This window comes from Miscanthus floridulus, chromosome 3 (genome assembly GCF_019320115.1).
Source record: "Miscanthus floridulus cultivar M001 chromosome 3, ASM1932011v1, whole genome shotgun sequence".
Classification (NCBI taxonomy): Eukaryota; Viridiplantae; Streptophyta; class Magnoliopsida; order Poales; family Poaceae; genus Miscanthus; species Miscanthus floridulus.
In genome coordinates, this window is record NC_089582.1 from 55,870,367 (window position 1) to 55,942,455 (window position 72,089).

The following is a 72,089-nucleotide window of genomic DNA, read 5'->3' on the forward strand; positions in this document are numbered from 1 at the left end:
GCCGCCACGCAGCGCTCGCATGCGCCCCACCGCAAAATCCCTCATGCGCCCGGACGGCTGCCCGCTCGTGCCGGCCACGCCCGCACACGCCGGTCCACTCCACCATGCAGCGCCCATGCCAGCCACGCCACAAACACTGGCACGTCACGGCCGCCCGCTCAAGGTACCTCCCTCTCGATTTCATGTTATTATGCTTGTTATTGATTTAGCATAGTTAGTGATTTAGGATTGTTAGGTTAGTGATTTTGGATAGTTAGTGATTTAGGATAGTTAGGGTTTTATGATTGTTATTGATTTAGGATAGTTAGTGATTTAGTATAGTTAGTGATTTAGGATAGTTAGGGTTAGTGATTTAGGATAGTTAGGTTAGTGAATTTGTTTGTGATTTAGGTAGGTAGTTTTTAGGTTTGAGGTTCTGTGTTGTAGTATATTTAAGGTTTGGTTAGGTAGTTAGGGTTTAGGTTACTGTTAGTTAGGATTTTGGGTTTAGGGATTGATTAGGTATTTATTATTTAGTTTATAGTTAGTTATTTAGTTAGGGATTTTGGGTATAGATACTAGTTTTCAAGTGTCGGTACTTAGTAGTGCGTGATGCGTCGATTTGGATGACTTGATGAGGTTTCGTCAAATGCTTATTTTCCTAGTAAAGTTGTTTAATATGTCTGTTAATGTTACTTTGAATATATACATGTGCTTTTATATTGTGTTCGTATTGCATAACAAGTAGTTCAAATTTTGCAATGCTACATAATGTTAATTTGAATATTGTTAATTTGAATATGCTAACCCTTTGTTTATCAATTTGTAACAGGATGGCCCCTCCCATGCAGCACCCATTGTATCTCATTCTTGAGGTGGAGTACGACGACTAGCACCGAGCACACATCTTGAGTGACACCGACGCAGGGGTAGCCTTGCCTCCTTTGAGGCCCCGCACGCACACCCGGGCGCACCAGTGGGACGAGCGTTACGCGTCGTATATATGTCGTGTCGGCTTCCTCGAGCTTGTCTGTGTTGTCAACTATGGTCTTTTGCCCCTTGATCCAGCACTACTTACTGCAGCTGTAGACAGGTGCGAGTGCCTTCTTTGTACGTAAACATTCTTATAACAAATTTTTGTCAACTAACAGTCGTTCTATTCTTATAATAGGTAGAGGCCTGAGACCCACATGTTCCACCTACCTTGCGGCGAGATGACCTTGACCATGTAGGACGTGAAGGCTATCTTTGGCCTTCAGTTGGGAGGACTTCCAGTGATAGGTATAGTTGACAACAATCACTGGAGGGAGCTGGTGGCTCAGTGCACTGGCTTTCTTCCACCGGACGACGAAGTTTCAAAGAAAAATAAGTGAGCAATTCAAGCCTATTTAATTCTTGCATTGCTTTCCTGCAGCCATAGGGTCTCATTTTCTTTGGTAAATTTTAGGAAAAGTTCTAGTGTTTCGTCGTCCTGGATCACAGAGCGTTTTGATTACTTGGACCCACAGGCTGAGGAGGCTCAGATCGATAGGTTCGCTAGAGTGTGGCTCTAGCACTTCCTTGGTGCTTTCCTCTTCTCAGACGCCTTGGGCAACAACATCAGCTGGATCTTCCTTGACATACTACGCCAGTTATGGGAGAACATAGTGGCATACAGCTGGGGCAGCGCAGTCCTAGCATGGACGTATCGACAGCTATGCGTTGCCTGTCGTCGCACCTCAAGGTATGTGAATCTTGGGGGTTGCTCCTACCTACTCTAGGTTTGGTGTTGGGAATGATGGCCCATTGGGAGGCCCCTTAATACTGGTTTATCGGTAAGTACTTTGGTTCACTATATTCTTTGAGGCAGTTACATGTGATGAGATTATTAATGGCTAATTCATTATCGTGTTCAATGCAGCAATGGAATGGACGGGATACACTTCCTACAGCTCTGTATATCTGGACAGAAGCAGAGTTAGTTAGAGGGAATGCGAGGTGCAAGTATAGGGAGTACATGGATGGTCTCAACGTCCTGACACAGCACTAGGTTACGCTCGCTTTACTATCATACATGTGTATTGTTCGATGTACACTATATCACAACCTAACTCAATTACAAAATGTTCAGGTGCATTGGTGTCCTTAGGATGCTCTGAAGCTCTAGTACTATCTCAGTCCTGTCACTAGGGACGAGTCAGACGAGTATCGCTGCAACGTCCCTCTTATTTTCTTCCATGTCATCAAGATTCACTTGCCCATCAGGGTCTGCAGATAGTTTGGAAGAATGACAGGCTGCCCACCACCAGTTTACTCCACCAACCAAGAATTGCATAGGTGCGTTATCTATTAATAATAAAGCTACAATTCAGAGGTGTGTGTGGTACAACTAACATCATTTTGTTGCAGGTATGACCGCAGGAAGAGGTACAAGACCAAGGATTGGCGCGTGACACACAACTCGCACATCCACTTATGGCTGAACAGGGAATGGCAGCCGGTCCATGCGGGTCCTCCACACAACTAGCACATCTTCGATGAGTACCTACGGTGGCTTCACAGGTCTATGAGGACACATATCAAGCTCCCATACACTGAGGAGGCGATTGATGAGGACTCGGAGAAAGATGTGATTGAAGATGTGTACGACGTTGCCACTAGGGAGGACACACAGCTATAGAGAGCCCCGCTTCAAAGATACGTGGTAAGATACTTGAATGGTATAATTTATTATCCATTTGATATTAAGTATGTGTACTAAAACTGTCCAACCGTGTTTCTATACCCAGACGACACAATTGTTAAGGATGTCCAACAAAGCAGCGTTCCGGCTTCACGAGTTTAGAGGACAGCGGCCAGGCATTCTCGAGGCTTTTGTGGAGGTAAACATAAACTTGTCCATTCCAAAAATGTTTTTTAGTATATATGCATTTGGAAAATACACTAACTTTAACGTCTATTTATGTAGAAGGTGAAGAAGAGTTGCAGGAAGCTAGCTCAGAAGCTGAGCTACATGGACACTCCTTAGGTGGAACCACCACTCCTGATGTGGTCGGGTGGCACGTCTTCAGCCTCTTTGAGGAAACCAGCCGGCTCTTCTCAGCCGGTGATAGGTGCTATTTCTACAGTGCATACACCACCACATCATAGCGCTGGGAAGGACCCTACAAGCGAGGACGACGAGGACAACGATTATGACGATGACCCCTGGGCTTTCACAGATAGCATGACCAGTGGGACGATTGGCCGTAGGTTGAGATCGGCATGTCTCAGCTAGGTGGTGCCTCTCTTGGTACCCAAGGAGCCTCACAGGTACTAACAAAGGTAGTTTCTTTAAGTAGGTAGGGTCCATGAACTAATGATCATAAAGATGATAAGTAATCATACATATCATATACTTGCAGGGTACGAGCCGTACGCACTGGTGACGCGACCACACCAATGTTGGCTACACTCCCAATGTGTTGCCAACAAATCCGAAGAGATAGAGGTGTCCGAGGGATCCTTACACTCCTGGGTCTTAGTTTGTTAGGTCAAACAAATATTGGTGTCCGAAAGTTGCAGACTTAGTTGGTTATGTTATGTCGAACTTATGTCAAACCAATGAAAATGTTATGTGGTAGCTTATCAACTTGCGTACGGACTTTATTTATTTGCTTGATATTCGTTTCAATGCGACGCGGCGGCACTACCGATGAGATTAAGTAGCAACTAGTTTGGGAACCGGCACTCCCGGCGTATCTCGATGCCGGTGGCAGGCGTCTTGACCCCAATCCTCCCGAGCTTGGTCATCGCCGCCACAAAATCGCCGAAGAAGGCACCCTGGTTAGACGGGCAGTAGTCGACCGTGCTGCACGAGGGGTCGAGGAAGCTGGGGTCCATTTTCGCTTCGCTGTCGATCCTACAATATGGGGCCGAAAAGCCAAAAAATAAGTGATTCGTTTTTAGCCCTTATAAAAAATGGATTCTTGAACCTCTTTCATGCTCATGTCACGTCGAGGTACTACAGAAAAAGAACCGCAAAATCTGATCCAATTGTTTGTAATCGATTAGTTAACATGGTGGTTAACCGTATTATGAAAGACGGAAAAAATCATTAGCTTATCAAATTCTCTATCGAGCCATGAAAAAAATTCAACAAAAGACAGAAACAAATCTACTATTGGTTTTATGTTAAGCAATATGTAGAGTAACTCCCAATATAGGAGTAAAAACAAGACGTAATAAAAAAAGGATCGACGTGGAAAGTTCCGATTAAACCGTCCAGGTACTCTCGCGCCATGCACCGTGGCGCATTAGTGTCGCGCCAAGATCGGTGGCGCGGTAGACCCTGCCACGTCATCGGTCAGCAGCGCCGATCGTCGCCACATCAGCCTCCTACCGCGCCACCATGCATGGCATGACACAGGCGTTTCACCGCGCCATGGCAATAGGCACGGCCAAAAGTGTTAGTTTTGAAGAAAAAACAGTGCTAGATTTAAAATTAGTTACAAAAAATGTTAAAAATAAAATAAAAAATTTGATGTAGCTACATATCTGTTTTTACTTCCATAATTTGAAAGCCTATGCAAATGATTGTAATTATGTAGCAGTACTAAATTATTTGTGGTAGTAAGTTTTAGCTTGAGAAAACATCATTTCTAACTTTTTGTGTTTTTCTAATTATTTTGAATAGAGGTATATGCATCGTAGGCCCTTGAACTTGTCGTGTGGTGCCACTTAGGTCCACAAACTCCTTAATCGTACATCTGGCACCCTAATGTTGTTTAAGTATGCCACTTAGGTCCATAACTCATCGGATCAAGTTTTTTGCTGACGTGGCTTGTACAGAGCGCACGTGAGTCGCATGTGACCCTGTTTTGGGGCGTGCAAATAAGCAGAGAGGCCCCCCATTTCTTTTCATATCCTTTATTTCCCCTTCCTTCACCTCTTCCCTTCTCTGTCTGTCTCTCTGCCCAAATTCCAAGCCGCCGCCGCCGCCTTGTGAATCTACTCCATGGCGCCACCAGGGAGCACGTCGTGCTCCAATAGGCGTGTAGGCGGCCTTCCCCTCATCCTGTGCACCGAGTGCGGCAGATGAATGGTGGTGAGGCGTGTTTCCACGTAGCCATGGAGTGCCGGGAAGGTATTCTACTGTTGCCCAGACCATAAGGTGAGTTAGGGTTTGATGATTTGAATCTTTGGCAGTTGGATTGTTGTGTCCTTGTTGCAATTGAGTTGGCTTTGGTTATTTTGGCAGAGGGATGGCAGTGGGTGTCCATTTTTCTTCTGGGAAGCAGACTACATCACGCACATCTTAGGCAGCAATGGCACATGTGAAGCCCAGTCCGAAGGAGAATCAAACCTACGTCCCTATGCTGGCCTGATGGACAATGCAGTGGCCAACAAAGCTCATGGAAATTAAGGGAAGGACCAAGACATAGTTCGTTTGCTGAATGTGATATGTGTTCTTTGTGTGTGTATAGTGTTGACACTTGTGTTAGTTGCGGTTGTTCAGTTGTGCAAATAAACTTAGTCACAAATGTGTAAGAGTACTCATTGTGTAATGTGAACATCAGAAGCAATGGAAACCATCCTTTTTATCTCAATTTTTCATCTATTTCATAGTTCACCTGATAGTAGTAATAGCATCTAATGGAGACGGGGATCCTGATCTTCCGTCAGGTGGTGATAACTATCGTTGTGGCAGAGAATGACACACCGATCCGGCTTCAGATCGAAAGATCGAACCCTGCAATCTTAGCACCATAGCTTCTCTGGTTATCAACCAAGTCACAGACCAGCTTGGCCTTGCTAAGAAGGCTAATCCTTGCCTACACAATGAAGAACATAAGCAAGAACAAGAAAGAACACAACCAAATTGCAGATGAATGATTAAACTCACAAAGTTGGGGTCTCACAAACCGATGAACGGCGAAACTGTTCTTGACAGATTAATCTAAGCAAAACCCAAAACCTAATGACGGCAGCGGCGTATGATTATAAAGGTCTTAGGGTCATCACCTACCCTAGACGTGCCCCCTAATAGGCCCAAACATGATACACGGTCCAACGGACAAAAAGAAGGTGTCGCAGCACCCTAGCAGATTCTGGACACTAACTTGTTTTGATGATTCCCATTTATTCTGAAGAGCTTTTGATGTCAAACCACTAGGATTTGCTTCCTTATCAAATTATCTTTCCATCCATATGTGGATCATTGAAAACAGAGTCCGGATGTGTCCTGGGTGACCAGTTTAAGACAGATTGGTCCTAGATTCTAAGGCAGACTCGAACTTGAGTTGCTTTGGGCCTCCACCTCGGAGACTCGAACCGAATTAGCCTCAGGCCTCCTTCTTAACTTAGACACCCTAGCTGGCCTCGTTCCCCTCCATCCCATGTGCCAAACATGGTCATATGCATATACATGGGTGTCATGTCCTCATCATCCTCCCCTTCTTGATGAAAGTCATCCTCGGCGTCGATTGTGCTTAAAACTAATCCTGCACAACATAAAGGAGAACGGGGTTGCGAGGACAAAGAAAGCTGAAATAATTGTGAGAAGGAACGTGACACCCATGCATATGCATATGACCATGTTTGGCACATGGGATGGAGGGGAAGGAGGCCTGCAAGGGTGTCCAAGTCAAGAAGGAGGCCCAAGGCTAATTCTTAATGGAGACGGGGATCTCGATCTTCCGTCAGGTGGTGATAACTATCGTTGTGGTGGAGAATGACACACCGATCCGGCTTTAGATCGAAAGATTGAACCCTGTAATCTTAGCACCATAGCTCCTCTAGTTATCAACCGAGTCACGGACCAGGTTGACCTTGCCAAGAAGGCTAATCCTTGCCTGCGCAATGAAGAACACAAGCAAGAACAAGAAAGAACGCAACCAAATTGCAGATGAATGATTAAACTCACGAAGTTGGGGTCTCACAAACCGATGAACGGCGAAACTGTTCTTGACAGATTAATCTAAGCAAAACCCAAAACCTAATGATAGTAGTGGCGTATGATTATAAAGGTCTTAGGGTCATCGCCTACCCTAAACGCACCCCCTAATGGGCCCAAACACGATACATGGTCCAACGGACCAAAAGAAGGTGTCACAGCACCCTGCCAGATTCTGGATGCTGACTTGTTTTGATGATTCCCATTGATTCCGAAGAGCTTTTGACATAAAACCACTAGGATTGGCTTCCTTATCAAATTATCTTTCCATCCATATATGGATCATTAAAAATGGAGTCCGGATGCATCCTGGGTGACCAGTTTAAGGCAGATTGGTCCTGAATTCCGAGGCAGACTCGAACTTGAGTTGCTTTGGGCCTCCACCTTGGGGACTCGAACCAAATTAGCCTCGGGCCTCCTTCTTGACTTGGACACCCTTGCTGGCCTCCTTCCCCTCCATCCCATGCGCCAAACATGGTCATATGCATATGCATGGGTGTCATGTCCTCATCATCCTCCCCTTCTTGATGAAAAGCCGTCCTCGGCGTCGATTGTGCTTGAAACTGATCCTACACAACATAAAGGAGAATGGGGTTGCGAGGACAAAGAAAACTGAAATAATTGTGAGAAGGAATGTGACCATGTTTTCAAGTTTCTAGCATGTCATCTCGCATAAAAATTTCAGCATGCATGTAGACTCCATGATCCGAATGCACACGATGTATGTCAACACTATCCTGCAAAAGATTAGAACTAACCAAAGACAATGCAGGAATATATGGTCTAGCAGACATAGGTAGCAACCAACAATGCTCCCCTTCTTGGAAGAGAACTTGTTTCTTTAAGGAACATGAGAAAATATTTGTATTATTATGGCTGTCCTCTAAATGATCATAATCTTGTACAACAAAAGGATAATTCATATTATTACGAATGTATACTCGATGTATCATATATTATTCCTTGTTGTTATATCTGCCAATAACATGATATGTGTGTTTAGAAAACCAAGGCAAATCAGTATATTTAAAAAGGCTCTCTTCCAAACAATCTAGGTTACATAAAACATCAAATTCAATGTAACCCAAAGTATGTAAAGAAGACAACAGTTTGAACTCATCAATTTTAGTAGCAATATGAATAACATGTTTATTTTTAGCACAAGTCACTGGTTCCAAAACATATAAAACTAAAGCATCTTTAACCAATTCATCTTTGTCACAAGGAACATCAAGCAAATTATCATGGGACAAAGATAAATCAAGAGAGGGTTCTACTAACAATTGCTCTATGACAGCATGGTTTGTGGAAAAATTTAGTACATTAAGACAGTTTTCACCTTCTGTGAGTGTAGGACCATGGGCATTACCTATGTTCTCAGCAGGAGTAATAGGTGCATGGTGAAGTGATGGTTCTGAATTTGCATATGAGGTTGTGAGCTCCTCATTTTCTTCCACGTCATCCTCTCGCTTATGTACATTATTCTGCAGAAGGTTAGTCATAATAAGAGGAATAACAACAGACTCTTCCTCTAAATGGTGCACCTCAGCATACAAAGTCAAAACAGGAGGTGGATTAACAAAGGTTTCTCACATAAGAAGTTTCATATCATTCCAAGTTTGAGGTTTATCAGAAGGATCTAAAGACTCCCACCAAGATAAAGCAGAATATCGTAAAACACTAGCTGCATTTTTTACCTTCCTCCTTGGACACATAAAGCAAGTAGCAAATATGTTATCGATGGCAGTTTCCCACTCCATGTACTCATCAGCACCTATACCATCATAAGTCGGTGGATACGAACAACCTGTCATTGTAAACACAAAAACAAGGAACAAACGGTGAAAGTTATCCCTACCAAATGACTACATGGTTGCAGTGGTGTCACTTTTCACAGCAAGTGGAAGCGTCTTACCAAGCTCTTACAAAGTTCTTACCAACGCAAGCAGTGGTGGTACAATCGGCGGCTGGTTCATGATACCTATAAGGCAGTGGTACCGAGATTGCAAAGCCCTTTTTCTGTACTGATCTGAAGAATTTGTGGAGCTTAGAAGGTAAACAAAGAGTAATATGTATATCTGGCACACAAGTCAATAATAGAAAGTAATGCTGAATTATAGTCCAAAGTACTTGTTCTCATTGCTGGTCTAAAATGTTGCAAGTACCAGGTGTGTGACAAAAGTATGGTGGATAGCAAGGTGACTGGTGTATGAAAAACCAGTATGGTGGATAGCAAGGTGACAGGTGTATGAAAAACAAGTATGATGGATGGAAACACAACACAAACAAGGAATCAAACAGCACACGCTAACACAGCTCACTTTGGTCTTCTCTATATGCTCCTCTAAATATTGTTCCTCTTTTGCCCCTCTCTTTTTTTCTATTTTTTAGGCTGTCGTTGTTTTTTGGGAAATTTTGACTTTTTTATTTTATTTTTTTGATATTTTTCCTTTACTTAGAAGCATAAAAGAAGTAACCACAGAAAATATGAGCTGAAACAAGTGAAAGACGTGGCCTGTGGAATTTTCAGAAAACTTGCTCAAAATCGACAGAAGCCTTGTGACCACGAAAAGAGGATCTTATGACCACTTTTTGACCAATCTAAAAATTCCGAACCCCGATAGAGCAGGGATGGACAGATCCAAAATTTTTTCTAATCGATTTTTATATATGGAATGTCGAAATCGGAGTCCGTATGCGAAAACTAGACCAGTTTTAAGAATTGGCTCCGAATTAGAGGACAAAAGAGGAACAATATGTGTAAAATTGGTCACAGCAGCCAAGATTTGATGGAAACGATGGGGGAAAATACACGAACTAGACTCTAACACGACCTAACCAGCAACAAGACCTTGACCAGGACAAAAACTCAACACGACAGACTCTAAAATTGAAATATGCAAAGGCTATGGCACGAAAGGTTCTAGGATAGGAAAAACGAGTATAGCACTGCACTATAGGATGAATGCGAAACACTCAAAACTAGGGAATAAAAGTGAACCTGATGGTATACCTTACCTCTGATACCACTTAATGGAGATAGGGATCTCGATCTTCCGTCAGGTGGTGATAACTATCGTTGTGGCAGAGAATGACACACCGATCCAGCTTCAGATCGAAAGATCGAACCCTACAATCTTAGCACCACAGCTCCTCTGGTTATCAACCGAGTCATGGACCAGGTTGACCTTTCCAAAAAGGCTAATCCTTGCCTGCACAATGAAGAACACAGGCAAGAACAAGAAAGAACGCAACCAAATTGCAGATGAATGATTAAACTCACGAAGTTGGGGTCTCACAAACCGATGAACGGCGAAATTGTTCTTGACAGATTAATCTAAGCAAAACCCAAAACCTAATGACAGCAGCAGCGTATGATTATAAAGGTCTTAGGGTCATCGCCTACCCTAAACGCGCCCCCTAATGGGCCCAAACATGATACATGGTCCAACGGACCAAAAGAAGGTGTCGCAGCACCCTGGCAGATTCTGGATGCTGACTTGTTTTGATGATTCCCATTGATTCCGAAGAGCTTTTGACATGAAACCACTAGGATTGGCTTCCTTATCAAATTATTTTTCCATCCATATATGGATCATCAAAAACGGAGTCCGGATGTGTCCTGGGTGACCAGTTTAAGGCAGATTGGTCCTGGATTCCGAGGGAGACTCGAACTTGAGTTGCTTTGGGCCTCCACCTTGGAGACTCGAACCGAATTAGCCTCGGTCCTCCTTCTTGACTTGGACACCCTTGCTGGCCTCCTTCCCCTCCATCCCATGCGCCAAACATGGTCATATACATATGCATGGGTGTCATGTCCTCATCATCCTCCCCTTCTTGATGAAAAGCCGTCCTCAGCATTGATTGTGCTTGAAACTGATCCTGCACAACATAAAGGAGAACGGTGTTGTGAGGACAAAGAAAACTAAAATAATTGTGAGAAGGAACATGACCATGTTTCCAAGTTTCTAGCATGTCATCTATGCTGGCCTGATGGACAATGCAGTGGCCAACAAAGCTCATGGAAATCAAGGGAAGGACCAAGACATAGTTCGTTTGCTGAATGTGATATGTGTTCTTTGTGTGTGTATAGTGTTGACACTTGTGTTAGTTGTGGTTGTTCAGTTGTGCAAATAAACTCAGTCACAACTGTGTAAGAGTACTCATTGTGTAATGTGAACATCAGAAGCAATGGAAACCATCCTTTTTATCTCAATTTTTCATCTATTTCATAGTTCACCTGATAGTAGTAATAGCATCTAATGGAGACGGGGATCCTAATCTTCCGTCAGGTGGTGATAACTATCGTTGTGGCAGAGAATGACACACCGATCCGGCTTCAGATCGAAAGATCGAACCCTGCAATCTTAGCACCATAGCTTCTCTGGTTATCAACCAAGTCACGGACCAGCTTGGCCTTGCTAAGAAGGCTAATCCTTGCCTACACAATGAAGAACATAAGCAAGAACAAGAAAGAACACAACCAAATTGCAGATGAATGATTAAACTCACGAAGTTGGGGTCTCACAAACCGATGAACGGCGAAACTGTTCTTGACAGATTAATCTAAGCAAAACCTAAAACCTAATGACGGCAGCGGCGTATGATTATAAAGGTCTTAGGGTCATCACCTACCCTAGACGTGCCCCCTAATAGGCCCAAACATGATACACGGTCCAACGGACAAAAAGAAGGTGTCGCAGCATCCTAGCAGATTCTGGACACTGACTTGTTTTGACGATTCCCATTTATTCTGAAGAGCTTTTGATGTCAAACCACTAGAATTGGCTTCCTTATCAAATTATCTTTCCATCCATATGTGGATCATTGAAAACAAAGTCCGGATGCGTCCTGGGTGACCAGTTTAAGACAGATTGGTCCTAGATTCTGAGGCAGACTCGAACTTGAGTTGCTTTGGGCCTCCACCTCGGGGACTCGAACCGAATTAGCCTCAGGCCTCCTTCTTAACTTGGACACCCGAGCTGGCCTCGTTCCCCTCCATCCCATGTGCCAAACATGGTCATATGCATATACATGGGTGTCATGTCCTCATCATCCTCCCCTTCTTGATGAAAGTCGTCCTCGGCGTCGATTGTGCTTAAAACTAATCCTGCACAACATAAAGGAGAATGGGGTTGCAAGGACAAAGAAAGCTGAAATAATTGTGAGAAGGAACATGACACCCATGCATATGCATATGACCATGTTTGGCACATGGGATGGAGGGGAAGGAGGCCTGCAAGGGTGTCCAAGTCAAGAAGGAGGCCCGAGGCTAATTCTTAATGGAGACGGGGATCTCGATCTTCCGTCAGGTGGTGATAACTATCGTTGTGGTGGAGAATGACACACCGATCCGGCTTTAGATCGAAAGATTGAACCCTGTAATCTTAGCACCATAGCTCCTCTAGTTATCAACCGAGTCACGGACCAGGTTGACCTTGCCAAGAAGGCTAATCCTTGCCTGCGCAACGAAGAACACAAGCATGAACAAGAAAGAACGCAACCAAATTGCAGATGAATGATTAAACTCACGAAGTTGGGGTCTCACAAACCGATGAACGGCGAAACTGTTCTTGACAGATTAATCTAAGCAAAACCCAAAACCTAATGATAGTAGTGGCGTATGATTATAAAGGTCTTAGGGTCATCGCCTACCCTAAATGCGCCCCCTAATGGGCCCAAACACGATACATGGTCCAACGGACCAAAAGAAGGTGTCACAGCACCCTGGCAGATTCTGGATGCTGACTTGTTTTGATGATTCCCATTGATTCCGAAGAGCTTTTGACATGAAACCACTAGGATTGGCTTCCTTATCAAATTATCTTTCCATCCATATATGGATCATTAAAAATGGAGTCCGGATGCATCCTAGGTGACCAGTTTAAGGCAGATTGGTCCTGAATTCCGAGGCAGACTCGAACTTGAGTTGCTTTGGGCCTCCACCTTGGGGACTCGAACCAAATTAGCCTCGGGCCTCCTTCTTGACTTGGACACCCTTGCTGGCCTCCTTCCCCTCCATCCCATGCGCCAAACATGGTCATATGCATATGCATGGGTGTCATGTCCTCATCATCCTCCCCTTCTTGATGAAAAGCCGTCCTCGGCGTCGATTGTGCTTGAAACTGATCCTACACAACATAAAGGAGAATGGGGTTGTGAGGACAAAGAAAACTGAAATAATTGTGAGAAGGAATGTGACCATGTTTTCAAGTTTCTAGCATGTCATCTCGCATAAAAATTTCAGCATGCATGTAGACTCCATGATCCGAATGCACACGATGTATGTCAACACTATCCTGCAAAAGATTAGAACTAACCAAAGACAATGCAGGAATATATGGTCGAGCAGACATAGGTAGCAACCAACAATGCTCCCCTTCTTGGAAGTGAACTTGTTTCTTTAAGGAACATGAGAAAATATTTGTATTATTATGGCTGTCCTCTAAATGATCATAATCTTGTACAACAAAAGGATAATTCATATTATTACGAATGTATACTCGATGTATCATATATTATTCCTTGTTGTTATATCTGCCAATAACATGATATGTGTGTTTAGAAAACCAAGGCAAATCAGTATATTTAAAAAGGCTCTCTTCCAAACAATCTAGGTTACATAAAACATCAAATTCAATGTAACCCAAAGTATGTAAAGAAGACAACAGTTTGAACTCATCAATTTTAGTAGCAATATGAATAACATGTTTATTTTCAGCACAAGTCACTGGTTCCAAAACATATAAAACTAAAGCATCTTCAACCAATTCATCTTTGTCACAAGGAACATCAAGCAAATTATCATGGGACAAAGATAAATCAAGAGAGGGTTCTACTAACAATTGCTCTATGACAGCATGGTTTGTGGAAAAATTTAGTACATTAAGACAATTTTCACCTTCTGTGAGTGTAGGACCATGGGCATTACCTATGTTCTCAGCAGGAGTAATAGGTGCATGGTGAAGTGATGGTTCTGAATTTGCATATGAGGTTGTGAGCTCCTCATTTTCTTCCACGTCATCCTCTCGCTTATGTACATTATTCTGCAGAAGGTTAGTCATAATAAGAGGAATAACAACAGACTCTTCCTCTAAATGGTGCACCTCAGCATACAAAGTCAAAACAGGAGGTGGATTAACAAAGGTTTCTCACATAAGAAGTTTCATATCATTCCAAGTTTGAGGTTTATCAGAAGGATCTAAAGACTCCCACCAAGATAAAGCAGAATATCGTAAAACACTAGCTGCATTTTTTACCTTCCTCCTTGGACACATAAAGCAAGTAGCAAATATGTTATCGATGGCAGTTTCCCACTCCATGTACTCATCAGCACCTATACCATCATAAGTCGGTGGATACGAACAACCTGTCATTGTAAACACAAAAACAAGGAACAAACAGTGAAAGTTATCCCTACCAAATGACTACATGGTTGCAGTGGTGTCACTTTTCACAGCAAGTGGAAGCGTCTTACCAAGCTCTTACAAAGTTCTTACCAACGCAAGCAGTGGTGGTACAATCGGCGGCTGGTTCGTGATACCTATAAGGCAGTGGTACCGAGATTGCAAAGCCCTTTTTCTGTACTGATCTGAAGAATTTGTGGAGCTTAGAAGGTAAACAAAGAGTAATATGTATATCTGGCACACAAGTCAATAATAGAAAGTAATGCTGAATTATAGTCCAAAGTACTTGTTCTCGTTGCTGGTCTAAAATGTTGCAAGTACCAGGTGTGTGACAAAAGTATGTTGGATAGCACGGTGACAGGTGTATGAAAAACCAGTATGGTGGATAGCAAGGTGACAGGTGTATGAAAAACAAGTATGATGGATGGAAACACAACACAAACAAGGAACCAAACAGCACACGCTAACACAGCTCACTTTGGTCTTCTCTATATGCTCCTCTAAATATTGTTCCTCTTTTGCCCCTCTCTTTTTTTTCTATTTTTTAGGCTATCGTTGTTTTTTGGGAAATTTTGACTTTTTTATTTTATTTTTTTGATATTTTTCCTTTACTTAGAAGCATAAAAGAAGTAACCACAGAAAATATGAGCTGAAACAAGTGAAAGACGTGGCCTGTGGAATTTTCAGAAAACTTGCTCAAAATCGACAAAAGCCTTGTGACCACGAAAAGAGGATCTTGTGACCACTTTTTGACCAATCTAAAAATTCTGAACCCCAATAAAGTAGGGATGGACAGATCCAAATTTTTTTCTAATCGATTTTTATATATGGAATGTTGAAATCGGAGTCCGTATGCGAAAACTAGACCAGTTTTAAGAATTGGCTCCGAATTAGAGGACAAAACGGGAACAATATGTGTAAAATTGGTCACAGCAGCCAAGATTTGATGGAAACGATGGGGGAAAATACACGAACTAGACTCTAACACGACCTAACCAGCAACAAGACCTTGACCAGGACAAAAACTCAACACGACAGACTCTAAAATTGAAATATGCAAAGGCTATGGCACGAAAGGTTCTAGGACAGGAAAAACGAGTATAGCACTGCACTATAGGACGAATGCGAAACACTCAAAACTAGGGAATAAAAGTGAACCTGATGGTATACCTTACCTCTGATACCACTTAATGGAGATAGGGATCTCGATCTTCCGTCAGGTGGTGATAACTATCGTTGTGGCGGAGAATGACACACCGATCCAGCTTCAGATCGAAAGATCGAACCCTACAATCTTAGCACCACAGCTCCTCTGGTTATCAACCGAGTCATGGACCAGGTTGACCTTTCCAAAAAGGCTAATCCTTGCCTACACAATGAAGAACACAGGCAAGAACAAGAAAGAACGCAACCAAATTGCAGATGAATGATTAAACTCATGAAGTTGGGGTCTCACAAACCGATGAACGGCGAAATTGTTCTTGACAGATTAATCTAAGCAAAACCCAAAACCTAATGATAGTGGCAACGTATGATTATAAAGGTCTTAGGGTCATCGCCTACCCTAAACGCGCCCCTAATGGGCCCAAACACGATACATGGTCCAACGGACCAAAAGAAGGTGTCGCAGCACCCTGGCAGATTCTGGATGCTGACTTGTTTTGATGATTCCCATTGATTCCGAAGAGCTTTTGACATGAAACCACTAGGATTGGCTTCCTTGTCAAATTATTTTTCCATCCATATATGGATCATCAAAAACGGAGTCCGGATGCGTCCTGGGTGACCAGTTTAAGGCAGATTGGTCCTGGATTCTGAGGCAGACTCGAACTTGAGTTGCTTTGGGCCTCCACCTTGGAGACTCGAACCGAATTAGCCTCGGTCCTCCTTCTTGACTTGGACACCCTTGCTGGCCTCCTTCCCCTCCATCCCATGCGCCAAACATGGTCATATGCATATGCATGGGTGTCATGTCCTCATCATCCTCCCCTTCTTGATGAAAAGCCGTCCTCAGCATCGATTGTGCTTGAAACTGATCCTGCACAACATAAAGGAGAACGGTGTTGTGAGGACAAAGAAAACTAAAATAATTGTGAGAAGGAACATGACCATGTTTCCAAGTTTCTAGCATGTCATCTATGCTGGCCTGATGGACAATGTAGTGGCCAACAAAGCTCATGGAAATCAAGGGAAGGACCAAGACTTAGTTCGTTTGCTAAATGTGATATGTGTTCTTTGTGTGTGTATAGTGTTGACACTTGTGTTAGTTGTGGTTGTTCAGTTGTGCAAATAAACTCAGTCACAACTGTGTAAGAGTACTCATTGTGTAATGTGAACATCAGAAGCAATGGAAACCATCCTTTTTATCTCAATTTTTCATCTATTTCATAGTTCACCTGATAGTAGTAATAGCATCTAATGGAGATGGGGATCTCGATCTTCTGTCAGGTGGTGATAACTATCGTTGTGGCGGAGAATGACACACCGATCCGGCTTCAGATCGAAAGATCGAACCCTACAATCTTAGCACCACAGCTCCTCTGGTTATCAACCAAGTCACGGACCAGGTTGACCTTGCCAAGAAGGCTAATCCTTGCCTACGCAACGAAGAACACAAGAAAGAACGCAACCAAATTGCAGATGAATGATTAAACTCATGAAGTTGGGGTCTCACAAATCGATGAATGGCGAAACTGTTCATGACAGATTAATCTAAGCAAAACCTAAAACCTAATGATGGCAGCGGCGTATGATTATAAAGGTCTTAGGGTCATCACCTACCCTAGATGCGCCCCCTAATTGGCCCAAACACGATACACGGTCCAACGGACCAAAAGAAGGTGTCGCAGCACCCTAACAGATTCTGGATGCTGACTTGTTTTGACGATTCCCATTGATTTCAAAGAGCTTTTGACGTGAAACCACTAGGATTGGCTTCCTTATCAAATTATCTTTCCATCCATATGTGGATCATCGAAAACATAGTCTGGATGCGTCTTGGGTGACTAGTTTAAGGCAGATTGGTCCTGAATTTTGAGGCAGACTCGAACTTGAGTTGCTTTGGGCCTCCACCTCGGGGACTCGAACCGAATTAGCCTCGGGCCTCCTTCTTGACTTGGACACCCTTGCTGGCCTCCTTCCCCTCCATCCCATGCACCAAACATGGTCATATGCATATGCATGGGTGTCATGTCCTCATCAGCATCCATGTGAACATACACTGTTTTGGTCAGTGATTCAGGTGATGATCTAAACCAAAGACTACTGCTACCATCTGAAACATTATTCTGGGGCCATGATAAGCTTTACAAAAGATTGTACAGCACTATCTAAAGCCTTATGCTGGTGTTGAACAAAAGCACATAAGGACTACACAAAAGCAGTCATGGACTTGTCATCTTCTACAGCTTCTCTGTAGACTTTCGAGATGAGGTCTTCTTCTTCTTAGTGTCGGGTACCATAGAATAGGGTACCCTGAGCGTACACCAAAAGAGTCACCTAAATCCCATCAACAACGAAGCCAGAAGGTAAGCCATGGGTTCATCGCTGGCCCCGTCTGAGCCCACTGGCTCTCCACCTCGCCTGAGGCCTCGCACGGGAGGTCTCGACGCCCTGACGTAATCTCCGCCTCACGCGAGGCCTCTCGCGAGAGGCCTCGGCAAGGAGCCCAATCTCTATCTCGCCCGAGGCCCCATGCATACAGCCTTGAATGAGACAGCTATTCTCCATATCGCTTGAGGCTGGCTCGTCAACAACCCATCGCTCCCGCCTCGACTAGTCTTCCCGACAGCATGTCATGTCCTATTAATGCGTCAACCACTCTCACAATCTCAACTGGACGACGGCTCAACACTATGGAGTGGCCGACAGGACAAGAAGTCGCATCGGCGCCATACCGGCCGTGACAGGGCACGGTGGGGATTACCGGCCACTGTATTCTGGCGCTGTGCCCACGATCAATGCTCACACTACACTGTGCCCTGTGATCCCCGCCCCATAGATAACACGGCATGGGAAGCCTGTCCCAAGTCATCATCGCCTCCGAACCAGCGTACCAGAATGACCGCTCCCTCCGAGCCTCGGCACCCTACGTCAGGGCCTCGGCCATCTCAAGATTCACGTCTGCCGAGACCCCCACCATGGTTTGGCCTCTGCGCTAACCAAGCCCTGGCCTCGCACGCAGTCAACTCATAGTGACCGCACACTGACCACCGCACCCGCTTCGAGGTAGCCCTGGAGCTTCCATGACGCACAGGATCGGATGTGACCAGCACGTTGCCCCAGCGCTTCAAGGACAGACCACTCCGACGACCACGCTGCTACAGGAACATGCTACAGGGCTCAGACATGCCGCCTCTGTTTGCACGATGCCGTATAGTTAGCATATGTACTATCCTTGTCCTCCCTTCAACTATAAAAGGAAAGGACTTAGGCCATTTCTAGGGGAGAGACAGGCACTCACAAAGAACAACACCCTGTAACACGCACACTTCCCTGCCGCCTAAGAGCAACATCTCAAGCAGCCCACATCACTCCCCACCAAGACCTAGGACTAGCTCCCTCTCTCACCTAGCTTGTAACCCCCTTCTACAAGCACTTCGGTGCAAGGAATATAAGATCGATCTCTCAGACTAGACGTAGGGCACCAATTGCCTAAACCAGTATAAACCTTGTGTCTCTTTGCATCACCATCCAGGATTGGGAACACGCAGCATAAATTCACTAGTTGGTTAAGGATCCCCCGGTCCTAAACACCAACAGTTGGTGCGCCAGGTAGGGGCCTCTGTGTGTCAGTTTCGTCATCCCAACAAGTTCCGAATGGTAGACCCCATACGACCGCTGTGTCTCGGCATGGTGGTCTGGTTTGAGAGCCTGGAGTTCATGTCTCTAGGGCACGAGTACGACATGGTACTTCTCACACCCCAAGCCCCGCCTGTCGACGACGATAACACGCATCGGCAGCCCAGGCGCAGGCGGCGCCCGAGCGGCCGCTCTCGCTGCGCTCGCCGAGCACGATGCGAGCAGGATCACCCCGATGCTACGTGAACCCAGGGCGACTCGCCACTCTCCGCCGGTATCCTACGACCAGCTGTTGGCGCAAGGTCCTTGGTTGGGGACCTATCTAGCCTGAGCCTAGATAAGGGAAAAACGTCGGTGGCACCCGGCGACGCCCCAACATCAAGCTCCGCTTCACCACTCCCTAAGGAGCCAACTCTGGCAGAGCAGAGCCCGACAATGGCCCCATATCCATACCCCTTTGGGTTGAGAAATGCCGCCGCCTCTTATGCCTACGCCTATGCTTCCGCTCACGTGGATCTCTCGAAGCATCGCCAGTGCTTCGCTTTCGACTTCAACACCACCATGTCGACCCACACCCATGCCGACTCCTCGGAGGAGGATGAGGCATGGGCCAGAGTGGATTTCTCCAACCTCCACGATAGTGAAACCATACGTCGCTTCTTGGCCGCAAGTGACTATTGCTTTGGCTATTCCGATTCTGACAATGAAGGTACTTACGATCCCTCTTGTGAGTGCTTCCACGTCAGACTTGGGATGCCAAGCACGGGCGACGATGATGAGGGGGTAGGCAACCGCACTCCGCTTCATCAGGGAACAGGCGATGCCACGCCTTCACGCATTGTCCCACCGACAGCACGGAATGAGAACCTTGCCCTCAGACAATTTTGACACCCGGACCTTGAGTAGCTTTATGAGCTTCAGGCCAAGGTTGAGCAAGATCGACTCCTTCTACAACAACTCCGAAACACTCTTGAGCAGGAGCAGCAAGGCCATGGTGATGGCGGAGGAGCCCGGCGATGGGCTCGCGACATACACCACCGCATCAACGACGACGAAGGGGACGATCGTCCCCCAATCTTCAATCGCGCTAGCCAGAATGTCATGGCTACAGCGATGCTAGTGCGCGCGATGCCTAAGCCCTCTACCATGGAAGGGCGATGGGTTCACGGTGAGCTCCAGGATCTCCTCGAGACCGCCGCAGTGCAGTAGGCAGAGAGTTCCGCCTCTCGGCGGTGCGAAGCCATCTCGGACCTCCCCTCAGCACCGCATCAGCGGGATAGGGGGGCCTCGATTCTCCTTGAGCCCGCTCGGGCGCTGGCAATCAATAGGGTCCCCTTGGTCCACGATCGCCTCGATAATCGACGCGAGGCACAGGGCGACCATGAGGTGGTCGGCCGGCGATGGCGCCATGATAGTGAGGGACCCGCTCGAGGCTACCATCTGCATCGAGGCAGCCATTATGACAGTGAGGAAGACCACAGTCCTTCTCCTGAACCACCTGGCCCTCGAGTCTTCAGTAGAGCCATCTGTAATGCTCAGTTTCTAGCCTAGTTTCGCCAGCCATCCAACCTCACAAAGTATAGCGGTGAGACCAACCCTGAGCTCTGGCTTGCCGATTACCACCTGGCTTGTCAGCTAGGCGACACGGACGATGACATGCTCATCATTCGCAACCTCCCCTTACTCTTGTCAGACTTAGTGCGAGCCTGGCTCGAGCACCTTCCTCCCTCTCAGATCCACGACTAGCGCGATTTGGTTGGGATCTTCGTCGGGAATTTCCAAGGCACATACGTGCGCCCTAGCAACTCCTGGGACCTTAAGAGCTGTCGCTAGAAACTAGACGAGTCTCTCTGAGACTTCATCCAGTGCTTCTCTAAATAGTGCACCGAGTTGCCCAGCATCGGTGATTCAGAGATCGTCCAGGCTTTCCTCTCTGGCACCACCTGCCAAGACCTGGTCCGAGAGTTTGGCCGGAACGTGCCACGCTCGGCTACCATGCTCCTCGACATCGCCACCAACTTCGCCTTAGGTGAAGAGGTTGTAGGGGCCATCTTCCTCGAGAATGACGCCAAGGGGAAGCGGAGGGATGAGGCCCCCAAGGCCTCGGTTCCCCACATCCCCAAAAGAAAGAAAAAGGATCGCCAGGGGAAGCGGGCCATCCTTGAGGCCGATCTGGTTGCGGCCGCAGAACGCAAGAATCCCCAAGGCCCTAGGGGCCCTAGGCCTTTCGATGACATACTTAAAGAAACCCTGCCCTTACCACCAGGGCCCGGTAAAGCACGCCCTCGAGGATTGCTCCTTGCTGCGGCATTACTATGCCAGGCTCGGACTCCCCAACGATGATGCCAAGCAGAAAGGCGCCGATGACTGGGACGATGACAAGGACGACAGGTTCTCCGAGGTGCACAACGCCTTCATGATCTTTGGTGGACCCTCGATGTGCCTTACGGTGCGACAACAAAAGAGGGAACGCTGAGAGGTCTTCTCGGTCAGGGTGGCCACTCCTCGGTACCTCGACTAGTCTTGGGAGGTGATCACCTTTGATCGAGATGACCACCCCAACCATGTTCTGAATCCCAGGTAGTACCCACTTGTTGTTGACCTGATCATCGGCAACACCCGACTCACCAAGGTGTTGATGGATGGAGGCAGCGGCCTCAATATCCTCTACGCCAACACCTTGGAGCTCTTGGAGATCGACCGGTCGAGGCTCCAAGGTGACGCCGCACCTTTCCACGGCATCGTGCCAGGGAAACACACACGACCCCACGGGCGCATCGACCTTCTCGTTTGCTTCGGCACCCCCTCCAACTACTGCAAGGAGGTCCTTACCTTCGAGGTGGTCAAGTTTAGGGGAACCTACCATGCCATCCTGGGGCGGCCATGCTATGCCAAGTTCATGGCAGTCCCCAACTATACCTACCTCAAGCTCAAGATGCTGGGTCCTAGTGGTGTCATCATGATTGAGTCCACGTATGAACATGCATACGACTGCGACGTCGAGTGCATCGAGTACGCCGAGGCTCTCGCGGAGGCCGAGACCCTCATCACCAACCTCGACCAACTCAGTGGCGAGGCGCCTGACTCCAAGCATCGTGCAGGGGCATTCGAGCCTGCGGAGGCCATCAAGCTCGTCCCAATCAACCCCACCTGCCCCAACGACCGGGCGCTGAGGATCAGCGCCACCCTAGACATCAAATAGGAAGCCATGCTCGTCAACTTCCTCTGTGTGAATGCTGACATATTCGTGTGGAGTCCCTCGGACATGTCGGGCATACCGAGGGAGGTCGCCGAGCATGCCTTGGATATTTGGGCCAGCTCTAGACCGGTGAAGCAACACCTATGCCGATTTGACAAGGAAAAGCAGAGGGCCATCGGCGAAGAAGTGCAGAAACTCTTGGTGGCCGGGTTCATCAAGGAAGTGTCCCACCCAAAGTGGTTGGCTAACCCCGTGTTAGTTAGGAAGAAAAATGGGAAATGGAGGATGTGTGTAGACTACACCGGTTTGAATAAAGCATGTCCAAAAGTCCCCTTCCCATTACCTCGAATCGATTAGATCGTTGACTCCACGGCGGGGTGCGAGACCCTATCTTTCCTTGATGCGTATTCTGGTTACCATCAAATCAAGATGAAAAAGTCCGACCAGCTTGCGACTTCTTTCATCACCCCATTCGGCATGTACTGCTACGTGACTATGCCTTTCGGCCTCAGGAACGCAGGGGCCACGTACCAGCGGTGCATGACCTAGGTCTTTGGTGACCACATTGGGCGAACCGTTGAGGCCTATGTGGATGACATCGTGGTCAAGACCAGAAAGGCCAAGGATCTCGTCGATGACTTGAAGATAGCCTTTGAATGCCTTCGAAACAGGGGCATCAAGCTCAATCCCGAGAAGTGTGTGTTCGGGGTCCCCCGAGGCATGCTCTTAGGATTCATAGTCTCGGAACACGGCATCGAAGCCAACCAAGAGAAGGTCTCGGCTATAACTAGCATGGGACCAATTAGAGACCTCAAAGGAGTACAGAGGGTCATGGGATGCCTTGCGGCCCTGAGCCACTTCATCTCACGCCTCAGCGAAAAAGGCTTGCCTCTGTACCAACTCTTGAGAAATCCGAGCGCTTTTCTTGGACCCCCGAGGCCGAAGAAGCCCTCGACAGGCTCAAAGCACTGCTCACAAATCCTCCCGTCCTAGTACCCCCAGCCAGGGATGAGGCCCTCTTACTCTACGTCGCCGCAATGACCCAAGTGGTCAGCGCTGCCATAGTAGTAGAAAGGCAAGAAGAGGGGCATGCTCTACCCACCCAACGACCTATTTACTTCATCAGCGAAGTGCTCTCTAAGACCAAAACATGCTACCCCCACATCCAGAAGTAGGTCTACACCGTAGTCCTAGCCCGGTGTAAGCTGCATCACTACTTCGAGTCCTACCCAGTGACCGTGGTATCGTCTTTCCCCTTGGGAGAGATAGTCCATAACTGGGAAGCCTCAGGCAGGATAGCCAAGTGGGCCATCAAGCTTATGGGGGAAGCCTTGACTTTTGCGCCTCGGAAAGCGATTAAGTCTCAGGTCTTGGCCGATTCTGTGGCTGAGTGGACCGACACCCAATTACCACCTGCTCAAGTCCAGACAGAATGCTGGACCATGTACTTCGACGGGTCTCTGATGAAGACCGGGGCAGGCGCGGGTCTCCTCTTCATCTCGCCCCTCAAAGTGCACATGCGCTACATGGTGTGGCTCCACTTCGCTACCTCCAACAACACGGCCGAGTACGAGGCCCTCGTCAACGGCTTGTAGGTCGCCATTGAACTTGGGGTACGGCGTCTCGACGTCCGGGGCGACTCGCAGCTCGTCGTCGATCAAGTCATGAAGGAATCAAACTGCCTTGACCCCAAAATGGAGGCTTACTGCAAGTTGGTATGTCACCTAGAAGACAAGTTCGACGATCTCGAACTAAACCACATTGCGCGGAAGTACAACGAGGCCGCCGACAAACTGGCAAAGATGGCCTCGGCACGGGCTCCGGTCCCCCCGAACGTCTTTGCTAGGGACCTCCTCAAGCCTTCCATTGACTACACCTTTGTAGCAGAGGAGGGCCCACCTGTCGAACCCACGACGGGGCTCGACGCCCCCCTCTGCTGCTGAGACTCTCTCGACCAAGCCCGAGGTCATGGAAGTCAACACCGAGCCTCCCTAGACCGACCAAGACGTGGATTGGCGAATCTCGTTCCTTGATTGGCTTGATTGGGGAGAGCTTCCTAGTGATAGGACCGAAGCCCGACGGCTTGCACGCCGAGCCAAGACTTACGTCCTCTGCAATGATGAATTGTACAGGCGAAGTCCCTCCGGTGTCCTCCAACGATGCATCACCGCCAAGGCAGGCCGAGCCCTGCTTTGGGACTTGCACACAGGGGCCTGCGGGCACCATGCGGTGCCTTGGACGCTTGTGGGAAACGCTTTCTACCAAGGGTTCTACTGGCCGACGACAGTCGCCGATGTCACCAAGCTAGTACGCTCCTACGAAGGATGCCAGTACTATGCTCGGCAGACACATCTCCCGGCTCTGGCCCTCCAAACCATCCCCATCACGTGGCCATTCGCCGTGCGGGGGGCTCGACATGGTTGGGCCTCTACAAAAGGCCCTCGGGGGCTACACACATCTATGGGTATCAATCGACAAGTTCTCCAAATAGATCGAGGCTCGTCCGATCAATCAAATCAAATCCGAGCAAGTAGTGTTGTTCTTCACTGACATTATCTACAGGTTTGGGGTTCCTAACGCCATCATCATCGACAACGGGACACAGTTTACCAGCAAAAAATTATTGATGTTCTGCAATGACCACCACATCCGTGTGGCCTGGTCGGCCATAGGACACCCAAGGACTAACGGCCAAGTAGAGCGTGCCAACGGCATGATCCTACAAGGCCTCAAGCCAAGAATTTACAACCGGTTGAAGAAGTTTGGCAAGAAATGGCTCGCCAAACTCCCATCGGTCATCTGGAGCCTAAGGAACACTCCAAGCCGAGCCATGGGGTTCACGCCTTTCTTCCTGGTCTATGGGGCCGAGGCCATCCTCCCCACTAACTTGGAATATGGTTCCCCAAGGCTATAGGCCTATAACGAACAAAGTAACCGCACCACCCGAGAGGACGCCCTCGACCAACTGGAGGAAGCCCAAGACGTCACGCTGCTGCACTCGGCTAAATACCAGCAAACCCTATGATGCTATCAGGCCCGGTGCATCCGAAGCTGAGACTTGAAGGTAGGCGACCTGGTGTTGAGGCTGGCGTAGAGCAACAAGGGTCACCACAAGCTGACCCTGCCATGGCAAGGACCGTACATCATCGCCCAAGTGCTAAAGCCCGGAACCTACAAGCTAGCCAACAAGAAGGGCCAAATCTTCACCAACGCTTGGAATATAGAACAGCTATGTCGCTTTTACCCTTAAAATTCCAAGCATTGTATATATGTTATTTCTCATAATACAATTGAAAAGCGTTCTTTAGTTGTTCTAATTTTTTGAGAAACCCCCCCCCCCTCGAGCCCATCGTTGGTCTCAGCAACATGAGGACACTGTAAGGGAGACTCGGCTCTGCCTCCGTAGAACCGAATCTCCCTCGGGGGCTAGATGGGGGATTCCCCCTAAGTCCCACGCGCCATTTTTAGTCATTTTTTGAAAAAATTCCTACGCCAAACCCTCTAGCACGCTCTGACGAATTGGTTGTGGAAAACCCATGGACCACAAGCCCATCTTAGGGCCAGAAGGCCGGTAGAGTTGTGAGACGGCCTAAGCCTCTGGGCTACGGCGCTCCCTCACCACCTTTCGCCCAGGGGACGGCTTAGGCTCCAAAGAGGTTTTTTGCAAAAGAAATCAGATCAGAGACAACAAGAGGGCAGAGGCTCGGAAATACAAGACGAACGATTAAAGAAACACGAGTACTTCAAAAGAAAGGCCTCCACGGCCACAAACGTTATGATACATAGTTAATTCCTATCCTATTTACATGGCCGCTTGGGCCTAGGTCAAGGCTCAGGACCCCTGGCATCGGCAGACGATGGGGGAGGGACCACCTCCTCTTAGAACAACGTTGCTAGCGCCATGCTAGGGCCTTCCACCACCTCCAACAGCTTTGTCACCACTTCGTCGGCCTCATCATCATCATCGGGCAAGACGTAGCCATCACTGATGGCTTGGAGGTCAACACCGACGTAGTGCGAGGCGATGATGGCCAGTGCATGCTTGACACCCGTATGCAGTGCTCCTCGGAGCCACTCATGCACTTGACCACTCAACGCAATCAGATGGCTCCTAAGGGAGCTGCCTGACTGAACCCCCTCGACCACCAGGGCCTCGCAGGCAGCACGAGCGGCACCCTTCAGCGCATCGTGCTCCTTGATCTCAGTCTCGAGCACCATCTGCACCACGACGGAAGCCTCGGTAGCCCGGGTGACCTTTGCCTCTGACTTTGCACCACGAAAAACGGAATGGGGTTGAGCGAGAGAAAAAAAAAACAAGCTAAATAGGGATGAAAGCCTACAGAACTCACCCTTGGCCTTAAGCTCCTAGTGCCGGGCCTCGACCTGAAAGGCCTTGGCTTTCTCCTTTAGGTGCTGAGCCTCGACCCAAGAAGCCTCAGCCACCCTGGAAGCTTCACTCCCTAGCTCTGCGTCACACCAGGAAGTTAGGGAACAAACATAAGAAAAAGCGAATAAAATGAAGGGACTAAGACTCACCCTCGGCCTTTCCCCTCCAAACCACAGCCTCGGTTCGCGAGGCCTCAGCCGCTGCAAGGGCCTCATCCAAAGCACCTTTCGTCAGCTGGTGCGCATTTTGTTCCGCCCCTAGCTGCCCAGCAAGAGCCATGGCCGAGGCCATAGCTTCTATGGCTCGAGACCTAAAGGCATCCCGATCACTGGACACACGGGTGAGCTCCTCCTCCAACTCCTTGACCCGTGCTACTAAAGGGGCGAGCTGCTCCTGGGCCATGGTCACCTCGACCTTTGCGTCAGCACAACGAAGGTAGAGGTCCTCCACCTTCGTGCTCCGCGCTGATAGGAGCTTGTTGGCGCCTGCAAGAAGGCCCTTCTGCCGCTGAAGCTGGTCCCAGACATCCCTCTCCCACCGGAGAAAGACCAACTTCCCAAGAGATCGGGTCTCGAGCTCCTGGGGGAAATAGAACCGGGGTCAATCCCTACAAAGAAAACTCAGAAAAAGACCACCGCATGGGAAAAGAAAGCACGAACCTAGGCGACTCTAGGCAGATCTTTGGCCACCACAGACAGCGTCGTCCATAGAGATTGGTCCGCCAGCTGGCGATACTGCTCGAACATGTCCCAGCGACCGCCCTCGGCCGCGTCCTTGAGGGCAAACAGAGGCTCTGCCTCAGGATCATCCTGGCTTTGCCACAGGACATGCGGGTGGTTCCACCCGCAGGGCTCGGGTTGCACCCACGCGAGGGCCAAGCTTCCCTCGCCTAGGGTTGGAACCGGCTATTCCACGACACTGGCCACCTCGGCGCCGGCCATCTCCTACGCCCCGGAAGTATCATCGGAGGAGATCGGAAGAACTTCCACCTCCCGGGCGCTCTCCCACAACGGCGTCGGGCCTTGAACCAAAGGTGCCGCCAAGGCCTCTGCGGCCCTCGTCTCCACTTCCTGGGCTGACAGCCTCGCCGCATTCGCATTTGCCTTGGCGGTCCCAGGGGCTCTGGCCTCCGCCATCATGGCCTTGGTGGTCTCAGGGGCTCCGGCCTCCGCCATCGTGGCCTCGGTGGTCACGAGGGCTCCGGTACCCGCCGCAGCGGCCTCGATGGTCCTAGGCGCCGCGGCCCTCTGTCGCCCCGTCATATGGAACCTCGGGGACCTCAATCCTAGTGGCCTCGGTAGCTAAAGGAACCTCGGCTGCATCCTACCCATGGGCCTCACCATCGTGGGGTGGAGGCGCTCCCTCCCCCTCCTATGTTAGGGCCGCCTCGGTAGCCCCTCCTTGGGTGGCCGGCTCCTTCGGGTTGGCCCTTGCCGATTGCCACGCCATGTTGTAGGGCGGCTTGCGCCTCCGCCACCCAGTGGGTGGTGGAGCCAGGGTTAACCTTGAGCACTTTAAGGGGCACCAAGGTAGGCACCTCCGTAGGTCACTTCCGGCTAAGGACAAGACGTTCACAGGGTCAACACAAGACAAAAGAACGAACGGAAAGCACTGCGACCCCACCAAAAATACACCTACCTTGAGCGGGGCAGCAACCGCTTCACCACAGCAACCCTTGTTGGCAGAGGCGGTGACGGCGGCAGAGGCATGGCCTCTGTGTTCATCGGCGCCAGTGGTCCTCGATGGACCCCGACGCCCCCTCGGTCCCCCTGCGGGGGCAGTTGCGTCGCCTCCGCCACCACTTGCTCCACCGCCCTACTGCTGAGCCCACTGGGCTTGACGGTGCATTTGCCCAATGCCCGCGCCTCAGGCGTGTCGGACTTGGCCCCGGAGTGGGCAATCGCCGACCCCGGGTTAGCTCCTCCTCCTCCTCCCAGGAGTGCCGGGCTGCTTGCCAACGCCCTAGGCACCACCTCCCCTACGTCAAGGAGATGGTCCAGGGGACCTCGCCCCATCCCAACCTCATCATCCCCATCCGAGGCATCCGTCGATATCGACGGTGACGAGGATTCCTCCAACAGGAGGCCATCCTTCCTTTGCTGCCGGTGGCGCTTATCCAGTTCCTCACGCGCAAGGATCTTATTTGTGCGCTTCACCGCCTTGGCGTCTTTCCGCTTTTTCTGTGCCTCATCGTGCGCCCGGTTGATCACCTGCCGCCTCGTGTCCTCGGGAATAGGCGGCGGAGAGGCGTGCACGTCCCTCATCCCCTGCAGGAACGGCGAACGCGCATAAGGGAACGAGAAGTAAGGAGAAACGGAGGAGGCTCGGGGGCTACAGCGGCGCACAACTTACCAGCGAGAGGAACCCCCATGATGGGCGCATCACGATGGGGGTTAGGTTGCCGCCCCTCAGCTTCGCCTCCACCATCTCCCCCACCCAACGAAGAATTTCCTCGTCAGAAAGGGCGGAGGAGGACATCCGGATGCCCTCATTGGGCTCACCCGGCCTCATCTCGAACAGGCGCCGCTGCCGAGCCATCAGCGGCAACACCCTCTGACGATGGAAGGCAGCCACGACCATAGCCGCGGTAAGGCCACAGCCCCATAGCCTCTCCAGCCCCTCTAGAAGTGGCTACAGCTTGGGCTAATCCTCCCTCGGGACACCGTACTTCCACCTCTCCAGGCAGCTCCCCACAATCCGCCCAGTGTAGGGGAGAAGTCCTTCGTCGTTGTTGTGAAGATAGAACCAGCTCATGTACCATCGGTGATTGGATGACGCGAGCTGGGCTAGGATGTAGAGGTGCTGACGGTCCTAGCGCACTTGGAGAGTGTAGCCGCTGGCCCTCGTCACTTTCCTCATGCCTGACATGCCCGTTGGCTTAGTGGTATGCCCCGCCCAGAAGAGATGGAGCCACAACTCCCAATGGGGAGCAATCCCCAAGTACCCCTCACAGACGGCAACGAAGATGGCCGCCTGTGCGATGGAGTTGGGGTTGAAGTTGTGGAGCTCCATGCCATAGTAGTGCGGGAGCGCCTGCATGAACTGATCCGTCGGGACGCCGAGGCCATGCTTGTGAAAGGAGACGAAGCTCACGATGTAACTGTCACGAGGCCTCGGCTCTGGCTCGCCTGACGGAGCGATCCACTCCGACCTGTTGGGGTCTGTCATCGGACGAAGGAGTCTGCCGTCGACGAGCGACTGAAGCATCTCCGCGGTGACATCAGATGGATCCCAAGGGTTCGCCTCGATGACAATGATGTCGCTGGCCATGGATGCGGTGGAGGGATCGAATGCGGCGGTGAGTTTTTCTCTCTCTCTCTCTCTCTCTCTCTCTTTCTCGCTCTCTCCCTGGCTCGCTCTTCTCCCTTCTTCTTCCTAGCACCTACTGCTCTAGCGATGGCTTGATGGGGGCAGAGCTAACGCAGGCAAGGTAAGGTGAGGAGGGGCAAGGCTCTTTGCGTATTTATGCGGGGAGAAGGCGAAACGGACGGGCGATGAAATCAAAGAAGTTTCCCCTGGATCCGGTGCGGTTAACCCCGATCTGATTTTACCACCCACGCGCCCACCTTTTTCTCATTAATTGCAGGAACAGTTATGTCCCATCCACCACGTCACGCCCGACCACTGTGGCAGCAGGCGTCGTTCCACCTCCCTAGAAAACCACCTCGAAAGGTGCGCCAGCCGTTGATGAGCCAATGGGGAAGATATTCCCCCCTCCCCTGCCCCATTCCTTTCAGATGAAGGAACCGGGCTCTGAGCCTATTACGGTCTAGGGGTTCAAAGGCTGGGCCCCTAGGGGTTTCGACAGCCGCCCCAGGACAATAGAGTCAGGGACGACCGCAGGCGAGCCCACATGGGGCCAAGGCCCAAGCAAGCGAAACGCTTGGGACGCCCTAAGTCATGTCCGAGACCAGCAGGGAGGTCTCCGAATGGGATCCCACCGTAGGGAGGCACCGAGCCACCAAGGCCCAGCGAACGGCCTCGGCACCCACTAGAGAAACCCTCTAGGACTCTTGGAGTGTGTCTCTGGACCGCTAGCCGTCCCCTAGCGAACGGGGCATGGGCCTCTACTCGGATTTACCCGATAACAACTCACCGGAAGTGCCAACGCTCGTGCCCATCGAGGGTAGCCTGGCACATTCTACCCCTCCTTCCGAGCAAAAAGGAAGCGTGAGGGTCATACAAAAAAGCCAGGGGAACCCCTGACAGACCTCTTGCTCCATGCAGAGGCTAGGGGGCTCTTCCTACAACCTTGCTAAGACCTAGCAACCCCGGCTCGCACTCGAGGGGGCTCGGCAAAACAACCCCTCCTTCCGAGCGAAAAGGAAGCACGAGGGTTGTACAAAAAGTCAAGGGAGCTCCTGACGGCCCTCTTGCTCCGTGCAGAGGCTAGGGAGCCCTTCCTACAGATATGCCGACACCCTACGACCTAGGCTCGCACCCAAAGGGGCTTCGGCAAACAAACCCTCACGCGCGAGGGGCGTACAAAAAGCCAGGGGAACTCCCGATGGCCCTCTCGCTTCATGCAGAGGCTAGGGGGCTCTTCCTGCAACCTTGCCGAGACCCAGCGGCCCAAGCTCGCACCCAAATGGGCTCGGCAAACAACCCCTTCGTCCGAATGAAAAGGATATGTGAGGGTCGAACAAAAAAGCTAGGGGACCCCTGACCGCCCTCTCGCTCCAGGCGGAGGCTCGGGGGCTCCTCCTGCACCCAAGACAAAGACAAACGACCTAAGCCCGTGCTAGAAGTTTCGTTACAAATACGATAAAGGGCACCGAGCCCGTTACGGTCCAGGGGTTCGAAGGCTAGGCCCCCTAAGGTTTCGATAGCTGCCCTAGGGCAATTGAGTCAGGGATGACTATGGGCGAGCCCATGAATGGCCGAGGCCCGAGCAAACAATCGCTTGGGGCATCCTAAGTCGTGTCCGAGACCGGTAGGGAGGTCTCTGAATGGGATCCCACCATAGGGAGGCACTGAGCCACCGGGGCCCAGCGAATGGCCTCGGCACCCACTAGAGAAACCCTTCGGTACCCTTGGAGTGCGTCTCCGGACCACTAGCCGTCCCCTAGAAAATGGGGCGCGGGCCTCCACTCGGACTTACCCGATAACAGCTCACCAGAAGTGCCACCGCTCGTGCCCACCGAGGGTAGCCTGGCACATTTCACCCCTCCTTCCGAGTGAAAAGGAAGCATGAGGGCCGCACAAAAAATCAGGGGCACCCCTGACCGCCCTCTTGCTTCGTGCGGAGGCTCGGGGGCTCTCCCTGCGACCTTGCCGAAACCCTGTGACCCAAACTCTCACTTGTGGGCTCAGCAAATATGATAAAAACTCCTCACTCAAAACATGAAAAAAGCCCCTAGAGGAGTGACTCCACTCCTCCAGGGTCTCGGGGGCTACACCCGGCGGGTGCGCTCGCGCGCACCCACCGAAACCTCAAAAAGCAAAACACAATCCCTACGGGAGCGGCTGCAAGCCAAGTCTCGACAAACCCTTAGGGAGAGTGCACGCACTCCCCCTGAGGCTCGGGGGCTACTATCGGGTACCATAGAACGGGGTACCCCAAGCATACACCAAAAGAGTCACTTAAATCCCATCAACAACGAAGCCAGAAGGTAAGCCATGGGTTCATCGCCGGCCCCGTCCGAGCCCACCGGCTCTCCGCCTCGCCTAAGGCCTCGCACGGGAGGTCTCAATGCCCTGACATAATCTCCGCCTCGTGTGAGGCCTCTCGCAAGAGGCCTCGGCAAGGAGCCCAATCTCTGTCTCGCCCGAGGCCCCGTGTGTACAGCCTCGAATGAGACAGCTATTCTTCGTATCGCTCGAGGCCGGCTCATCAACAACCCGTCGCTCCCGCCTCGACCAGTCTTCCCGACAGCATGTCACGTCCTATTAATGCGTCAACCACTCCCGCAATCTTAGCTAGACGATGGCTCAACACTATGGAGTGGCCGACGGGACAAGAAGTTGCATCGGCGCCATACTGGTTGTGACGGGGCACGGCGGGGATTACTAGCCACTGTATTCTGGCGCTGTGCCCATGATCAACGCTCGCACTGCATTGGGCCCCGCAATCCCCGCCCCATAGACAACGCGGCATGGGAAGCCTGGCCTGGGTCATCATTGCCTCCGAACCAGCGTACCAGAACGATCGCTCCCTCCGAGCCTCGGCACCCTATGTCAGGGCCTTGGCCATCTCAAGATTCACGTCTACCGAGACCCCCACCACGGTTCGGCCTCAGCGCCAACCAAGCCCTGGCCTCATGCGCAGTCAACTCATAGCGACCGCACGCTGACCACCGCACCCGCTTTGAGGCAGCCCTAGAGCTTCCATGACACACAGGATTGGATGTGACCAGCACGTTGCCCCAGCACTTCAAGGACAGACCACTCCGACGACCACGCCGCTATAGGAATAGGCTACAGGGCTCGAACACGCCGCCTCCGTTCACACGACACCGTATAGTTAGCACAAGTACTATCCTTGTCCTCCCTTCAACTATAAAAGGAAAGGACTTAGACCATTTCTAGGGGAGAGACAGGCACTCACGAAGAACAACACCCTATAACATGCACACTTCCCCACCGCCTGAGAGCAACGTCTCAAGCAGCCCACATCACTCCCCGCCAAGACCTGGGACTAGCTCCCTCTCTCACCTGGCTTGTAACCCCCTACTACAAGCACTTCGGTGCAAGGAATACAAGATTGATCTCTCAGACTAGACGTAGGGCACCAATTGCCTGAACCATTATAAGCCTTGTGTCTCTTTGCATCACCATTTGAGATTGGGAACACGTAGCATAAATTCACTAGTTGGTTGAGGATCCCCCGGTCCTAAACACTGACACTTAGGGTCTCCTCCCTTCTTCTGCTGACCTTTGGACTTGTCACCCTCCTTAGCACTTCTCTTACATGCTGTTGACCTCCCCAGCTTTGATGCAGTTGTAGGTGGCAGTGGTCTTAGGGTTGGCAGGTTTGTTTCAATGAATGCAGAGGCTGGCATGGGTTCCTGTTGCCTCACCATGCTGCTGGTCTATGAAGACTGAGAAAACAAGTGTTTGTTAAAGAGGCCTCTTTGTTAAATGTGACAATAGTAGTTGTTAAAGCATAGTTTCATACCTCTTCTTCTAGCTGTGAAAGCATAGTGTTTGTTAACTGTGACAATAGTGGTGTGTTGGTTTCCTACAAGCATAGACAGTTAGCTATGCAAGCATAGTGTAAAATTGGTGTATTGTGAGTAAAATATTTGGTCAGTCCATACTACCTGTGTAATCATTGGTTCTTCATCTAAGTTGTCATCCATTTGCTGTGTAGGGTCCTCTTCTTGTGGTTCTTCCATTGTTTTCCTCACAGGCTGCAGTTTGGGCCTTATTCCTGACTTCCTTAACTGACAGTCTGCTCTGTTGTGGCCTTGATCCCCATAGTAGTTACAAGTCATTTGCATTCCATGCTTTGACATTTTTGTTCCACTAGTTCCTTCTAATTCCACTGGTTCTTTCCTTCTATTCTTAGGAGGTCTACCCACCTTCTTTTCGTACAGAGGAGGAAGCACAACAGGAAGTCCTTGGACCTTCTCCCAAATGGACTTGTCAGCACATGGATAGATCTTGGGACCATATGCAATCAGAAATATTGTTGAAGTATAGCAGTCATGGACCATTGTTTCAGTGGGTATACTTTCATGCCTTAGGCAAGAAATGGCATGTGAACAAGGTATACCAGTGAGATCCCACCTTCTACAGTCACATTGTTTTAGCTCAATGTTAACTACAAACTGATACCCCCTATCCTACACCTAAAATATACTATGTCCAGAAGGTGCTGCAAAACAAGTGTTGGTAAACTCTGAATTCTTTTGAACTTTCTTCCTAATCTTGGGGTAGATTGGTCCCTGCCACACTTGTCCAACCTCTTTCTCCTTGTTGTAGTACCTACTCATCAATTGGCCCTTGATGTGCTCCAACATACTGAGAATTGGCATTTCTCTAGCATCCAAGATATAGTTGTTGAAAACCTCACAGCTATTGTTCAAAAGTATGCCACACTTGCTGTAAGTGCTAAAAAATGCCCTCACCCAAGTGTTTGGAGGCATCCTTTCTAGCCACTCATATGCCTTCTGGTTTAGTGCCCTCATTTTTTCCATGTTTCTATTCCATTGATTCACAGTGGTGGACCTAGCACATTTCCAAAGTTGTATCTTCAGGTTCTCACCTTTGAAGTGCTGCTGGAAGTTGTTGTACAAATGTCTAACATAGAATCTATGCTCAGCTTCATGGAATACTTTGCTGCATGCTAGAATGAGGCCCTGCACACAATGAAAAATTGAATTAGGTCTACAACATTAGGTAAATAACAATAAGATTTACTATAACAGCAATGAATCATTAAGTTCTCACCTTTTGTTTGTCTGTCATAAGTGTCCATGGATATGTGTTTTCAATGCCAAGGTCTGCCTTCAAAGTTTCTAAGAACCATTTCCAAGTTGCTAGTGACTCAACTTCAACAATTGCTAGAGCTATTGTATAAATACAATCATTAGGATCAATACCTACAGCTATCAGCATTATCCCCCCATATTTGGTTTTCAAGTGACATCCATCCAAATATATTAAAGGTATGCAACCCTCAAGGAAGCCCCTCTTACAAGCATCAAGTGACATATAAAGTGAGGTAAAAAGATTACCATTAAGGTTCAGATACAATGTGCTGCCTGGATTGGTCCTTCTTAGCTCTTGAGCATAGTCCCACAGCAGCTTATATTACTCTGCTTCATCACCCATTACCCTTTTCATTGCTATTCTTCTAGCTCTCGCAAGCTTTGTCCTAGCTAGTGTCAGATTCCACTCTTTTTGCACTATTCTAGCAAAATTCCCTAGTGTCATCTTCTTATCAGCTCTGAAAGATTCCAAGTACTTATCAGCAAGCCAATTGGATGTGCACCTCTTTAATACCCATTTCTTGTGGTAGTTGTGCTCACCACAAAAAGTCTTTATTATCATTCCATGAGCCCTCCTATCATCTGAAGCATACAAATTCCAAGGACATCCTTTCTCACATATGGCTCGCAGCCTCTTCTTCTCATTCCTTGGCATCTTAATATCCACCCTGTGCTTCATACTATATTCTGTAATAGCCTTCCTTAGCAACTCTACAGACTCAAAGATCATTCCTACTTTGAACACTGGATTGACCAAGTCTTCATGCTTGAATGACTTGAAATTGAATGTGACATTATTTTCATCATCAGAGTTTGGAACCATTAACCCTTCATCATCAGTTGAGAAATCCTCATCACCTATGCCCACCACAACTTGAGCTCTCTTTCCCGTGGGTACCTTCTTTCCCTTGGCAACTCCTTGATCAACCACTTGGTCATCAACATTATCCATGAATAGATCATCATCTTCATTAGCCAGATCATAATCACTATCTTCAAAATTTGACTCATCTTCACTAGAACTATACTGCACATCATCTTCATAAGTTGCATCCACATCATCAGGAATATTGTTTCTGTTCTGCACTCCCACTCTATAGGGGCTCATAACCTTGGGCAGTGAACTTATTGGGTTTGCCACAATGTCATCCCAATCCAAGCCAGCTAGAGAGTCATCATGATCAGCATATAGAACAAATGTCCTCACTCTACCTACCAGAGAGGCCATCACCAAGATATCTGAGTCACTAACAATCAACCTAATGCCATCTGAAATGTCTTTCCCAGGTAAAAGCCAGTACATCTTCAAATTTGGGTTCTTCGGGTAGTGAAGCATGAACAACAAATCATTCAACCTCACTAGAGACCAAGTGCCTGCCTCACAATGATCAAAGCAGTGAACTTGCCCACCAACATAGGCCCGATTTACTCCTATTCCAGTAAAAAAACCTCCATGATGCATCTCAACCGTGAACTCACCACTATCAGCTCCTAAATTGGAAAGATTGCTAACAAATTAGGTCAATCCCAAACCCTAGACGAACCAAAATCATAAAAGATGGTAAACATTTGCCATTCTGATTCACAACACCATCTAACTACATTAAATGCGAAGACTAAGATTACAACAAGATGAGCTCAAGGGGATTCACTCACCATACACAGGTCAGCCTCGCCCTTGCGGCCGCAACACTGCCACCATCGTGCAGATTCACCGCGACCACCGCGGGAATCCGCACACCACGGGGCTTCGGCGTCACTCCTCCGCCTCCTAACTCGCCAGCGATTGCCTCCACTACCGGCCGCCCCACGCGCTCCCCGCGAGTTTGTGTGACCGTGACGGCGGACTCAGAGGTGAAGGAAGGGGAAATAGAGGATATGAAAAGAAATGGGGGGGGCCTCTCTGCTTATTTGCACGCCCCAAAACAGGGTCACGCGCGACTCACGTGCGCTCTGTACAAGCCACGTCGGCAAAAAACTTGATCCGATGAGTTATGGACCTAAGTGGCATACTTAAACAACATTAGGGTGCCAGATGTACGATTAAGGAGTTTGTGGACCTAAGTGGCACCACGCGACAAGTTCAAGGGCCTACGATGCATATACCTCTTTTGAATATATTTTGGTCATCCGAGATTTGTATCCTGTGTTTTTCAAACGGTAGGTAGGGATGCTCACTCCTAGGAGATAGGGGTGGCAAGTGCAGGGGGAAAATACCCCTTTGGGCCTTAAATCCACGTTGTTTTGGGGGGCCTTCGTCCATAGGAGCCTTGAGGAACAGGTTAATCCCAAATAAAAGGAAAATATTTTCCTACTATAATCGTCCCAACTACTTTATCTTTTAACCAAACACCTTCCGAGAAAAAGACTGTCATATCTCATTCTACTTGCCATCTCCAACCAAACATGTTTAGTACCTCGACCATAATCCAAATAGCAAAATCCAGTCCGTGTCGTAAAAACTTCTGAACATTATTATGTAATTTTTCAGAGGTTTTGGACCCAAAACAGACTCCCAAACATACCCTAATCAGGGATCTAGACCCTCTTCCGCGCAGCAAGTGCAGGAGACGATGGACCTGCCGCCTGTGTTGAGCAGGAGCAGAGGCCACGCGCGATATAGCAAAGACAACGAACACAAGGTATAACCCAAGCAGCTTCGGCGTTGCTCTCCCTGACCCCAACATCTCCCCAAACATTGCAGACTGAAACAAAACAAAAGTAAATGAAATATATATTAGAAGATTGTAAGAAAGCAACAAGATAGTCAACGCATATTCAGATGACGAATGTCTTCAATTTGGATCCTGGTTGCTAGAAATTAACACCATGTTTGGATGCTATTTAGAAGGACCAAACTTGAACTAATTTCAACAATTGCATAAGCGGTGGCTCATTAGTGAGACAAATCTATTAATCCTAATTAGCCCATGTTTACTATAGCATTATCTAGCTAATCATAAGCTAATTAGGATTAATAGATTCGTCTCAACAATTAGTCACTGCTTATACAATTAGTTTTGAAATCAATTCATGTTTTGGTCCTTCTAATTTGCATATAAACACATTGCTAATTTTTAGCATCTTGGATCAAACAGGAAGGTATAGACATAGGAGGCCTGCCGGGATGGTTATATATGTTACCTGGTAGCCGTAGGTGAGCATGTAGACACCGGCCATGAGGGAGGTGGTGGCGGACCAGCGTCGGCGCGCGAGGATGCCCTAGAGGTTGGCGATGCTGACAGGCCAGAGGAAGGCGAGGTCGAGCCAGACGAGGCCGCGGAGGAAAGGCGGCCGGTTGGCCACGCTGTAGTTGTCGAACTCGGCGATGAACCAACGGAACACGTCCACCAGCGGCGCCGGGTAGAGGCTCAGCGGGAGGACGACCTGGGAGTCGAACAGCGGCGCCGCCACGGCCATGATCAGCGAGAAGAGAGCCACCACCGCGTCCAACGCCGCCGAGGCCACAGCCATTGCGATTGCAGGTAGTACCTGCGATGTGATGTTGGGTTGGTTGAGTGCTTAATTGGTTTCGGCTTTTAATTTGGACGATGGGAAGAGCTGACGTGCCGATGTCATGTGAGAAAAATATTGTTACTTAGCTGATGGAAAAACGGCAAATGCTGTTCGACAAGCTGGAAAAACGGCTAATATTGATTTATTGTAAGAAAAAATACCGTTACTCTACTGAAATGGTACGGCGCCGCTAGTGCCAGCATCGAAGCCATTGACGAACTGGACATTTTACCGTGAAGAGACATGAATACATGATGCATACTCTCACATTGTTTTAGTTTTTTTTTTTTTTTGAAATTGTCGGAACTTTATTAATCTTTCGACACAGCAGAATCGCTGTTCACCACATCCTCCAAACACGGAGGAACTCCCTCCCAAGTGTTAGCTGGCACTTGGTAGTTTATAGCCAAGAGCAGCTAAAGAATGAACTACTCTATTACGATCATTATTAGATGCATAGTAAAAGTTATATATATAACTAAGCTAAAACGACTTACAATTTAGATAGAGATGTCAATTAAGTGGAATTAAAGTTGACAAGACGGAAAAGGGTATTGCTTAGTGGAACAAAAGTACTGAAGACGTGTATGCAACTACAATTTGAATTAAATAAAAATTAGACTGCCTCGAGAGATGACGCATGCATATAAAATACACAAACAAGCTACTTTCAGTTTCTAGCAAATCGTAAACATACAATAATAACTTTGAAAGATCAACGAAGTTAACAGAATTTCAAAAAAGGACTATACTTATAGCAAACATGCGCTCACGATTAGCTTAGCCGCACGGAAGGTTGGCATTTCAGGATTCTTCAAGCAGCACACAACGATAAATTAGAGCACGGTACAAGTCAATTCCATACACCCATATCTCAGTTTCCAGTTATGAGATATGGAGCATAATGTATACATGTTGATGCTGTTAAAGTTTCAAAATTCTAATGCCAGTGTGCAAGCACTGGTAAGGTGTGAACAATAGCCGCGATCAACTGTTATAGACTTATAGCCACCAAAATGTCCAAAATGCACGTAACAAAGACAAACAGGTGAGATGAAACCTAAAGCGAGAGCCAGCCAGCAAAAGGCTTAAACAGGTTAATTCATTAGTTTGCTACTTGATGCCACTGGTCCCATTCAGCTGGCAGAATTTTGGCTGAAACTGACTGAAAACACTGTTCTGACTGAATTGTTGTGAGAGAAAAACACTGTTCCGGCTGAAAAAAAGAAACCGAACAAGTCGAATATGAATTAACCTGTGGCCCCGTTCAGCTTACCCCATATAAACAATCCAGTACCATAGCTTTGTCAACATCACACTGCAGAGAAAACAAATGAATAGTTAACAATAGCCGTGTTCAATCATGCTAAACTAGTATATTCAAATTTATGATACATTGTCAAAACCGTACCTTGACTTTTCATAGTGCCAAAATCCTCTATCAAATCGCCAATGTTTCACTTGGTTTTTCTGACCAGTAAAACTTCTGGTAGTGATGCAGGATCAAGTTCCCAGTAACCACAAAGATTGTTGTTTTCATTTGTCAAGCGGAAGGCAGGAATCTGATGAGAGAACATAATCAAGTCACTCCTTGCTATTCTCATGGAACTCCTGGATTCACCTTTCTGCTCTGGCATGAATACTGTGCTGAAGCCCTCCACTTTAGTAAGACATGACACTGTTATATTAACATTAGAAATCTCCATGACCTCGACCAGAAAATATTCACATCTACTGTAATCTTCGAAGCTCCATGCACGGCTCCAATCCTTGTATATAGCCCACACCTGGCCAGTACACGGAAGGATTTCATATTTTTTCCCTTTACCCGTCAGCGTCACCTCCATATTGTGAGAGAAGACTTCTGTACAATCATAGATTTCACTTTGCCTGCTGACTTCAAATATTCCACAGCCAATAGACAAACCGTCTTGTGCCAAGTGCTTCTCCACTTGTTCACACGGACAGTGCTCAAGCCACTTTATGTGAATTCTGCAATCTTCCCAATCGACGCTCTTTATTAAACCATAGTACTTTGGGAACTTGTCAGTATCACAATACAGTGCCCAAACTTGCCCTTTCTTGAATTTGTCAAATGATCTCAAACTAGTGAAGTCGCAAAACTCTGTATCAGGGTAACAAAAGCTAGTTGGAGATTCTGGTGGAGAGCTATCATTCCACCCATCACCACAATGATCAATCACTGAAGCTTCTGAGCCATTATCTTGTTCAATCTTTGTATTCTGACTCAATTTCTCAACTTCATCCTTCACATCTGTACCAGTACCATCCTGACTCTGTTTGGTCTTTCCAACTGGCACTTTACAAGAGCTAGTACATGAAACGTTACATGCAGTGTTACCATCTCGGGTGCTCATAAAATTGCTGTCAAGGGTCACAGGAGTAAACACTTTCTCCAAATCAGAAGGTAGTGATGCAGTATCCAGCTCAAGAGCACCATTTGGGATGTGTTTCCTCTCAGTTTCTGCCAACCTGTGAAAAGGGATGCTGTGCGAGAAACTAAGGGTCTTGCCACTAGGTATCAGAAATGGTGCTTCATTGCTTGATCGAACAAATAAGCTGACAAAACCTTTAATCTTTACCAAGGGAACCACATAAGTGCCTAAACCCGTAGCAAAGTCTGAGGTGATTTCAACAATATCATAATCATAATGCCTATGATCATCGGAATCTGAACTCCACTTGATGTCCCATCCCCTGAAAAGTGCCCAAACTTCACCTTTCTTAGGATAAATCTCATATCTGTTCCTCTTCCTTCCTTTTGTCCAAGAAACAACATGAGAAAACATCTTTGTATCTTCAGTCAAGTGTGTTGTTCCAACTCTGAAATTTCCACAAGCAACAGGCAGCTCCTTAGAAGACCATTCCTTCTCAGCATCACACAAAGGATCATGCTCTAGCCATGTGTACTGCAACATGAAGTTTGGAGAGTAAACCTGCTTAATTCGAGCATAGTATCTTGGCATGCCATCATGATCATCATAAATTGCCCATATCTGATCAACTGTGAATCGATCTGCATCCCTGTTTTTCTCAAAGTCGTAGAAGTCTGAATCTGGACATGAAACTGTAACATTGCAGGGAATACTATTGTTCACAGATCTAGCAGCAGCATCGCTTCCAGTTCCAGAACTTGCAGTTTGTTGTTTTCTTTTTGTTCCTTGCAACACATCGTGATTTAAGCCACTGATCACTTCTTCTTTTTCATTTGTCATCTTCTCTTTGCTTGGAATACTATATTTGTGTTGGTTGTTTGTTTCAGCAACTTCATTTTCTGTTGTATGATCACTTTTGCCACCAGTATAGGAAGAATGTTCTTTTCTTATCCTTTTCTTTGCAGGAGAATCAGGAAGATGATCGCTAACCTTTCCACACCCATCAGACCCATCTTCAACAATGACATTATTTCTCTGCTGGCTTGCTATACAAGGATGCTGCCCAGATGTTTTATCTGCACTTGCGGCAGTAAGAACATCTTTCGTAGCAACATGGCTACCATTTATGGCAACAGGATGACTGGATCCTGTAGCTACCTCCTTTCCCTTCATTTGCTCGTTTACTAGATGAACTTTATCAGAATTCACAACTGGTGATTTAGTTCTATCTTCGCCATTTTCATCATTGAATGATGTCCTTGTAATCTTTTCTCTATTACAAGCCCCAGCTTCAGCCATAAGGTTACTGTTTGCAGTTGCATTATTGTTCGGGAAGGCTGCCCCTTGAGAACTCGCTACATTCTTTGATCCTGAATTGAAAGGGGGTTTTGTAGATTGTGGCTGGGTAGTGACAGAAGTATTCTTATCCACAACTTTCGGATATTGCTGTTGATGGTCAGTGACAGGAGTTTGATGACCATTGACAGGGTTTTGCTGACAAGGGGCCCTTTGATAGTAGAGTTTTTGGTCAGATACAAGTGTGGGTTGACTCGGAGGACACATTTCCTGTTGCATACCAGATCCACCCCATGGATGAGAATTTACCACATTCTTTGGCCCTGAACTGAAAGGGAATTTCTGTGATTGTTGTTGCTGGTTAATGTCTGGAGTTTGCTTACCAGAGACATTCCAAGGTTGCTGTTGCTGGTTGGGGACAGGAGCTTGATGACCAGTGATAGGATTTTGCTGAGTAGGGACACTCTGGTAATTGTGTTGTTGGTTGGCAAAGTGTGTCCATTGATTTGGGGGGGAACATTTGGTGTGGCATCCCAAATCCACTCCATGGATTTGATGCTTCCACTCCGACAGAAGGTTTTTTAGACAAATCATAAGCAAGGAAACCCTTTGAGCAGATCTGGCACCAGAGAACTTTCATCAACAAACTATATGGATACTGGTATTTGGTTCCACAAGTCAAGCAAATGGTCCAGAAAGTTGAATATCCAGCATCAGTGTTCTCCTTATTGGCCCTCTTAGTAACATAATCAGTTTTCTTTGATGGTCGTCCACGCTTCTTTGGTGCAGATTTTGGAATAACTGAGTTCCTTTTTGAGTCATGACGCGAACGGTTTACTTTATCTGTCAGTATCATGTGAGCTTCTCCAATTAGCTTAAAGGCAGCTTCAGCACCCACAAACTTGTTCTTATCTGGATGGAGTAAGAGAGCAAGTTTGCGGTATTGTTTCTTGAGTAACATGTCATCTGCAGTTGTTTCTACTTGAAGGATACCATACCAGTCAGTCTCCCCATTGATCTTAACAGCAGCATAGCAGTGAACTTCACAAACAGTTAACAGCTGAGAAATATTTTCAAGGCCAGGGAAAAGCTTTTGAGCCTTGAGGGCAATCCTTTTAGCACCAGCATAGTCTGCTTCTTGCAGCTTTACCACAGCTAAATCCTTAGCTCTTGAAGCTTCTTCCTTGTTGCACTCCATTCTGATGAACTGCCAAAGAGAAATTGGTTATTAATCTTGTGGAGTATTCTAACAGCAAAGTATATCGTTTGTCTTCATCAAGATCCTGCATCAGCAATAAGAGATCAGTAAGGTCATAGAATTGGAATATTCATACCAGTGTGTGCTATATTAGCACTTTAGAACATATCAACTGGGTATGAACGAGTACAAATATATAATTTCAAAAATAGCATTGCAAATTAAATACTAAGCCTTTCCTGTAGAGAACAAAATCCTATACTTTGGTAAATAATAAGTGATACTAACCTGGGGATTTTCATAAGATAATCTCCACAGGTGAAGGAGTCACTATATATAGATAGCCTCATGGCTATATATAGGCATATAGGCCTATTAGATAGGATCTTCACACTTAACACCCCCCTTCAAACTCAAGGTGGAAATGGAGGATCTGAAGCATTGAGTTTGAGCAAATGAAGCCGATGTTGCTCTCTAGTTTGCGCTTTAGTGAAGAAGTCAGCTAATTGCAGCTCGGATGGCACATATTGAAGAGCAATGGTATGCTGATTACAATGAGAGCGAGTGAAGAAAGCATCGACGCCAATATGCTTGGTAAGTTCATGCTTCACAGGATCATTGGCAATTTGTATAGCTCCTGTATTATCGCATAGAAGAGGTGTGGCAGCATCACAAGAAATTCCGAAATCAGTCAACAACCATCGAAGCCATACGATTTCTGCAGTAGTGGTGGCAAGTGCTCGAAGTTCTGCCTCTGCACTAGAACGAGATACAGCAGCTTGTTTCTTGGACTTCCATGCAATAGGAGAGGATCCAAGAAGAATACAGTACCCTGTGATAGAGCAACGATTTGTTGGGTCACTCGCCCAAGTGGAGTCCGAGTAAGCATGAAGCTGAAGCGGACTGTCACGGGCATAGAATAAGCTGCGAGATGATGTCCCCCTCAAGTACCGCAAGACACGAAGTAAATGGCCAAAATGAACGGTCGTAGGAGCACTCACAAACTGACTCAAAATATGGACGGCATGAGCAATATCAGGTCGAGTAACAGTGAGATAAACAAGGCTGCCCACAATATGCCGATATCGAGATGGATCCTTAAGAGGAGTACCATCAGTGGGACGAAGCTGCAAATGAAGATCCATAGGTGTCGCAGCTGTCCGATGGTCAGTGATGCCTGAACGAGTAATAAGGTCTTGTATGTACTTGGACTGAGAAAGATAGCAACCCTTTGCAGACTGTTTGACCTCAATGCCTAGGAAATAACTGAGAGGACCTAAATCCGACATTTGAAATTGTGCACCAAGTTGCTGCTTGACATAAGAAATGTGGTCTGCATCGTCACCCGTAATCAATATATCATCAACATATAAAAGAAGCAAAGTACATCCACGTGAGGAGAGGTGGATAAATAAGGCAGGGTCATGATCACTAGGTGAAAAACCAGTAGCCCGAATGACAGAGACAAAGCGCTCAAACCAAGCACGAGGAGCCTGTTTAAGACCATATAAAGCGCGACGAAGACGACAAACATAACCTGGAGGGGCACTAACACCTGGAGGTGGTTGCATGTAAACTTCTTCATTTAAATCACCATGAAGAAAGGCATTTTTAACATCCATCTGAGAGATTGTCCAAGAAGAAGCAGCAGCCACTGCAATTAAAGTACGAACAGTAGTCATATGAGCAACAGGTGCAAATGTCTCATCATAATCTCGGCCTTGAGTTTGCTGAAAACCTCTAGCAACTAGACGGGCCTTATATCGCTCAATAGAACCATCCGACTTGGTTTTAATCTTGAAGACCCACTTGGATGTAATAGGCACAGCATGCGATGGTAATGGAACAATATCCCAGGTCCCTGTACAATCAAGTGCAGCAAGTTCCTCACACATAGCAAGTTGCCATTCTGGAATGCTAGAGGCCTCTCGATAAGTGGTTGGCTCTTCCACAACAGCAGTGACACGAGGAAAACCATATTTGTCAGGAGGCCCAATAGTAGCACGGTCTCGTAGATTATATCTCAGACCACCCTGTGATTCATCAGAAAAAGCACATGACTCATCAGAATTAACAGAACTATCAACATCGGGAGTAGCAAGACTGGCCGAAGAAGTGGCTGTGGGGATTTGGGGACGACGAGTGTAGTATTTGTGGACAGGTGGTTTGTCAAAGGATGGGAGCTGCTGGACCGGAGGTTGACAAGACAAAGGTTCAGAAAGTGGGGGAGGATCGACATTGGTAAGTGGAGGGTCGACATGAGTAAGTGGAGGAGTTTCAAAAGTGTCAGGAGAAGATACAGAAGTGTTAGGTGGGCTGGAAGACACGGGTTGTGTAGGAGGGTCAACATCACTAAGTATAGGAGGAAGACACAGAAAGGATGTTGACTCTGTACAACTACGGGATGGTTGAGTAGAAGGGTTATAAAAGAAAGGACGATCCTCAACGAAAGTGACATCACGAGATATACGAATGCGGCGAGAGGAGGCGTCATAACAACGATAACCCTTATGCTCAGGACTGTACCCCAGAAAAACACACTCAACTGACTGAGCAGTCAACTTAGTCTGCTCACGAGGTGCTAGTAGGACATAGCAAGTGCAGCCAAAAACCCGAAGGTGGTCATAGTCAGGAGGAGTACCAAAAAGAACCTCACCAGGACACTGACCAGACAATTTTGATGATGGTTGTCTGTTGATGAGATAAATAGAAGTGGGCACAGCTTCTCCCCAAAAATGAGAAGGAACAAAAGATGCAATAAGAAGTGTGCGGGCAGTCTCTATGATATGGCGGTGTTTCCGTTCAGCAACCCCATTTTGAGCATGCGCGCCAAGACAAGAAAGCTGAGCAAGAGTGCCTTCAGAGGTCAAAAATTGGCGAAAGGTGTGAGATAAATACTCTCCACCAGAATCTGAACGAAAAACTCGAATGGGGGTGGAAAATTGTGTGTGCACCATGCGAGCAAAATTTTGATAAGTAGAGCACAACTGAGAGCGATGTTTCATAAAGTAAATCCAAGTATATCGAGAATGATCATCAACAAAAATAACATAGTATTTATGACCACCTTTGGAAGCGAAAGGTGCAGGACCCCATACATCAGAATGAATAATATCAAAAGGTCTAGCTGAATGAGAAGTACTAGTAGAATATGGGAGTTGCAGCTATTTTCCAAGCTTGCAACCCTTACACTGAAAACTAGACTCAATGGATGTAGGACCTAAACAACCCTTGTTTATTAAGGTGGATAAACGAGACCCGCATAAATGACCAAGGCGATGATGCCACTTGGCGAAAGATGAAGTCGATGGCGATGTACTTGATGAAGATGCAGCAGCGGCGGCGGGTGACACATGGGCAGTAGAGTGAGGAAGACGTAAAGTGTCGAGAACATAGAGGCTATGAGAACCTCTACGGCGATGGCCAGTCCCAAGTACAGCCCCGGTGCGACGATCCTGAATAAAACAAGATGAGTCATCGAATCCAACAAAACAATTGTGATCCGTTAATTGACCAACTGAAAGAAGATTCATGGACAACTGAGGTACAAACGAGACATTAGGTACAGAAAAATTAGAGGTGCAAAGAGAACCCTGATGAGTAATGTGGCAGGATGTACCGTCTGCTGTCTGAATAGAGGCATCATCTGCAATTGGCTTGCAGGCAACAAGCTGTGACTGATCTGATGACACATGAAAAGAGGCTCCTGAATCAAGCACCCAAGAAGAAGGAGCAGTAACAGGTGATGCAGCAGCAACAGACACAGATCCTGTAGGGGTGGAACCGGCGCCACGACCACTCTGCTTGGGATGGCGTGAGCGATAAGCAGTTAACTTCTCAGGATACCGAACAAAGCAATTTTCTGAACGGTGAGTAGTCTTCTTGCAATGAACACAAGGCGAAAAAGAGTTGCCCTTCACTGTATTGGTCTTGTGAGAGGCTGCCAGAACACTGTGAGGTACTGATACAGGAGACTGAGAATTAAGTCGTGTCTCCTCAGCAATCAAGGCGGACAACACATCAGAAATAGACGGAGTGGTGGAAGCATTTAACAACTGTTTACGACTGGACTCAAAATCAGGCCGCAAACCATGACAAAACTGATATATAAGGAATTTTTCAATGAACTTATTCTTCTTATCACAGCAGCCTGAGCACCCTGTCTCACACTTAGGAACCATGGAAAGAAAAGGTCCCATCAGACGATCAAAAGCAGTATAATACTCCTCGATAGACATCTCATTCTGCTGAAGATCATGAAGTCCTTGCATTAGAGTAAGCAAAAGTGCACCACTGTTCTGAACATATCTCCCCTGCAAGTAGTCCCACATCTCCTTAGCAGATTGATGGTGCTCAAGGCTCATCATTAGTGAGGGTTTCATGCTGGTGACTATGGCACTCATGATTCGGCCATCATCCTTAGTCCAAGTCGTGACGGCAGCAGCACCAGAACCATCCTCCGACTTGTCAGTTGGAGGATCATCTGTCAGATGAGATGCAAGGCCATGTCCACGCAGTACAGTTTTGACAGAGAAAGCCCACTCTCGATAATTAGATGGACCATCAAGTTTCAGAGGAAAAACAATGGCATTTGACAGTAATTGCGACTGCAACATTGTGCAAGATAAGCAGTAGCAGATGACAAGCACCACTGAATAGAAAAACAGAGCAGACCACCGCCAACAGAGCAGACCAGCAACAGCAGCAGCAGAGGAAAAACAGAGCAGAGCAGAGAAACCTCTGATGGACGAGCAGAACCACGGAGCCACTCGTGCGGCACGACAAGGACGGCCTGGCCTCCTCTGCTCGCACGGAAGACCGAGCGGACAAGGCACGACGAAGACGATCTGGCGACGAATCGCGCGGATCAACGCGCGGAAGACCGACTAGCGCGGATCGACGAGTCGCGCGGAGGAGGACCGCACGGACGGCGCGGAGAATCGGCGACGGACGGGACGACGGGCCGCGCGAACGACGCGGAGGATCGACGACGGGCCGCGCGAACGGCGCGGAGGATCAACGACGGCCGCGCGAACGGCGCGGATGTGCGGTGATGAGCCGAACAGACGAGGCGGACGACGCCGCGAAGAGACAGGATGGATCCCAAGGTAAAGAAAAATTGGATCGTGGGTGAATTAGAGTAGCCTAATCCTAACCCTAATCCATGTCTCTGATACCATGATACTAACCTGGGGATTTTCAGAAGATAATCTCCACAGGTGAAGGAGTCACTATATATAGATAGCCTCATGGCTATATATAGGCATATAGGCCTATTAGATAGGATCTTCACACTTAACAATAAGGAGAATATCAATAAAACACAACGGAAAAATGTTGATTGTTTCTACTAATATTGTGATTTGTTTATTGAACAAAAGAGAATGGATTATGTGAGTTCTAGATCCTGTCTTTGCCATGTGAAGTCCTATTCTGTTGAATTTTTTTCCAATTTCTTTTCATTTTTCTTCATTTCACTATCTAGTGGAATGAGAATTGATGAGACTTGATCCTTTATAGACCTATGTTTTGTCTTTGTATTATTCTTTCATATTTTAACAGCTCTCGACACATGAGATAATTGTGGAATATAAACTCTCATTGCACATCGCTTCTTGTTTCCTGAAAATAACAACTAGCCATGAGAACAAGTCCCCTCTTGAACCTACTGCTTTGCCAAGCCTCTTTTATGAAAACAGAACATAAGCATATACATATTCATATTTGCCTGCCTTGTTACATTTCATCTGAAATCATGTAATTCCAGTATTCTAACGTTCTATTTTCATACATAATCCTATAACAGAACACCTAAAGTATGTTAAGAACAGATCTTGAATGCTTTGCAGAATCACTGGTAACAATACGCTTTTGCCCTCTAACATCTTAGCGCAGATGGAAATTTGGAACACCAACTAGAGCAATCAATTTGAAAATTTAATAACAAAAGATGCAGATATATGAAAGAATGAACTGAACAAGTGTAGATAGTTGGACTAATGTGACCTTTATTGCATTGATGCACTGAGACATACAAACTGACAAGTGATATGTATTCTCGACTATGATGAAATTTACAAGGAAACCCCAAAAATATCAGGGAAGTGAAATATCATATCCATTCTTGTTTGCCAAATAACATCTCTTTAATAGATGTTCCATTACTTCGGTTTATGTAAATGGGACAGACACCAGAAACAACAAAGTACAAACACATATTGTGCTGCAAACAGAATATGGATAAAGTAGTGTTTTAATATAATGGGAACATCAAATCAGCAAATTTTCTCTTGAGTGTACAGAAGCAGACTTCTACAGTTACTCTGCATTCTTTGTCAACCAGCATTTACCAATTGGGCATATCATAACACAACAGTGGTTTTTTCCTTGCCAGAACTACAACCGATAAAGAACCGTTCATAAGATCATATCCAACTCCTAAGAATCCAGCAGAACTTAATTGCCTTAACTTTGCCCACTGTACAACAACCTTAAAGCACTTTGAAATTCAGCCAGATTTCAGAACAGATCTACATGAGCCTAGATCCACAAAGGGAGTAAGGGCTGCATAGTTTCCCAAAAGAAGACATCAAACCATATAGGTCGCCACTTCTCTCATTAAATCCAGCATGATGATCAACAAAAAAGACATGAATTCCAGATTTAGCAGGTGTATCAAAAATCCAGAACTACAAAAATGTGTAGAGAGAAAAGCAATAGCTACAAGGATGGGGAATGGAGAAGCATACCGTGAAGTAGACAGTGACAGTGATAGATGGCAGGTGGTGGAGTGGATGCTGGTGGCTTCTTGTTGCATGCAGACTGGCCATACAATGAAAGCACAATCATAAGAAATGCACTAATGTATGCAGAACAAAAATATAATGAGAGAGGCTTTTACATGTATGCCATTAAAAAAGTTTGTAATTACACACAAGCCATTAAAAAAAATTGACCGCACACGAGTGCCATCGTTCTGAACTTCTTTGCTCTCCAAGCCATTCCGTCGGTGTTCTGTTCGTTTTTTTCACCGTTACATGTGGGCCCGGTCAGTATAAAGGTCCAAAATACCCTTCTCTCGTCCTATCCTCTTGCTTCTTTACTCCACACCGCTCGCGCTCGCGTCCGAGGCCGGCGGCGCTCACGCTCGCGCTTGCAGCCGGCAGAGCCCCGCTCGGCAGAGCTCGCGCCCGCACTCGCGGCCGCCATCCTGCTGCTGAACGGAGGGGCTGCTCTCCAAACTGCTGCTGAACGGACGCACGCACAGGAACCAAGAAGGCCACACACGGCCAGGAACAAGCACAGCTCGATGCAAGCACGCTCGGTGCTGGACTCCGGCTCGGCGAGCAGCCCACCAAGGGCAAGCACACTGCTGTGCTGGTTTGCTCGTGGCTGGAATACAGGAGACCGACGAACGCAGAGACAGGGAGGGATAGAACGACTGCGGGTCTGCAACAGCCGAGAACGAAGAACAAAAACGTTCACGCACAGGGAGCACTCGGCGCTGGGAAAGCAAGCATGGCTACTGGATGAGCACCGAAGGTGCTGGGCACTCACGCCCCTTTGGCTCAGCCAATCCCACGCACATCCCCCTGCCAAACAGACAAGCAGCCAATACTGCTAGCAACGAACAGAGACCGACGAACTCACGAACGGAAAAAGGAGCGGACAAACAATCGACAAAAACCGACCCAAAACTCCACGAATCGAACTCAAAATTTGCACAGGTGAAATTCAGCTTGGCACAAGCCTATCCCCAAGATATCATCGCTTGAGATTGACTCAAACTCCGGGAAAAACATATCATAGCCAAGAACACGAAAAAATCCCAAAAAAACACAATTCGTTCGATTTCTTCATGCTCGAGTCAATTCAATCAAATTCACTTAAGGAGTAGCCTAAACTCATGGCATAGCACGAATCAAACGAAAAGGAACGAACCACAGCGCCACCTCATCCAGGCTAACGCGCGCGAGCTCGCGGCCGCGGTGACCGCCTCGGCACAGCTGCTCCGCACGGCCGCCCAGCCTAGCCCCGGCCGCCGCGAGCGCAGGCGCGGGCGAGCTCCGCCCCGCACGCACGAGAAGAGACAGAGTTTGAGAGAGAGAGGATAGGGATGAGATGGGTATTTTGGACCTTTATACTGACTGGGCCCACATGTAACGGTGAAAAACGAACAGAACACCAACGGAATGGCTTGAAGAGCAAAGAAGTTTAGAACGATGACACTCGTGTGCGGTCCATTTTTTTTAATGACTTGTATGTAATTACAAACTTTTTTAATAGCATACATGTAAAAGCCTCGTAATGAGAACACAATCAATTAGACATTCGTTATTTTTTTTTGCATTGATGTGCTGGCAAATACAACAAAGAGCTATTACAGGTATTCTCTTGATGAAAAAATGCATAAAAAATAAAAAAACTAAACAGAGATGGGAAATAAATGTCACATTTATTCTTGTTTTCCAAATGACACTCCATTTAGATATTTCGTAATAAACTTGATTTTGTAATGCGCCCGTTGCAAAAAGGCAAAACAGTACAGCACTCTAAGTAGCAAGCAATCCAAACACATGTTATACGCTGGAAACAGGCAATGTGTGAATCACTCAAACGGTCAAACCCGCGAGTTTCGGGCAGCGTTCATCCCCTTCATTCCTTCAAGTTCAATCCTACAATTTAAAAACGGATCTACGAGAAACGCCCACCCCGCTCTTCGCCCCTTCTCTGGTGAAGCCCCGCACGAGCACCACCAAGAGAAAAGTTCCGATCCCTGTTCTCCCGTCTCAGCCAAACGGAATGAACGCTACCACAAAATGGAAACACACACGCACGCACCCGCGCGGCCGCGCCGCGGCGCGCACATAGAGACACACTATGACACTAGTGGCTCCAAGATTCTGGCCACGACATCGATTTCGCGGAGAGGTGGAGGGCCACGCGGACGGAGGGGCCGAGAAGCGCACCGTAGGGTTGGCGATGGCGGAGACCGGGCGCGCCACGCTGCGCGCGGGCCGGGACCGGGAGGCGGGTAGGCGGAGGGAGACCGGGGACGGGGAGTCGAGGGGGGTGAGACCACAGCCTTGTTCGCGCGCCGCGCCGCTTTGGCCTCCGATCTGTCGCCGCGTTTGAAGCAGATATGGGGAGGTGGCCGGTGGGGGGAAGTGGGGTTTTGGTGTGGGAGGGAAATCTGGTGGCGCGCGACTTCCCTCCAAAACGAAAAGACCGGTTGTTTCGCCTTCCACACACGTCTTTGCCTCCCTTTCACAACAACGGGCAAAGAGGGGGGCGGGGGGGCGGGGTGGCGGGGGAACGGGATAGTATTGATTTGCTTCAAACGTCGTTTGATTTCTTTTTTTCTTTTTGAGTGGATTCAAAAGTCGTTTGATATTATAGCTAAATTGGAGCCCAGTATTTATTAGATGGGCTATTCTCATGTCTTTGTTTTGTCTAGAGAGGATTTGTGAAGGTGAGAAGAGCAATGCAAGGACGAAACAGTATTTTGGCAATCTATATTAGTTAGGTTTGGCTAGCTAAGGAGATAATCGTTAGCTAGGCACATCTAACTATTAGCTATCTTATTAGTTGAGCCTGTTTGAAGGGCGGGCCTGGTTCAAGCGGTAGAGTCTTACCGCATGTGGCCGGAAGGTCCCGGGTTCGAGTCGCGGTCTCCTCGCATTGCACTGGCGAGGGTAAGGCTTGCCACTAACACCTTTCCCCAGACTCCGCACAGAGCGAGAGCTCTCTGCACTGGGTACGCCCTTTTTTTTATTAGTTGAACCTGTTTGGATCCATAGTAAATTATTATTAGAAATAGTGGATCCGGACGGGGCTTAGTTATTTAAATTCTTTTTAGTTTGAATATGCTACATTTTTTCTGGTCACCTTCAAAACCAAAAATCCAATTGTTTTGCTCTTACATCTTTGGCAACAGCTAAGCTCTTTGCCAAGCAGACATTCCTCCAAAACTTTATTTGTGGTTATTAACAGATCACAGTTAACACCAGCTGGTTAGTTATTAAGTGGGTTGTATATGGTTGAAATATTGAAAATGTCTAATGCCTTGTCATTGTTTTGTCTAGAGAGGATTAACAAAGCTAGAGAAAGGGAGCAATGGAAGGACAAAATAGTGCTTTGGCAATATATCAGTAGAATTTGGCTAGCTAATGAGATAATCAATAGCTTGTGCTTACATATTAGTTGGCTTATTAGTTGGAGTTGTTTGGCATATCTCTAGCTTCTTGATTCTCAATGGAGTGATTCTGGCGGGGGTTGGTAGAAAGTGATCCCTGTGGAGATTGAATGGGGAGGTTTTTTTTAGCTCCTAGAGTAAATGGAAAAGTGATTCATATACGTTCCCACTAGAATCTGATTAGAATCTTACTGTTTAGCTCAATGAGAAGTGATTCTCATAGAAAAGCCACTTCTTGTAAAACCAAAAGTCCAGTTGATTCAGATCTCACGTCATTGGCAAGAACTAACCTCTTTGCCGAACAGGCAATACGGAAGAATTTGATTGTTTTCTCCAAAATCTTAGCAGGACTATAAGCCAGGTTGGTTATTTAAAACTCCACAGAGCAAATCCAGGTGTTTCTTATAAATAATTTGCTAATCCAATAAGTTTAGCGAGTTAAAAAAATGAATAACAACCTTAATTTATTTCCCTCTCCAACAGTTTCCTATATTAGTTTCCTAAACAATTTTTCTTGGGAACCCGAAACTATTTCTAACCAACCAAATATTTTTTAATAGTTTCTTTGTCTCTTACTATTTTCTCACCTAAAACTCTTTATTTTCTTAATTTACTCACGTGTTCAGTTTCCTCCAATCTCCCGAGAAACATTTGGGACGAGGAGCGAATACAGATCGACTGCGTAAACTTACAAGTTGGAGAGAATATTTGGCAAATTTTTTATTTTTAAAGAGCTCTTTCACCAAATTATTGGAGGAATTTTTTTTTAAAAATTATTAAAAGATCAAAATAGGGAGATATTTTTAAAGAACTCTTGAGGATGCTCTTAGGACATACTCCCTCTGTTCCAAAAAAAGGAAGACATTATGAGATGCGTGTAGGTCAAACTTTCTCAACTTTGACTAGGTTTGTAGAAAATACGTGCAATATTTATATCTTTAAATAAGTTTATTATGAAAGTATATTCAACGATCTATCTAATGATACTAATTATGTATTATAAATATAAATATTTTTAATATATAATTGGTCAAAGTTAAAAAGTTAACTTATCAGGAAGGGAGAACGTATTCTATTTTGAGATAGAGGGATTATACAAGACTTCTCTCTCTTTTCTTGGGTTGGGGGGGATGCCCTAACTTGTTATTGCATAGATGATCCCATAATATATCCTTTAGTTGTTAGACTAATCAAGACACTTAAGTCAGTTTATCCCCAGCTAGCCCTAACTTGAGTTTGTTGTTTTTCAAACATGGTCTGTTTAAATTCACTCCGGCGGCATGTGTTCTAGGGCAGCCAGCCTTTGGGGTTTTACTTGGCCCACATGAAAGAAGCTTCTTCTTAGGTGCAATATTGTGAGTGGTCTTTCCTGTACACCGAGTTAAAAAATAGAAAAATAATAATCTAGTTTTCTCGCCTCTCTTGGCAACAAACAACATTGTCGTCAAATAGGTAATTTGACAAAAGATCACGTTGATTTTGCTCCAAACTAAGACGAATTTTAATATAGGTTGGTTACTTAAGCTTTCTAGGTTTTATAAATGCCTCTTCCTATAGCCAATGAGTAGGTCACCAAGACATTAATTACTAGCATAAAACATAAGGGAGATATACAAGCACGACCCTAGCTTCGATTTGACCTAAACACACTATGTACATTCTATGGGTTATACTTCCTTGTCCTCAAATATATCAGTTTCTAAAGTTGTCTTGAATTAGAAAAAAGAACACCAGGATATATGACATCAAATTAGTATCACTAGATACATCATAAATATTGGTATGTGTTTAAAAAATCTAGTTAAACTTTTAAAAGATTGACTTAATAACTTCAGAAGTTGATTTATTTAGAGACGGATAGAGTACTTGTGAAATGTGTATCCCATGTCCCCACGTGCAATGCTTTATAATAGTCCAATGATGATTAACTCTACCTAAGAACCACATTCTCATATCTATGAGTGCCTTGACCTTTTTTAATCTTGGATTTTGTATATTATTGTAGTTTCCTTTTAGACACTAGCACATAATCTATCTTCTCATAAAATTGATTTCACTGAGGCTTTTGCCCATAGTTTCCGGTTAAAAAACATCTGTTTACGCATCGTCCATATGCAATCATGAATTGTGTTGATGTTTGCATCGCTCATTCATCATGTGCAGGGACTGAAGAATAATTCGGTCTGGTTTTAAGCGCAAATCTAGTTGTGCCAATTTCCAAATTTCACTGAACACATCAGGAAAAAAAAGAGATATATATGGTCAAGACTCAAGAGGCACATTATACGTGCAAATCTAGTTTCACGTGCTTCAGTTGCAAGAGTACAGCTGATTGGTTTGAAACCTTTTTGACAAAGGTCACTGGAATAATCTTACCAAGGTCCAACTAGCAAGAAACTGGCTGTTTTCAGCTTCAATTGAACAACACAACTACTCAACTAAACTGCTCGTGCAGCAGAGCGTGCAAATAATATTACAAGGACTAAAGGACTGCCAAGAACGATTGGCTTGCAACTTCACATACCCTTATAAGGCGATGATAACCAAACAGAATTCTGCACCGTTGTGAGGGTTGCTTACGAGTAAAGAATCAGCTCCCCTTTTGCAACACTTCTGTTAGGAACTGGCAGTGGGCTTGGCCCAAGTGCGTGGCCCAGTTGTGGATGTGTATGGACCACCAAGTGGGCAAGGGAAGAGGGCATGACGGGTGAACTGCTTTCCTGTAACTGAATATAACAGAACCCGCCCACGCAACCTGCCGTGTTCTCCCCCTTTTCCATGTGTTCTTGCTGATTCCCCCTCTAAGGCGCTGTTCGTTTCTTTTATAATCCGTCTTTTTCAGCTCGTTTTTTTAGCCGGAACAATGTTTTTCTATCACAACAAATCAGTCGGAACAGTGTTTCGACTTGTTTTTTCAGCGAAACGAACATGGCCTAAATTGCTAGTATCTAGCTACCGAGTTCATAACAACTTCTTACATCTGCACTCATCATTTCAATTCTGTAATCCATTTGCCTCAGCTTCTTGATATATACCAACATCACTCCATCAGTGTAGCATTGCTTGCCCTGCTTCTTTCTCCGAGGTAGTAGAATTTCTACTGTCGCCTTCATCCACATTTACCCGTAAGGATTTCCATTCAAGCCTTGTGAAGAAGCATTTCTCGATATCATCCAGTGATACACCTTCATTGTCGTTACTGTATCTAATGTAAGGCAGATGACAATTGGTTGATGTGTGCCTCCCCCTCCTGGACACGCCAATTAGCTGTTCATTATCTGCAATTTATACTCGTACTCCCTCCGCCCATGAAAAAATACAATTCTAGCACAATGTTATGATTTAGTATCTTAAGTTTGATTAATTATAGGTAAAAAAGTATCAATATTTATGATATCAAATAAATATCATTAAATTAATTACGAAATGTATTTTTATAATAAATTATTTTGGAGCCGAATATGTGAATAGTATTCACTAGAAATTTGGTTAAACATGAACTATTTTTACTGGCACGTAATCCGTAGTTGCATTCTTTTCTGGATGGAGTGAGTAGTGAAAGGATCAAGATGCCCAAGAGGGAGGTGAATTGGGCTAATTCTAAATTTTTTTGCAATAATCAAATCCTATGGTTAGCCCAATTAACCCCTTGTGTCTAAAAAAGTGTTTCTATTGATCTAACGCACAACGGACTTGCAACCTATGTTCCAAACTTACTCTAGCATGGCAATTCTATGAATGTAAAGACAAGTATTGAATTGCTCAAAGTAAATGCTCAAAGTAAATAGAGAGAGAGGAACGCGGCGATATTTTGCCGAGGTATCGGAGAGTCGCCACTCTCCACTAGTCCTCGTTGGAGCACCCCGCGCGAGGGTATAGCTCCCCCTTAATCTGTGCAAGGATCAAGTGCTCTCTACGGGTTGATTCTTCGACACTCCGTCACGGCGAATCACCCAAAGCCGCTCACAACTTGAGTTGGGTCACCCACAAGCTCCGCCGGGTGATCACCAAGCTCCCAATCACCACCAAGCCGTCTAGGTGATGGCGATCACCAAGAGTAACAAGCACGAACTCTCACTTGACCACGCGAAGCCTAATAAGAAGATGGATGCACACTTGACTACTCTTGATTCACTAATGAGGCTACTCTCTTAGATTCTCAAATCTCAATCACCTCACTAGGACCTTGCTCTTCTTGGCACTCACAAACGTGTTTCTCAGCTGTTGGAATGAGCAAAAGTAACTCCACACATGAGTGGAGCTTCTATTTATAAGGTAGCCTGAAAAACGAACCGTTATGAGCTTCTGTGGGTTGACCGGACGCTCCGGTCAGTTTAACCCGCATTCCAGTGATAATGTGTTGACCGGACTCTGGCAGGGTCCGATCACCACTGACCGGACGTGTCCGGTCACATTAAACCCTTACTGGAACCTTACTGTACTCGACCGGACGCTGAACCCCTAGGGTCCGGTCAGTACTGACCGGACGCGTCCGGTCGCAGATTCCCTTCTCTGGAACCTTACTGGAGTCGATCGGACGCTGCCTCTCAGCGTCCGGTCACTTGACCTCTCCAGCATCTGGTCGCACCAAACACAGTCTGCTTGATCAAATGAACTGACTGGACCCTGCGGCCAGCGTCTGGTCAGCATTTGACCCTCCATTCACTTCCAACTTTCGAACATATGTGAATGAAGTTTGCTCCATAGGATCTTAGACATATTGAGGAGCTACCTAGAGCTAGTTTTAACAAGTGTGTACTACACCTAACTCACTAGACTCACCTAGGTCAAGCTACCCGTCCATACCCCCCTTAATAGTACGGCCAAAGGAAAAAACAAAGTCCTAAACTACTCTAAGTGTCACTCCAACTCCAATCGATACTTAGAATTAGTCATCCTTAACCTTGTCGTCCATCCTTTGAAAACCGAAACGATTTCCATCATAGGGGTATGATAACCTTGATTGCCCAATCGATCTCCATTACCATGACCTAACTTAATTGCCTCTGCAAAACACATATTAGTTATAGTAATCTTGTATTGTCATTAATTACCGAAACCCAACTAGGGGCCTAGATGCTTTCAATCTCCCTCTTTTTGGTGATTGATGACAATATCACCTCGAGTATGTGAAAGAGTGAGGTTTTTTACGGGCTTAGTTCATATAAGCTTTTGTCGATAAGAACAAAAAAGTTAGTCAAGCTTATATGACCCAAGCCAACACGATGTACTCAAAGGATATGAATTAAGCAAGAGTACAAGTAATAAGGCTCATTTGCATCGGAGTTTAAACGTGGAAGCAAAGGCAAATGAGCATAACACAAGTGATATGACATATAAATAATATAAAGTAAAGAGCACACATGTCATATATCACAATCACGTAGATATCACTATCACATAGATATAATAATATGCATGAAAGTAACACACGAATGCATAATAGTAATAGTGTATCACACAAATAAGACTCCAAATATATATAATAAGCTAATACTAGATAACTAGCTCTCCCTAAATGTCGCTCCCCATGAGTCTACATACTCGGACCCTCTCCCCCTTTGGCGTCAAACACCAAAACCTAAGGGTCGGTCGGCGAGGCTACAGTGGACGAGCCGGGCGCTGAGGTACGAGGGGCAAGCTGGAACTGAGTGCCATCATCATCTGACCCTGAGCTCTGTACTGACTGGCCCTCTGTGGCAGGAAATGTCGCTGAAGCGGTCTGGGTCTGAGCTAGGGCAAGTGCTGCCTGTGATGCTGCTGGTACGTCTGTCGTAGGATCTAAAGATGCGACAGAAGACGGGAGCCTCTGAGTAGTCATGACAACTGGAGCTGCTGTAGAAGGACCGGTGGCATGCATATGTGGCGGTGTAGGCATGCCTGTCAACTCGCTGAAGGATGCTCTAAGACTCCTGGAGACTGATGTGTCAGGCATAAATAGCAAGGAAGACTGATCTGGTAAGAAGCCCGTATGATATGGTGTGAACTGCGGGGCTACCACTGGTGAGGACAACCATTGGGACACCTGAACTATAGGTAAAGCAAATGGAGCTGGAGGCTGTCCCTGACTCTGAAGCCCGCTAGGCTTTACTGCTGGAGTCGTCGTAGTGGTGGCAAGCTGAGCAAGCTGGGGCAAAGGCTGTGGCTGTGGGGCTCCAAGTGCTGTTACTACATGATGTATAAATCCCATAAGCTACTGTTGCATGAGTAACTGCTGCTGATGCATCTATTACTGCTGCTGCTGGAGGATCTGCTGCTGCCGCTAGAACTTGTCCTGATGAGCCTGAAACTATGCAAAGTTGGCAGCGGTCTCCTATGCCTGTCATGCCTGATCCTGCTGCATCCGCTCAAGAATAGCAATCAGAGCAGGGTCTGTCTACGGTGCAGGTGGAGCTAAGCTGGAACTGCCAGCCTTTGCATCATGTCTGTGTAGAGGCATCTGAGGAATCGACTAATAGTCATCATCCGAACTGTCACTGGACTCGGTCATCTCCTGCTGTGCCTCAAGCTGCTCCTCCTCAGTAGTGGCTATGCCTCTAATGATCTCGTCCTACTGAGCTACTGACTCTGGAACATCTGGACGACGGCTAGGCTGAGTAGGTGCCTATGGTGTGCTATGCCTGATCCTCTATGCCATGTTATAAGCCAGAAACTCTGTGGTGGCACCTCTGTACTCGGCAACCATCTCTAGGGTCCTAACCTGCACAGACTGGAGCATCAGGAATGTAATCCAATGTGCATATGGAAGCTATCTACGACCCTTGAAGCCCTCAGCTATAGTATCCTCCATCTCTGATAGAAGGAGGTCTCAAATGTTGAACATGGTTTGCTGCATCAGGGCATTGAGGAGCTAGAGCTGTAAGCGAGTCAGACCCTCTCTATATCCCAACCTGGGAAGTAGTGTCCTCCTGATGATAGCCTCTAGCACACGAGCTATAGGAGTAAGGTCACTGGGGTTCCTCCTCGACCCCTCACCAAAGGGCTCCTTGAAGCAATGTCGCACAAGATCTATAGGGGGCACCAACCCTCCATGAGGACGCTTGGGAGACTCCTGCTGTCCATAACATATCTCATGCAATCTGACAGGCTGATCCTATAGCCTCAGTATCTCCTGGGCCCTGAAACTCATCACCCTGTAATCTCTACCATTGAATGCAAAGTGTATGAGGTTATGATGCAGGTCAACATAGGGCGATGCGTAGAACTGCCGAACCTAAGATGGTACATACACTCCTATTTGGCCAATCAGATCTATCAGCCTCGACAGATATGACAAGTAGGGGCGGATATGCTCTCTGGCTGCTGTCACAATAGACTCTATACTGCAGACTCTCTAAGATCTGAACACTGCCCCACTATTGAGATAAGCATTGTAGAAATCCTCCTGGAGCGGTATATAGAAACCCTCTGCTGCTCTCTCATCCCTCCTTGGAGGGAACCACACGTCAAACTCAACAAACCTCAGCTGGCAAACCTGCCTGGCCGTAGCAGCCCTTAAGTCAAGATGTACCACTGGAGGCGAACCCTATGGTCTAGGCGATGGGCATGAACCCCTACGCTGTGTAGCTGGCCTCAGTGGAACTATAGCACTGGTACGACCAGAGCGGCATAGCTGGGGTGCCTGCTCGGTCTCCTTGGTCTGCTGGCCCTCCTAAGTCTCCTGAGCTGGCTGAGGCTCTGCTGATGGGGGCTGCTGTTGTGGCTCCTGCTGAGACTCCCCCTGACACTAAGGCTCCTCAATAGCCAGACAATGTCTTGCCATCATGACAGTCCCAGATGGACTACCATGAAGTCGCTCAATCTCCCTAAGTCTGCCCTACGCGTCTGGTGCCAGATGATCTGCTATGACAACTCCACTATGGGCATCTCCTCTCTTGGCATGATCTATGGCCTCAGCAACTGCTGCTGCTCTCGCTATCTCTGCGTCAGGGTACTTCCGCTTCTTAGATGTGACCTGCTTTGTTGCCTTGCCTTTCAATCCTGCAGGCTGGCGAGGCGAGGGCCTCCGATCGTCATCTCCTGGACCACCCCCAATATTCTTCGTGCAAGCCATCTGATCTAACAAGAAGATGAACTACCGTTGACAAAGATCAACTATCAAACTGACACTCCCAAGGCTTGGCCTCGATCCATACTCACGAGCTTGGCTCTGAGTTGACTGACAACTGCCACAAGAACCTCAACGGCACCGACTCGCTGCACGATGGAATAGATGGATATACAAATAAATACAATATATCTAATAGATGCAAAAACCCTATGAAGCAAGCAATGTAGGTATGAAATTGAGGCGACGAGCTTTCTACCTGATGAACCGGTGATCCGAGAAAAGAAGAGACGTCACGCGGAGAACCTTGGAACCGGCTAGGGTTAGGGTTGGCGAAGCACTTCGATGAAACAACGACCCTAGATAATTTAAAATCAATGCTTGGAAATAGATCTAGGTCACAACATTGAAAATTGAAAGGTTCAAGATCAAGCAGAGTGGATGCTATGGCCTTACCACCGAAGAGGCAGGGCTAGGGCACGATAAGTATGGCTACGGTGGCACTTGGAGCACGGGATCAGATGGTGGCACGGTGAGACTGGCCCGAGTACGTAGGCTCGGTAGATCGGCGCGGTAGAGGTGGCTCACTGGCTAGCGGCGCCGAGCACATGGGCGCGGGAGGCGCGCGCGTGGCGGCGGACGTGTACGGCGGGCGCACGGGAACAGTGGTGCGAGGTGCTCGGCGTGGGCTCGGTGGCGTGGAAGAGCTATGGCAGCGTGGAGCTCAGGCAAGGGAGAGCTATGGCAGCGACGACAGCTAGGGCTAGATCACGGCGGATACGGGGCAAAGGGTACGGCAGATGAGATTAAATAGGTCCCCCAACGTGACAAGAAAGGAAACGGAAAAAGAGTCCTAAAGCCGCACGAGATCCACTGACCGGACGCTCCGGTGGTAGCGACCAGACGCTACCACCCAGCGTCCGGTCGATTCTAGAGAGGTCCAATTCCTCTAGAATTGTGACCGGACACATCCGGTGGTCTATGACCGGACATAGGCAGGGTCCGGTCAACTCAGCCTGATTCTCCTTCAAACGACCGGACGCTGGATCCCTTCCTAACCGGATGAACAAGCGCAGCGTCCGGTCACTCCTTCAGCTTCTGTTCACCTCCTATGAACTGACCGGACGCTGGACAGCAGTGTCCGGTGCAACGTTCGGTGGTCCTTTTCCAGCAATTCTTCAAAGTTCCTTCGTGCTGCCTATTCCCAATCAAGTCCCAACTTAAATAAGATCCAAATAAACACTAATTGGGACTGATGTGAGTGACCTCTCTCAAACCCTCGTATTTTTCAAGATATTTTGCCTTAGGCTATAATTCTGTTTAAGAAAATAGGCAATAAGAGGGTAAATGGAACAAAATGACAAAACAACATTCATGCATATGCAATACTTGTAAGTAAATCTAGTTGCTTGTCAAGTTTGATCCAAGGTTAAGCTTCTTCACACGCTTTTCAGCGGTTATCTTAACCATGTTAGACAAGCCCTATATGCATTGCCAAAAATTAAACATGTTGTATATTACAATGAATGCAAGGGACAACACAAGCTCAATTTTTAGTGAAGTTACTAAAATCAAGTACATTGAGCTCATTTCGCAATCTACAAAATATAGCCTCATCTAGCGGTTTAGTGAAGATATCCGCTAATTAATCTTCGGTTCTTACACCTTCTAGTAATATATCATTTTTAGCAACATGATCTCTTAGAAGGTGATGGTGGATATCTATGTGCTTGGTGAGAGAGTGTTGAACTGGATTATTTGCAAGTTTTACCACACTTTCATTGTCGTACAAAAGAGGTACCTTTTCTGGAACTACACCATAGTCTAGTAAAGTTTGTTTCATGTATAAAATTTGTGCACAACAAGCACCCGCGGCAATGTATTCCACTTCGATGGTGGACAAAGCCACACTATTTTGTTTCTTAGAGGACCAAGACACAAGTGATCTACCAAGCAAATAGCACCCTCCAGATGTGCTCTTTCTATCAACTTTGCATCCGGTGTAATCCGAATCAGAATAGCCAACTAATTCAAATATAGCTCCTTTGGGATACCAAAGGCCAATGCTTGGTGTGTGCTTAAGATACCTAAGGATTCTTTTTATGACAATTAAATGTGTTTCCTTAGGATTAGCTTTAAATCTAGCACACATACACACACACTAAATATGATGTCAGGCCTAGATACGGTTAAATATAATAAGCTACCAATCATGGAACGGTAGAGAGTTTGATCAACCGGGTTACCTCCCTCATCTAGGTCGAGATGTCCATTGGTAGACATTGGTGTCTTGATCGGCTTACATTCATCCATCTTGAATTTCTTGAGAAGATCTTTGGTGTATTTCTCTTGAGAGATGAAGATGCCTTCTTTCATTTGCTTGACTTGAAAACCAAGAAAAAATATAAATTCACCAATCATGGACATCTCAAACTTCTTCGACATCAAATCACCAAATTCTTTGCATGAGTCTTCATTTGATGATCCAAAGATGATATCATCAACATATACTTGATAAATGAAGATATGCCCATCGAGCTTCTTGGTGAATAGTGTGGTGTTGACCTTCCTAATGGTGAAGCCCTTCTCAATGAGGAAGTCCCGAAGGCGCTCATACCAAGCTCTTAGGGCTTGCTTAAGCCCATATAGTGCCTTGGACAACCTATAAACATGATTAGGATATCTAGGGTCTTCAAACCTAGGAGATTGATTAACATAGACTAGTTCATTAATAAAGCCATTTAAAAATGTACTTTTCACATCCATTTGATATAGTTTCATTTCATGATGAGATGCATATGCAAGAAGGATACAGATGGCTTCTAATCTTGCAATCGGTGCAAAGGTCTCTCCAAAATCCAAACCTTCAACTTGAGAGAACCCCTTTGCAACTAGTCTTGCCTTGTTCCTCACAACAACACCTTGATCATCTTGCTTGTTGCGAAACACCCACTTTATTCCAATGACTCTTGCACCTTTTGGTCGCTCTTCAAGAGTCCAAACTTCATTACGAGTGAAGTTGTTCAACACTTCATGCATGGCATTGATCCAATCTAGATCTTTAAGAGCTTCTTCTACCTTAGTAGGCTCATAGCAAGAGACAAAAGAGTGATGAGCAATAAATGAAGCAAGTTTTTGAGATCGAGTCATTACACCCTTTGATTGACTCCTATGATGAGATCTTGTGGATGATCTTGTAGGAGAGGTGTATTTCTTCTATTGACCACTTGAGGAGGAGATTGTGGAGCATCAACATCTTGTGTTTGTACCACCATTTGCTCATGGGAGATATGAGTATCTTTATTTTCTACTCTCCCATCTTTTTCACCATCTTGTGGCATACTTGATGAAAAAGGTTGATCAATGACTTGTACATCATCTTCATCATCTTTTGGCTTGATGTCTCCCACTGGAATATTCTTCATATCCTCCCTCAATGGTTCATCACCTACATCATCAAGATTCTCATGTGCTCCTTGGGAGCCATTAGATTCATCAAATTCCACATCATATGTTTCTTCAATCAAGCCAGTGGCATGATTAAATACTCTATATGCTTTGGACTTTGATGAGTAACCAACAAGAAAACTAATATCACAACATCTTTGGAACTTCCCTAGGTGTTGCCGCTTCTTGTAGATGTAGCATTTGCAACCAAACACTCTAAAGAAGGAGACGTCCGGCTTCTTCCCATTGAGCAACTCATAAGGTGTCTTGCCAAGGAACTTTTGAAGGAATAGGCGGTTGGATGCATAGCATGCGGTATTGATTGCTTCCACCCATAGAGCTTCGAGGGTGTTGAACTCATCTAGCATTGTCCTTGCAAGAGTGATCAAAGTCCGGTTCTTCCTCTCAACTACACCATTTTGTTGAGGAGTATAAGTTGCGGAGACTTCATGCTTCATCCCAACTTCATCACAATAAGCTTCAATGTTTGTGTTGTCAAATTCTTTTCTGTTGTCACTTCTTATCTTCTTGAGCTTCACTTTAAATTCATTTTGAGCTCTCTTAGCAAACTTCTTGAAGTAAGATGCAACTTTGGATTTGTCATGAAGGAAGAATACCAATGTATACCTTGAATAGTCATCAACAATCACAAGACAATAGAGATTCCCTCCCAAACTCTTGTATGTTGTTGGTCCAAATAAATCCATGTTTAGGAGTTCTAGCACTCTTGTGGTTGACATGAAAGCTTTGGTTGGATGAGTATTTGCAACTTGCTTGCCGGCTTGACATGCACTACAAAGCTTGTCCTTTTCAAACTTCACATCCTTCAACCCTCTCACCAAATCATTCTTCATAAGCTTCTTGAGTGAACTCATACCAACATGAGCAAGTCTTCTATGCCATAGCCACCCAAGTGTTGTTTTGGTGAATAGACAAGTCTTCAAGTTTGCATCTTTGGAGATGAAGTCCACTAGATATAAGTTGTTGTATCTAAATCCATTGAATATCACTTGATTGTCATCTACCTTGGATACAACAACCTCCTTCTCGGTGAACAAGCATTGGAAGCCAAGATCACATATTTGTCCAACGGATAGCAAGTTGAAGCTCAATGAAGCAACATAGAGCACATTGGAGATGGAATGATCATTTGATATTGCCACTTTGCCCAATCCTTTAACCTTGCTCTTTGAGTTATCTCCAAATGTTATTTTCTCTTATCCATCTATCTCTTCATCTAGTGAGGTGAACATACGAGGATCACCGGTCATATGTTGAGTGCAACCACTATTAATAACCCAATGACTTCCACCGGTCTTGTAGTTCACCTACACACAAGAGATTCAAGCTTTAGGAATCCAAACTTGTTGAGGGCCCTTCACCTTCTCAACAAGTGACTTAGCCATCCAAATCTTCTTAGGCCTATTCTTGTTAGGAGGTCCTAAGAACATGAATTTCATCTTCCCACTAGAGTCTTTTCTAAGCATGTAATGAGCATTGAAGGCAAAGGGTCTAGCATGCTTGGGCAAGGGTTGTGGCAGTAGAGTTTGGCACTCATGAGCAAAGTGGTCTTCTTGTCCACACTCAAACACATCTCTTTGGCTTTGGCTTTGGCTTTGATTGTTGTTGTTGAACTTGAGCCTTCTTCATCTCTACACTTGCCACATATCCAATGCCACTTCTATCCATCTTCATGACGGTGTTCATGAGTAGCTCACTTTGGAGGTGCTTGCCTCTAGCAAACTTGCTCAACCCAATCTTGAGATGTTCTTTCTCCAACTTAAGTTTTTTATTTTCTTCCTTTAGAGCATCATCTTTCTTCTCTTCCTTGAGCTTCTTGTTTTCTTCTTTGAGCTTCTCATTCTCAAGGATCAACTCTTTGTCATGATCAAGAGTTTCTAACACAATGATGTTGTGGCTTTTGATCTCTTCAAGATCTTTCATGAGCTTTTTATTTGTGTTCTTGAGCTTGACATATTCATCATAGTCATTGCACTCAACCACTTGCTTGCCTTTGCCACTAGATCCTTGCTCAATGCTCTTATCAATCAAATCATCACATGATGTTGCTATATCAATCTTAACAACATGGTTAGTAGCATCATGTGGCTCATTTGGTAAAAATTCTTGAGCAATAACAAGAGTATCATGATTGATCTTAAGAGTTGTATATTCATCTTTTAGCTTATTATGGCTAGTGATGAGCTCATTATGCACCCACTCAAGTTTATAATGTTTATCTTTAAGCTCTTTCTTAGAAGATTTGAGCTCCTTGAGTTTGGATGATATAGCATTATTAGTTTCTCTAAGCTCATCATTAGCCTTTTCTAATGTGTCGCACTTTGCTAAGAGTGAATCATTTTTAGCATCAAGCTTTTCATTTGTAGCTCTACTCTTTCTAACGATTTTAGTGTATTTTCTTAGTATTTTGACAAGATCATCATATGAAGGTGAATCATCATCATCGCTATCGCTATCATCATCACTAGTTTGCTCATCATCACTACTATCATCATTCTTAGTTACCTTGCGTTCACCCTTGGCCATAAGGCATAGGTGTGTAGAGGATGATGGTGATGGTGGCGGTGAAGATGGAAGGTCAATAGCAATGGCGGCCACCTTCTCATTGTCACTATCATCATCGGATGATCCACTAGATGAATCAATATCCGTGAGCCAATCACCGACGATGTAGGCCTTGCCACTCTTCTTCTTCTTATAGAAGTCCCTCTTTTGCCATCTCTCTTCTTGTATGTGTAACAGAACCGACCAATTATATGAAATTAAGTAAGAAAATCATCTGCCAGAGTAGACGATTTAGCAAACTTAAGCCCGTATAACCCGGTAGTCCGTGAAATCATAAAGGATTTCAAACCAACTTCCATTCCAGCCAAGATCGTAATAAGTTTAGCGGTCACCATCACATATTACATAAAAGTTTGCATCTCAGATACATCAGAGTTTAAATATAGTTATTACAAAATGAGTTCGAATAAAAGTAGCAGAAGTCATTTGTTCAAAACCACACACACTCACACAGAGTTCAAATACAGTGCCAGCGAATAATCATCTCCAACAAAAGCATCAGACGAGACGTAAGGAATGACCATGCCCATGGTCCTAAGCATCACCCATCACAGGATAAAGGCAGTTGATATAGTAGCCATAATACATCTGCCCATCTGCAACAAGTGGGAATAAAACCCTGAGTACGAGAAGGCACTCAGCTAGACTTATCCGACATAACCAAAAATAAGTGACACCAAGGATTATGAAGGCTTTATAGTAGGGTAGCTGACTCATTTGCAAAGAAAGCATTTTTAGCATTTCAAGAACCTTTCTAAAGACATTATTGCCAAGTTAATTAATTATAACCTGTCGACTAGATTTGCATCTATACTAGAGCAAACATGTGATTAAGTAGATAATGATAACCAATGATCATTAAACAACTTCTATAATGTCATATTCATTATAACTATCCAAGTGTTCCATCAACATTTACTACGATGAAGTAACTCAAGTCAAGTGCTCACTATCCAGGAGCGATGGCGATTCGAATTGATTCCTAACCAGCTGGTGATTTATTCTTTACACAAACCTCACTCACCTGCTAAAGTGAGATATTGATCACCGAGTCAACTATCCAAAAATCTCGAGTTTGCTAGGAACCACATGTACCCGGGGGCCGACCGACTGCACTTTGGTCTTATCATCTCGCCCTCGTGTCCTACCACACCTACTCTGGCACAGTGCGCTGCGGGCAATCTACTCGGCTCGAATAATCTTCCAGCTTCACGGTCGGAAGGTACTTTATCCAGCCAGCTAAATGTAAGGCATGCGTTCAACATGACTCGAGGCTCAACAATGGTTGGTCCTTAATCGATACAGACAGAAAGCACTACAGTCCAAAACTCTATAAGTCTTCTTCCGGTCTCAACTTCATTTAACACTTAGTTATACCATGACTTCATAGTCATCCAAGCAGATCTAGGTAACCACCTATAGCTCGCAGGTGATAGGAAATCACTCGACTTCTATTGGTCTAAGCCAGCTAAGCATTGACTCGACTACGGATACTAGGGTAACAAGGATATAGTATAACAAAGGTAGACAAGGTATAATGCAGCAACGGTTGCAAACAACTCCTGAACATAATGCATCAATTAAAGTAAAGCATTTAATTAATAATTGCAAATCGGGAGAAAATGCTCCGGGGCTTGCCTCTCTCGAAGGAGCTCGGGCGGTGATCGGGGCACTCTGGAAGTTCCTCAACGTCCTCCTCGTCGGCTTCGGGCACTTCCTGCGGCTGCACCTCGAGCTGCTCCTCGGGCTCCTTGGGTATGACGACTGGGTTCTCGGTTTGCGATCCTATATGATGCAATGTGCGTAAGTGCTTATGCAATCGGTGCATCGAATGAGATGAATACAATGGATATGTTTGAATGCAAGGTAGTCAACATCATCCAAGAACATATACTACAAGCATATGTCATCTACTGCATTCTCTTCTACTACTAATATGCTAAATCAACACATCTTATTAAATGCTTCAAAGATACACCAAAGCTTCACTAATTTCTTAATCACACATAAAGCAACACTTGATTAAACCCTAATTAATAATAGGTTTGAATAGTAACATCTATTTTTATTGCTTAGAAAAATCTTAGAAAATTACCATAGCACAGTACTACCCTAAGTAGTCTAATATCAGATTTTCATGGTATTTGAATGAGTGGATTAGCCTACACAAAAATAACAAGCTATGGCATAATTATGAACATGAAAATACTTTGTACTGTGAAAAGTGTCAAACAACAGAGTTAGTATTTTTTCTATGTTCTTCATAGCATACAATCACTGTACAAAAATTATCACATGCATGTTTTATACAAATTTTGCTCTCTAGCAAAAATAACAAAAATCAGCCATTAAAGGTACTTGAACTACACCTCAAAATTTTTCTATAGCACATGCATGACACATATTTTTCCTAGGAGGTACATTACATAAGAAGATTAACAAACTTGGAAATCATATTTTTCTGAAGCTTATAGGTTTTTCTACACATTTTTCAAGTTATCAGCAATATCCATGATTAAATAAAGTTCTACAGAAAAGTATCTCAAAAATGACATACAAAAATTTTCCCAAGTAGATCTAGTGATAAGGAACCTAGCAAAATTTATTTCAATAGATTTGGAGCAATTTTGAGTATCCAAACATTTTTCAAATCATTTCTCTTTTTAAATAATAAAGAAAAACTGAAAATGAAACTTCCTATTGCTACTGGGTCGACCCGTGGAAACCAGCTGGCCCACGGCCACACTTGGCCCACTCAGGCCGAGTGAAAGGGAGAGGCGGCCTGGCTCGGGGCTTCGGCCCACGGCCACTTGGCCCAGCTCGGCCGAGGCGAAGGCCATGCCGGCGCCGAGACGTCACGGCGGCGCGGCTCGGCCAGCGGGGCCGGCAGCCATTACCGGCCGTGCTAGGGCAAATGGGTGAGCGCACAGGGTTCGCAAAGAGTTGTGAATGCGAGTAGGCAGCTAGGCAGGGTGGAGAAGGGGAGGAAGGGGGAGTTCCACGGCGGCTGAGCACGGTGGCGCCATGGCCGACGGCGGCGAAGCTTGGAAAATGCGCTACCTTGGCTCAAAAGATGGCACAACCATGAGCACCAAGTGCCAGAGAGCGAGGCAGAGCTACTGGCGCTTGATTGCTAGCCGTGGTGGAGGAGGGGCAGCAAATTCGCCCAGCGGGCTGCGGTGGCGCTCGGTGGCAAGCTTGCTGCGCGCGGGAGGAGGGGCGAGCACGGGAGAGCGAGAGAGCAGGCAGGATGGAGTGGAGAGGAGCGCAGCGCAGTCGGTAGGTGTAGGCGGGCACGTGGGAGCAGACATAGGCCGACTGCGACGTGCGGCGGCGTCGACGGCGCATGGCCGCCACGCGGCGGGCGTGCTCTGCCGTGGTCGGAACGGTGAGCGTGAACGGGCGCGGCGCGTGTGGAGGCAGGCCAGACGCGCGTGGGGCTGGGCTAGGTCGAGGCGAAGCACGCGGCGCTGCGGGAGGCTCACTGGGCCAGCTTCATCCGTATGCCAAGAAGCGAGGCGGCGGCCCGTGAAGGGAGAAAAGAAAATTTCAAATTATATTTTCAAGAAATTTTCAAATACCAGCTTTCAAATATCATTTTGAGCAAGAAGATGATATCTTTTGAAAATGTCCCAAAAATGAAAGTTGATTAGAATTTAATTCTCTACAACTTTGCTTTTATGACCAAAGTCCAATTCTTGATAGATTTTGAATTATAAAATTAAAGTCAATTTTAACTCAAAACCCTAATTTTGGAGAATTATTTTTAAAAGCAAAATTTGGCAATAATTTGAATACAAACTTTGCTCCAAAAATTGGACTAAATAATTCTAGATGATTTACAATAATAGCCAAACATGTTTTACTAGCCTAGCAAACATAATCAGGGCAAAATAACTCTAACAAGTGTATGCAACATTCAGGTTTCACAAACATGTTTCGTATGTTTCGAAGCAGTGTTTCAGTTATTATTTTCATGATTGGGCATGTATGATTAGGATGCTTGATGATGCATGATATGCATGATTTATAGTGCCTAAATGCTGGCATAACACCGGGGTGTTACAATATGGCTTGTTCTTTTTCTTCTCATTTTCATCTTCATTGCTTGAGTCATCTTTCTTGTCCTTGTTCTTGTTCTTGAACTTGTCTTTCTTGGTCTTAGGGCATTGATGTGCTAGATGACCAAGTTCACCATAATTGAAGCAATCCATTTCAGAGATTGACTTTCTTTTAGAGCTTGTGAAGAACTTCTTCTTGCCGTCGAACTTGATGCCACTCTTGTTTAG

At 46.5% G+C, this 72,089-nt stretch overlaps 2 protein-coding genes and 1 pseudogene across 2 annotated transcripts; 1 reads left to right on the forward strand and 2 right to left on the reverse strand.

Annotated features, from left to right (window-relative positions):
* The first annotated feature begins 21,997 nt into the window (after positions 1 to 21,997).
* On the forward strand, positions 21,998 to 22,300 carry LOC136543764 (uncharacterized). The gene has a single exon (XM_066536128.1). The coding sequence runs from the start codon at positions 21,998 to 22,000 to the stop codon at positions 22,298 to 22,300; it is 303 nt and encodes a 100-aa protein (XP_066392225.1).
* A 3,876-nt stretch (positions 22,301 to 26,176) lies between these two features.
* On the reverse strand, positions 26,177 to 27,859 carry LOC136543765 (uncharacterized). The gene is made up of 4 exons (XM_066536129.1): positions 27,668 to 27,859; positions 26,834 to 27,263; positions 26,681 to 26,763; positions 26,177 to 26,563 (listed from the first exon to the last, which is right to left on the reverse strand). Exons 1-4 carry the CDS (start codon positions 27,857 to 27,859, stop codon positions 26,177 to 26,179), a joined length of 1,092 nt encoding a protein of 363 aa, XP_066392226.1.
* A 9,772-nt stretch (positions 27,860 to 37,631) lies between these two features.
* On the reverse strand, positions 37,632 to 52,640 carry LOC136545772 (uncharacterized; annotated as a pseudogene).
* Positions 52,641 to 72,089: the final 19,449 nt, after the last annotated feature.

Bases quoted from the DNA above. Each gene is read 5' to 3' on its own strand.
- LOC136543765 (XM_066536129.1), bottom strand. From the start codon at position 27,859: ATGGCGGAGGCCGGAGCCCCTGAGACCACCAAGGCCATGATGGCGGAG. The intron at 27,264-27,667 runs GTTCTTCCGATC...TATTTCCCCCAG, and splicing joins AGAGCGCCCGGGAGGTGGAA to GAGCTCGAGACCCGATCTCT. The intron at 26,564-26,680 runs GTCGAGGCCCGG...CGTGGTGCAAAG, and splicing joins AGAAAGCCAAGGCCTTTCAG to TCAGAGGCAAAGGTCACCCG.
- LOC136543764 (XM_066536128.1), top strand. From the start codon at position 21,998: ATGGCAGTCCCCAACTATACCTACCTCAAGCTCAAGATGCTGGGTCCT.